The sequence below is a fragment of the Syzygium oleosum genome, unplaced genomic scaffold, assembly GCF_021117445.2.
Source record: "Syzygium oleosum isolate NSW1041296 unplaced genomic scaffold, Sole_v2.1 Sole_v2.14, whole genome shotgun sequence".
Classification (NCBI taxonomy): domain Eukaryota; kingdom Viridiplantae; phylum Streptophyta; class Magnoliopsida; order Myrtales; family Myrtaceae; genus Syzygium; species Syzygium oleosum.
The window spans coordinates 7247443-7319531 of NW_026607498.1; the positions used below are offsets into that span (position 1 = coordinate 7247443).

Below are 72089 nucleotides of genomic sequence, written 5' to 3' on the forward strand. Positions count from 1 at the left end.
GACACTGAACACATAACAATGAAAATACTTATTTTATTAAGTAAACGCTAATAACATGGCATTTTGTATCTCGGTTTGCTGTCAACTTGGATTCCCTCTCAATTCAAGGGTTTCTATATTTTCTAACCTTGGGAGAGGATAATAATATATTTATTTTCCCAACACATGCATCAGCGACGTGCTCTCTAGTCAAATCAATTGAGAATAATGTGTGCCCCCACTTCACCTATAAGATAGGGGTGCACCTAATTTTTCCTGCGGGACCGACACTAGTGTTCGGAGGTTCCCTTCTCTGGCCATCATTTATTGCATAGGAAGCAATATTATTATGTGCCGATCTCTTCAGCAAAGCATTAAGTTGCGTGGTCAACAGAGAATTTAAGCCCTAGTCCTTGGTTGAATGAGAAGGGTTGCTCAGTGCTAGTCAAGGGTGAGCAATTCGGATTTCGAAATCGTTGAACCAAATCCAAACGGATCGAAATTGAAGGTGCGGTTTGGTTTGAGCGGGCCATCCATCCAAATATCGTAATTTTTTTTTATGTTTTGTGTCTTTCATTTGATACGTTACTTCCAAGTGATTCATCATGTGTGTTGTTCAACACTTTGGTTATTTAATTGAAAAAATTGACAAACTCACCAATCTTCCAATGAGTTGTAGTCGACTTATTCATGAAAAGTTGTGCTCAATAATTTTCCAATCCCAACACTTCGTTTGTTGCAAGAGATTAGGAGGGAAGTGAAAGGGTTTATAAACAATATCATGTTTGAACGGAGGGAAAGAGATAGAGGAAAAGGACTAGAAGGGGCTAGGAAAAATTAGATGGGATGATCCGGTCAATTTTATTTACGTATAAATCCTTTTCGATCTTTCCAAATATAGAAAGATTTGGAAGGATTGTATATTAAAAAACAAATATATTCGTATTTCTCGCTTATACCCTTATTTTACAACTAATCATAAGTACTAAACGATAGAGGAAAAGGATTAGAAGGGGCTAGGAAAAATTAGATGGGATGTTCTGGTCAATTTTATTTACGTTATAAATTCTTTTCAATCTCTCTAAATATAGAAAGATTAGGAAGGATTGTATATTTAAAAACAAATATATTCGTATTTCTCGCTTATACCCTTATTTTACAACTAATCATAAGTACTAAACGGTATTTATGGCATGATGCATTCGTTTCTTTCTTTTCCCTTGTTAGTAGCCAAATAATATTACAACTCAATTCCTTCAAATCCATTCTTTTCTTTTCCGTATTCGAAGAAGTTGATTTCCTTTCTAATCGCTCCACCCAAAACGAGTGCAATAGAAAAATTCCAACGAGCTATACTAGTGAAGAGGTTTTAAAAGGTTGCCCAAAACAAATGCATTAAATATCCAACTCAAAAGTGTAGAATTCCTCAAAAAAGAAAAAGAAAAGTTGACAAGACGAAGGACCCTCCGGGCGAACATGGAGGACCCTACAATCGTCTGCTGCCACATTCCCCCACCATAATATAAAAAAAATGGCCGTATTTATTGTTCTATTCCTTTTCCTTTTTAAATCTACTTATTTTTCCATTATTTTAGTGACTTTGAGGGGCATATAGAAATAATTATGCAATTACTAGTGGACCCTAGGGGGAAAATGAATAGATCGGTGGCACCGGCCGGGCCGGTGAACCTCAGCCAAGCTTATGTATCTTACCTTGCAAGAGTTATTAGGTCAATTATTCAGGCTAGACTTAGGTAATGTTCTTGCTTTCGGTGCGACGATACACCGAAATCCATCATTTCGATGTCTCCGACATCATACCGAAGCTCTATTTTCAAGAACTTTTGAGAGCTACCTCTCCATTCTATTCAGAATATTGACCGAAAAGAAAATGAGGATGACGGGACGAGAAAGTATTTTACTTCGAAATAAGAAAAAAAGGAAAATCATTGTTACAACCACGTTAGAGAAAATCGCCACAACATTAGAAAACCCATTTACGAACATTAAGTGTCGTGCGTGTGTATATATGCATATGAGTAAATTACATACTTTTTGCAATTTCCCATCTGGTGAGGAGGGTCGTGCGACTTAGAAAATTGTCTCAAACTTTAGGGGTTGCAAAAATTAAATGGCCGCAAGCAAAAAATTAAAAAAAGATTGTCATGCTCACATGCGGATGCAAGCTTTTTTCCCTCGAGGACACCCATGATGGCGCCACACAAAAAGGGGAGGAATCCGAGGTCTTAAGGTCTTCTATATTGAAGCGGATCATGTGCTTCCACATGCCCAAAAACAAGCATGACACGGGAAAACCATAGTATAGTGACTTCACCAAAATGCGAGAGCTCAGTTGGAAAAAAAACAAATAGAAAGTGCATTAATCAGCTACAAGAGATTTTACTATTTGGGGATCATAGAATCCATCTTTCGACTGATAAGAGGTCTTTCCTTGGAAGTATTGATTTGTTAGTTGGAAGATGATTGAAATAGGAACATGATCGGAGCACTAAACGGACAAACATGACGACGAGATTGATAGTCAATACGACCGTAGGGAGGGTCAACATTTACAATCGTTAAAGATGGTGAGGTGAGGTGAGTTGAGGCGAGTTGAGGCTCGTGTGAATTAGAGATTGGGATTATGTTACAGTGTGTATGGACCCGAGAGTCCGTGCAAGAATCTTCCCGATCACGGGAGTGAATCTAGAGGTCCGAATATTTTCTTTTCTGCTAAAGTCGGAGGTGGCCCTAATGCTTGATAGCAGATGGAACATAACCAATTTCAGCTCCGGTTAGACAAGAAATTTCACGAAGTCCGGATCGCGGCTTAGAAGGCCGAGCACGTGATTAAACACATGCTTCGCGCAGCCGAAGCAGAAGATCACAGTTAACGGAAGCATCATTGTATGAGCAAAAGCTCTACCGCATACATTAAAAGCTTTACTCTGCCTGAGCCTGAAGTTTTCAAGAGAATAGCTTCATATATTTAGGAGCAACATCATCCGTGAACTTGAACTATTGTGCATTGTAATTACTATAAAAGCTAAAGACGTCAGCTTGAATCGTTCAGCAGTTTCCTCAAGCCAGAGCAAAACCAGACCATCTCCGGAGGGGGCATTTGGGGGGCTTTTCTGTGCAACCATGCGTGCAGAACATGACGAGGAAAACCAGAGGGAGCAGGAGTATCTGCGCACGGTATTGACCAAGTCATTGCCCCATCGGGGAAGCTAGGGCAGTGCGCTATGTACGAGAGACGACCTCTATCGACTCAATGGAGGTTCTTTGGTTATCTTTGGAAGATAATATTGTATATTTCAGTAAGTTTTGAAAAATATTCTTGTTTCTCTTTATATGTCTCTTCTTTCTTTGATGGGTTATACACGTAAGTTATTCTTTCTGTTATATTTCAGGATGATAGCCATTGGAGCCTATTGCATCGAGTTTTGTACTCCGAAGGGCGAAATTATCTTTAAGGACGGTACTTACATGCCTCAGACAGTTAATTTTATTTTCTTCTGTTCCAACAAATTTCCATGAATCCTTATTTTTCGTATTATTTAAATATTTCCAGCAATCTTAAGGATACTTTATTGCCTTAAGACCTAGTTATCAATCTCCAGCAAGTCTTCTCTCACCGCAAGGAGGATGATTTTGGTGATTCCGCCTAGCCGATTGAGCCTTCCAATTCGGACTTCGTCCCGGGCAGTGCTAACACTGACGATTGCTCGGAGCCAATTGTCCTGTTCACCAACAAACAGAATCGAGTTCCTCGGCCTCGCTTAACCTCGTCAAAGCTCTCGTCCGCAAAGGCCTCTGCAATGTCCATATCTACGTTCCTCAATCTATACCATCTCTATTCGGGTTCACAAGCAGATGACTCATTGTCCTGTTCATATCAAATTTTAAATTTTATGTTACATTTATCTTCTTAGATCTTGCTGGATAGAGGAGGTTGTTAAACAGCCTCGTAACAAATTCATAATTCCTCAAATAAATATCTCATTTGAATTGTGTCGTCATTGAAATACATTGTTTTTTTTTTTTTTTTTTTGATAACTCAGGGAACCCCGCACGACCGACAGCCGGGGAGTAAACCCTGGGCGCGACACGTGCTAGCCACCACACACGTGCAGTATTCGGGACTCGAACACTCAACCTTTTGCGAGAGGAAGAGTGCGCGCTCCAGCAGCGCCACCCAGGCGAGTGGTAAAATACATTGTTACTCTTACTTAAGTCAATAATCTTTTCGTTTCATTACTGATGGCTGAAGATGTATAAGGAAAGCTTAATGGGCTTTTGTAACTATGCTTGAAGGTAAAGAGTTTATAAATTGCATGTCCAGGCCCCATTTGACCTTGGGGAGATGTCTAGGGTTTTTCCCAATAGCATGTGTGTTACTAATTTCTTACTTTCTACTGAATTAGAAATATGTTTCTTGACCTGTGACTAATGAAAAGCTTGAGTTTTACAAAGCTATCCTTGGAAAACCTTGAAAATTTTTAGTGTTAAGATTGGTCTATTGATTGGGGTGTCATACCTTCGTGGATAGTTGTACGCATTTGCTGCTCATCAGTTGTTACTCACGCTATTCCGAGTGAATTCCTTATACTCTGTTTTAGCAAGGTGAAGGCTGAGAGCTCTTAATTCTGTTGTCGTGAAAATTGATCTCACCTGAGGCTATCTGAAGAATCTTGAATGTGCTTTGTTGTTTTGTTTCATATTGGCTGTGAATCCTCGTGTCCCCATTGCATCTAGATTCCTTGGCCGGGATACCTATCATCTGTTTGATAAAATTCCTGAGCGTCAGTTTATATCTCATATGTTTCAGTTTTGATTGGTATGTAATGAACTTGCCTCATTGGTTCAGTAATTTTCACTTCAATATTGGCCATGAGATCCATGGCGGGGAATTGGCGTGTTCTTGTTTTTTTACATCCATTATTTGACTCAAACTTATGAACCTACGGTCAATACTCACTGGAACAAAGCTTATATTGATGATCGTGATTATGTTCTACCATAACTTGACTTTGATTAGCGGTCATTCCATTTGCAACAATTTTGTGTAATTGATGTGAACGAGTTAAGTAGGGGCATATATCAAAGTGAGGAACTACATGTATTTTGCGTGAGTGTCATACATTGTATTCATAGTGTATGCGTTCGTGCTAATACGCTAAATTGTGAATTATGATTCATTTTATGCATGTTCATTGTTCGCATGCCTCTGATGTTAGTGTATGAGATCTGAAGATGTTGAGAGTGAACGAACTATAAGTGTAGATTGAAGGCGTGAAAAAAGTGAAAATGTTGGCGTGATGTTGCAATTGATTCTACCTACGTGTGTATGTATAACTTGTGAAATGCGCTATCATGTAAATTGTTGTATGAGAATAGAGTGTTATGTTATGTATGTGTGAACGTAAGACCGAATGAGTAAACAAGTGTGGACCAAAAAGAAAGATATGAAGGTCAAAAATGGACTTTAGAGCTGTGATTTTGCAGCCATGTAAATATAAAACTGTGGCATTTTATATAGTGAATTTCCTGCTGTATTAGAAGGATGAAATGATGCTACCTGGATCTCAAATTCAGATAAGACAAAATCAACTATAGGATACGTGTTCACCCTTGGTGGAGATGTTGTAACTTGGAAATCTACTAAAACAAAAATAATGGAGAAAAGGACAATCCTGCTAAACCAAATGTCAACTTTGGTTGACGCAAATGATCTAATGAAGTAATTACTGCGGTCATTTCCAAAGCCGATGTTATGGCCAATATGAAAGAATGAGTGCTCAGGTGTTACCAGGCATATACATACAAACAAAATGCTGATCCTTCTACGCTCTAATAGGGGAAGAAGAAGAAAATATATATTTTGACAATTTTTTGAGAAAAGAGAATGAAACCGACACCTTTTGTGTCTATACATTGTGATTGCCAAGTGATAATAGCCATTGTAAAGCGACAATAGCAATTGTAAAAAATGAAATTTTTAATGGTAAAAAGAGACGTTTTATTGAGACGTGACGTGGTAAATCAATTGCTAGAAGATGGAATCAAGTCCATCGATTATGTAAAGTCAGAAGTGACTTTGGCACATCTTTTGACCATACATCGAGGGGAAAGTGACTTAAGTCTGATGGCAACCCAACCTATGTGATTGTCGATCCTATGAATTAGATTCGTATGGGTACTAACAAGTCATTTATTGATCTAGTGATGCAATATTAAAAATTTTCATCTCTCCTAAAGTAAGAATAGTGCAAGACTGCAATGAAAAAGAGGCTGAGCTAAGCTCTTAACAAATTCCATAACCATTATTTGTGGTGTATTAACCTATCACTTGATGGAATCATCTATATAAGTGTAGAGTGGGGCCGCTCCTGTGAGAATTATAAACCGAGCACTCGCATGGCCTATACAGCCGCGTTGAACAACAAAATTTGTGGGATTGGTGAAAATTATAATTCATAAAAAGAAATTCTTGGTTCATAGAAATTTCAAACTTCACCAATGATTTCGTGAAGTATATTTCATTATTTCTAGCCTGTAGGTCTGGTTCGTAGCCTAACAAGCACCCGATCCGATGCATTACTCTCCAATAACTCAGCATTAGTCTTTCATTTCTTTTCAAAACCTTTTGAAATATATGGGGAATTATTGCATAATACAATAAGTTATAATATATTGAAAGTTATTGTTTTTATAACGATTTTTTACCGTCATTAAATTCTAACGATTTTGTAACGTTTATAATGGTTTTGTAACGGTCTCGACTATTATCAATTTGCAACGTATTTGCAACGTTTTTCAATTAGAAGCAAGAATTGATGATGGAAAATGGCTCCCTTCCTTTTTACTACAAATTATTACTCTAAACATAATTGAAAAGCCATGCATGATATTTTTGTTTTTCTTTACATATCTTTCATTTTCTTACTGGATTATACATATAACATTCTTGTTCCGTCTATTATTCTATGCTAAATAAACAAGAGTGTCCGTCGTATCTTAGAAGAATAGTCGCTAAAGCCTATCGCACTCCGAGGAGCAAATTTATCCTTAAGAAAGAGTACTTGCACGCCTCAAACAGTCAACTTATTTTCTCATCTTTTTCAACAGATTTCCATCAATTTCTTATTTTCCATATCATCTAATATTTTCCCAACAGAAAATAGCCATAGTGAGAGAAAGAAAGCTATCTCACACCGAAAGGTTGTGGCTTGCCCGTCAAAGCATAGAAACGCTATGGAAACGAAGGAAGAGAGCACCAAGTTTTGACAAACGAAAAGAGGGAAAAGCAGCTTTGACCACATCCTAATCCCCGCCATCCCTAGCATAGACACAGCACCATCAACAAAAGAAAACTCGAGATCACAATCGAAACTTCGAAATTTGGAGGTAAACACTACAAATCACAAAACCAACTGGTGCCCATCATCCCTGAACATGACCAATTGACCATCGCCCGCTGATTACGACTAACAATCCAAGTGAAAACTACTAATCACAAAAGTACTCCTATATATCAGAACTTATGACGGTTCCCTCATCTCCTGCACATCATCCTTGACAACACCGAAAACTATAGGACAAATAACCTCTTCCCATCTCTCACCCAACCAATAGGAGGGGAAAAAACAATGCAAAGTCTAAGTTTAAATACAAAAGGAGTGGAGGAAGGAATCAAGTCACGACCTTTATCTGCTTACGATAGGAAGGAAGATCCCGTAGCGATGGAATGAGAGAGAAGTAATTACCACAGGCACGGACGAAATGAAAAGTTATCAACTCGTGAATATGTGTCTAATTTCTTCAACAAGCGCAATGCGGAGACCAGATGAGGATAAGATCGCAAACTCAGCACCGAAACCATGTAAAAACCGCAAACCACAAAGTCATTGATGTGAATACGAAACCTCCATGATGCACCTGATATTTAGAAATGAAATTTACACTTGTTTCTAGCCGGAAAAAAGAATCGCCCACCATCAGGTTTAGTTCTTCAGAGACGACGAGATGTCCTATGCATGTCCGGAAAAAAGGTTTAGGATATAGATTGATCTCATCCAATTGACAGAGAATGTAACTATAAGCTTGTTTAGAGGTGAATTCAGTATGTGTCAGTGATTTTCCTCAGTGGTCGTTGTTGAAAAAACAAAACAATCTAATAAAGAGTTCTCACACACCGAGCACCAAATAGAACCCATTGTACAGAGTAATTACCACAAGGATATGATTTTCTGAGAAAAGTACAGATAAACCACTCAGTCTAACCTCTATGAAGACCAAGTTCCACTTGCCCATCTTTTGTCACCGACATCATAACAATAACATTGGCATATTACTTAAATCAAGTAGTTCTGATATCTGGATACAACTCAAGCTTCTGAGTTTTCCTACGGCCACGGAAAAGGCTCAGTGTTATGGTTTCAACGACAAAAGACACCTGTTTCTATACTAATAAGATACCGACACCATTGATTTTTCACTTGGATGTCTAAAACTAACTAAACAAGGTGAAGTAGGAATTATGCTATCAATAGGGACGAAAGACTAATTTGTTTGGCACTATAGCCTTATCATGTGTTTAAGTTAAACCAAAATCAGTCGACCCTTGGCAAAGCCAAGCAACACTAAAAACGTAAGCTCGAAAAGTTCCCTAAAAGAAGTGCTAGTCAAATGCTCTATGCCTTGGAACAAAAGAAAACATGCTCTACGCCTTTTAAGAAATAAGCAATTGTTAATTCTAAGATTGAATATAGGCTGTTGTTGTTAATTTCAAACGTTCTGTAGATATCAAGAACGAGTTAAACCAGGTTCATCGCCCAGTAAATAAATCCTCACTTCCAGGACTAGTTCAGATAATGGAACTTAAAAACTACTAGTCACAGAGCAGGGGGCACAATTCATGCATGAAGCATTATCATAATCAATTTTCCAAACAGAAGTTAAGAAAATGGAAGGTACTGAGCAAAGAAGAAATGCACATAATCCCTCCACAAAATTATTGCAAAATTTAGTATTGCGACTTACAAATATCATCCAGAGGGCAGATGTATATTTGACAGTATGTACCATCTTACAAGTATGGAACCAGCAAAACGCGAAAAAAAAAAAAACACATTGTTGTTACACAGGCATGCCTAATATGGTTTAGACTATGAAATAATCACAATGCTTAAGATTCTACCTCAAATATCCCGAACCGACCACTATGCCAGCTGCTTCACCACTTCCAATTCCAAAGCCCTTAATCCGTCGCTTACAATTCAAACTCGTCTTCAAGCTTCAAAGCTTCAGCTGCCGCCTCTTCTTCCTCATCGTCAATAGCGAAATAAGGATTATGAGCCTCGGGCCTGAACTTGTACCCAGTAAACACATAGAATGCCAGCGTCGCCAACTCCGCGGCCACCACGCTCGTCCAGAGATACTTATACGAAGTAATGGTCTCCAGCGCATACACCACTACGCGCGTGAAGTAGATATAGCATATAACCACAATATAATACTGCCTAAACAGGGTCAACTTCATCAAGTTCACCGCCGCCTTCCCATCAGTTCGCGCAGCCTCACGCAAGTTCTTAATCGACCAGACAATTGGGAACAGAACCGCACAACAGCACACCACATCGACCAGCAAAAACACCTGCTTCCAGGTGAGCGACTCCTGACCGAAAGGCCCGGTCTCGTCGAGCACCACCTGGGCGATATTCGCAACAACCTGGAGCGGGATAACGATCATCAGAACCTTCTTCTCCTTGTCCTGCAGGTAAGGCTTCAAAAAGGACCACCCGGTACCGATCAACACGATCAAAGTGAAGAGGGTGATCCCCTTCAAGAAGCTGAATATATAGAACAGCACATCCCAGCCATGCGCAGTCCCCGTCCGCTTAATGATCCACTTATCCTCCGCCTCACACAGCAAATTCAAACCCTTCAACAGCACGACCGCCAGCATGAAGAAATGGATCTTAAACACGGTCAACCGTTTCTTATGCAGGACGTAGACCCAGAGGCCGGCGAGCACGAAGTAGATCAGCGAGAAGAGGAAGTAAACCCAGGGGAGGACGGTCTTGCCCGCGGAGAGGTAGTCCTTCCGGCCGCTCTTCCCGTCGAGGTTGTACATGGCGGAGCGGACGTCCATGGACACGCGGAGCTGCTGCTGCTGGAGGCAGTTGGCGAACACGAGCGTGTACTGGTTGGAGTCGTCCAGCGTGAACTCGGCGCCGGCGCTCGTCCGCGTGCCCAGCTTGTCGAAGGTGAGGACGCGCTTGACGTAGTCGGACTGGAGGGCGCAGGCGATCTCCCCCTCCTCCAGCTGCTTCCGCACGTTCAACCAGGAGTCCCCGGTGCAGAGGAAGAACCCGACGCCGGCGAGCTCGGCGGGGCCCGGGGGGCGCGGCTTCATCGGCAGCGAGACGCCGGAGACGTTGAGCTCGAGGCGGCCCCGGTGGGTGAACCCGAACTCGTCGAGCGGGATGGTGGGCTGGCCGTCGGATCGGATCTCGAAGAACCGGATCTCCGCGACGGCGGCCGAGGCGAGGAGGACGAGGACGACGAAGAGGATCGGCGGGAGGAGGAGGCGGAGGAGGAGGGGGGTGCCGGGGATCGCCATGGCCGGCGGCGGCGGCGGCGGCGGATCTCGAGATCGGAGAGGTCTGCGATCTGATTCGGGGACGAACCACCAAAACGCAGTGAGAGAGAGAGAGGGAGGGGATGGAATGGCGTGAGGAGGAGGAGACGACTTTGGGTTTTATTCCGTGTACCACCAAAAAGGAAACAATTAATTAAAAATCGAAATTAGTTCACCAAAAATCTCAAAGCTTATCAAATCAGTACAATCGAGCCCTTTCGTTGATAACGGATTTTGGAAATTTCGGGACTCGATTGGGCATTTTGAAAATTTTAGGGGCTTCATTGTACTTTTTTTTTTAAAGTTTCGGGGCTCGATTGCATTTTCGCAGCTAGTTTTTACGGCGCACTTGTTCATTAAAAAAATTAAGAGAATTTTAAAAAGGAAAAGGCAGAGTTTCTCAGTGACGACTTTTCAGTTCGCGGGAGGGGGGGGGGGCGACGACTTGGAAGTTTCGGCATCCACCTGGCGAATTTACTGTCTTGGGCACGCGGATTTGTCGGAATCACGGTCCTGCGCGGCACCGCGGCGCGGCGGAGGGAAGGGCGATTTCGGGATTTCCCGCGAGGCCGATTCGTCGACGACCGACCCTGGAAGGGGACTCGGAAGGGAAGCCTCGGGCGCCCCTCTTTCGTCATTTCACGACGAAATAAAAGAGAAGGAGGAGGGGAGTGACGTCACCGGGGGGACCGAGCTGTCGTAGGCGCATTAAGAATCCCGAGTTAAACTTGGATTGATATCCGACTTAATGGTTAAGATTAAGGCCGTATTAGGTCGCTAATCTTGTCCTTAATTACTGTCCCGATCATGGACAACAAGACGAGGGTCAATGGTAGGTTTTAAATTAATCGAGAATTTAGTCCCGTTTTGCGTAACGTTGGATTATTTACTTATTTCTTTCTTTTTTTGTTTTTTTTTTCGGGTTGTTGACTATTGCGTATCGAGACGACGGCGACAACGGTACATTCGTGGGGGTTAGAAGAAGACGGTGTGAATTAGCGGTTCATAACGTAAATTAGCGTCCCTCGACGAAGGTTAAACCTAGGGGTCATGCGGCAAATCACTTGCGCCTTCCATTCAGGACAGCAGAGAGTGTCGAACTTGTCGCTCGGCGTGAGGAACCTTTACTCGATTCACGTAAAACGGAGTGATCCCGTATGTTCTTTGAAATTATCCGAACCAAGAAAAAGATAAATTCGGATACGCTCGTATCATAAGGAGATAATGCGGAGTAGCATATTGTTATAGAGTGGCATCTACTTCATCTGTTGCGAGTCTTGCAATTATACATATCTTTATTAAAGATTGGCGGGGTCGGATTTATTTATTTATTATTATTATTATTATTTTCTCATGGAGGTAAACTCCATTTTCCCTCGAGAGCCAATGATGGATACGAACCTTTTCTAATAGGGTCGAGGACGATACGAGGAAATCGTCCGGGCAAAGACAAAGTCACACATCGCTCGGGGTGTGCACGAGCGAGGCTGCATATATGTCCCGTTTCATGTTAGGCGAGGCCGGCTAGACCTCCAATGTTTTTTTCAGCGTGTCTTGCGCATCTATATGTAATTTACCTCTGTCCCTCAAGCCTGGGGGTTAGTTTCACCGATTTTTACCGGGGACTTTTTCCTAATTCATCGCTTGGTTTAAAAAAAAAAAAAAGGACGACAAGATCTGGTAAAGAGGGAGTAAGAACAGCAAATATAGAAGAACAAATGGGCCTTAAAGTCCATCGAGTTGAATTGCATTTTATTGGGCCCATTGCAATTACATTCTGGTAAATAGGCCGAGGCCCATGGGTTTGAGGAGGGCCAGTTGAATGGGCTTTGCTCTTCAGCTTTGGGCCTCTGATCGGATCTCTTTGTGAGGAGTTATCCGAGGACCTTTTAGCCCCACAAGAGTTTCAAATGTAGATGTCCGAGTTGCAAGGTAAAGAAATTTGTATGATAAATAAATACATTGGGGACTTGATTCGACCTATCGAGTCGGGCCAAGCGTAGTCCGAGCCCGGATATGCCTGTTTTGGGCTTTCTAGCCCGGTGGAGCCGGAGCACTGGGTAGGCTCATGTTGAGGTTTGCCATTAGGTGCGGGAAGCTATTAGATGTATCCGGTTCATCCGATCACAATACCCCCAAAGGTGCCAAATCTGACGAGCTCCATGTAGATTACCAATATGCATTACGCTCGTAGCAATTAGGTGCACTCAGATGTTGCCCACATCAAGTGCAAAGTTCATTAATTCGAGTATTGTATATATGGCGACTGCAAGACTTTTTAGCTAAGATTTTGTGAAGTTTCTTGTCTCTCCTGATTTAGATTTTGCATCGGTAATTATTCACAGAACCGAGTCAGGTTTTGGACCATGTAAAGTTTATTGTCGGTCCTCAACTGCTCAATTTTCCGCATCTCGTCGTTGTGAATATTTTCTTAACACGACAAAATCCAAGAAATCTATCTATCACTATGGCAAAAAAAAGCACAAACGTAGTATGTGCTTGATATGAGAATTTATACCCTCACATCATATGGATCAAAGCAATTAAGCCTAACAAGCGCCACAGACATATACCTTAAAAACCCTCAATTTTTTAACCTTTTTTTTTTTTTTTTGGAAAAATCATCAATTGTGTTTCATTTTCTAAAATCTTTTTTTTTTCCAAAGCTTGAAAATCATAGTTGCAGACAGTTTGCCATTGCCAATTGCTAACCACCACATGATGCAATCAGAGTAAAAAGAAGAAACAGAGGGTCTCTCTCTCTCTCTCTCTCTAACATGTCCATATGACAACACAGCTCATACTAGAACGGTCTTCATTAAATTCCGCTTCTGAATTCTGACATATTCAAAAGATAAGATTTTCTATGCTATACATAAAAACCCCATCATCCTGTTGGGCGATGCAGACCAGAAAAAAGATAAACCCAACCTTAAACGGTGGCATCTGCTCAAGAACCTCACACACAGCTTGGCCATAGCTTATCTGGTATTGCTGCTTCATTCAATGGGAGTCAACCCCTCAAGAAGTTCTTTCTCTCTCTCTCTCTCTTCTTTTTGTCACTCTTGAAACCGGTGAAATTGAATGTTGAACCCATGTATGGCGAAATCCAAATTGAAAAATTTCAAGTTTTTATGCTGCGATCGTGATGATGCCTCGGGATGGAACAATTCTGACGAAGTAATGATGACTTTGTTAGGGGGAGAGGTCAAACCTTGAGACTTCCATCGGTTCAGCTTCTTTCTCACACGTGGAGCTCAAGAACAGACGGTGGCACTGAAGAGAGAAAATGTCACTGGGTGAGAAATCTGGTGGCTCAATACAGAGAGAGAGAGAAGAAGAGACATCTGGCTGTTGTTTGACTTGTTTCTTTACTTGATTAGAAACCAATGAACACACGGCGTTGACTTTTGTTGCCTCTGAAATTTGTGGTTGCGGATATTAATGTGCGGTGAAATTTGGGAGAATCTCCTTCCTTAACATCATTGTGTTTATAGAAGAGAAACGTTTGGTTGCTGCTGCACACTGTTGGACGCTTGCTGTGGATTTCAATTATGTTTGTTCCTCCTGTTACCTCAGTGTCCACTGCCTTATTTTTCATGCGATTTCATTTGATTTGATTCAATATAGTTGTGTCCATGCATGCATGCACATTTTGGATTGGGTGATGTATATTTTCCTCCAACCAAGCCTAAGACCTATAGGCTTTAATAAGAATCTACAATGATACGAGAAAAAGAAAACCCGAGTTCCTCTCTCTCTCTCTCTATGGAGCCCGTGACATGGTATTGGCTTGGAGTGTGGCAATGGGGCACACGGTGGAGACGTCGGTGGACGTGAGAGGTCGAGCATTGAAGATGGCATCGACACGGTGACAAAGGGAACATAGCGGTGGTGCAATAGCCATGGGTAGGTGGTTGGGGAGGAGGGAGGGAGGGAGAGGAATATTTCAACAATCCTTTTCACGTGCAAGTCAAATTAGGAATTACTTGTGAAATCTTGTACTTAGATAGATAGAGACTAAACCTAGGGATGTATCATAATGAGGCCCAACTACATACATATGACATAACCTATCAAAACGGCAAAATTTCAAATGCCTATCGCATCATGATGCCTCGGTCAAGTAATTTATTGCCGAATTCATGAGAACATTCAATTCCCCGTGGACTTCGCTTTGATTTGATCCTCGCGGTGTAATCATGTTCCTCAAAACTTGTTCTTCTTCCTTTTTTTTTAATAGTCATTCGTGAATTTCCACCGTCGGAAATTTATAGTCTTTTTTTTTTGGTCAGCAGAAATTTATAGTCTATCAGTTGCAATTTTTGTTGTCCTGGTTTAATAATATCCTAGGGCCCCAAAATTTATCACCATTCCCAAGTGCACGTGACTACAAGCACGAGCAACACACACGCGAAAAAAGAAGAAGAGAATAATAAGTGTACCGAAAGTTCTAAAACTTATTACGAAAGTGAAATTTAGTTTTAAAACTTTTAAAAAGTGCAATCAAGTCTCAAAACTTGTCACGAAAGTGCAATAGAGTTCTAAAACTTTCGAAAAGTGCATTTAACTGAATGACTTGATTGGACCAATTTGTGAAGTTTTAGGGTTTGATTGCACTTTCATGATAAGTTTTAGGACTTTCAATGCACTTATCCAAGAAGGAAACTTTGAAAGTACTATTGAAATTTGATAATTCTTGCACTTTCGAGGCCATTTTAGAAAGGCTAATGTTTTGTCTATCTCTACCTCTAATTGATGGGTCTATATAATGAATATTATACATATAAAAATCAGATCGAAAATAAATACGAATAATTTCGATATTTGGGACTCACCAATTGAAAGGTTTCCTCCGGTTGGAGGAAATGCAACTCAATATATAAGAGTAAAGGGATAATACCACTACAGGTTCCTGAAATTTTTAAAATTGTTCAATCTGATCTCTCGAATTTTTTCTGTGCAATTGGGTCCTTAGACTATAGACTATTTTTTTTGTCCAAGTGGCCTGCTCCGTTAAAATTATGAACAAAGTTGCCGTTAAGTTGCCGTTGCATTTTTTTTTTAAATTACATCAATTGTAAAAATACTTAAAAACAAATTAAAATTAAAATAAATTAGAAACAAGGGAATCTGCAAAAGAAAAGAAGAGATGACAAGGGGGAGAGATGACTTGCGACTTGTGACATACAAGATCTAACTTGTGGTTGTGCGTCCTCGCCCTAAAGAGGCCTAATGTCGCGCAAATCCGCCATGGCTAGGTGATAGCTGGGGTTATGCGAACACGGCAAGTGACTGCTCGAGTCGCACGAGCCCAAGCTAGATTTCGCTTACCTTGGGGTCGTGCAACCACAGCTCATTGGAGCCCGCCCCGCCCCCCCCCCCCCCCCTTCTTTTTCTTTGTCTTAGGGTTCACTTTTTTCAAAGAAATTTATAAATGTAAAATTTTCAATTAATATTGACATGGCACTATTGTGTCAGTCCACGTCAAAGTTTCCATTTTCAATTTAATGAAATGACCAACTACGACAATAATAAATATATAATTAAGAACTCAATCTTGACACCTAAATTTTGGGCGACTCATTTAGGAATTTATTGCATTGGAAAATTAAGGATCAACCCCGGCCCCTAAAAATAAATAAATAATTCATTACATTTAGTTATTAGGAGTATTTGCATTAGTAGTAATTTGATAAACTTATGAAAATTGCATTTAATTTGGACCGGCGGTGGATGGACTGAAATAAAAGGCTCTGAACTTAATTGAATCAAGTTTGGCCAAGCCCTGGGAATCATATTGGCCAAAATTTACTTAGATAAGGGGGTTTCTGAACTTAATGAGTTGGGTTAAACCCGGATGATTGCATTAGAAATAGGAACTGATAAAAAAGATTTGAGCTTAATGTTAATAGAGTCCATTACTTCTTCAATATGGCTGAAAATAAACCCGACTAATAAGAGTTAGACCTAGATTTTCACTATAGATACATGTTAGGTCTTCACAATTAAGGAGGTTGGTCACATTGGAAACACACTAGAGAAAACACACATAGAGAAGGAGAGAGAGGGGGCCACGACCGAGTACTTCACGAATCTTTGAATTAGGTAATTATCCAAACCGAATTTGAATTCAATATATTATTGTCTATTTTGATGTTATCGCAATCTAATTTGATTATTCTGAGATTATAGACGTGACCAAATTAGGAAAATTTCCTAATTTAAAACATGCGCGAGATCGATAATTCGATCTTTGGGTATTAAGATTGGGTTATGGATTACGCAGAAATCGGTAATTCAATCTTTAGGCATTAAGATTGGCTTGTCGGTTTATTTGTTCCTAATTTGAGTTGAATGGACATATTCTATGATTTTGAGCTTATCTTATCACTTCTCCAATTTGCTTGATTTATTTCTTGATAGATTAGGATAGTTATCTAGATTAGATTGCAAGTTTATATAGTATCTAGCTAGTTAGGATAAGATTCTAAGTTCGGATAGGGTTTATTTTGAATTTTTTACTAATTTGAGTTAGACAATCCTTCACATTAGGTAATTTATTTTTATTATTTATTTATTACGAATTTTAATTAAAAAAACCATAAAAATAACAGGTGCATATCATATAGATTTAATTGTATTAATGGTGCATCACTATTTGCCATGTCATCAATGTCATGTCATCTTACCACGTCATCATTATATGTCATGTCATTATGCCACATCATCATGCCATGTCACCTTGCCACATCATCTTGTCATGTCATCATCGTATGCCATGTCATTGCCACGTCATCGCCACGTCACCATTCATACCATGTCATATTTTCTATGTCATTTAGTGATTGCATATTAAATTTATTTAGTTAAAAAAGGCCCAAAAAATTTAGAATTGGGTAATTGTCTAAAAACCTGTGGTTAGGCTAGGTTTATTATATTTAGTGTTTTTAATTAATCCGTGGTGTTTGAGTTTTTGCTTTCTAGCAATTTATCTATTTAATGCTTTAATTATTGATTGCTAATTTAATGATTGCGCATCCACATGATGACCCCTCACATGTTAGTGTCTAGGTTTAAATTATGCAAAGTTGCTTGCAAAACATTTTTTGAAAATAAAAGAGAAAATGTACCAAAAGTACGTTAGAGTAATCTAGAGTAATCAAGTTTTGGAATCCATTGAATCTTTGATTCGTAAAAGTACATTAGTACACTCACACGCTTCACTTGGGTTTCTAATCTCCACCAATAACTGATTAGTGGCAACTCCTAATTGAATTAATTTGCATGTTGAAATTGAACCCGAAAATTGCGTTTGGCATAGGTTTGAGAAATGTCGAGTTAAGTATGAGCCCAGTAATCCATTAGCCATTTTCTCCTCCCCTCAAAGGGAAGGTCACGACACCCAATTGCAAAATTCAGGGACTCGCTCTACCTTAATCTCTAAAAAAAAATATAGCGATATCATACAGTACAAGAAAATGATACTCATGTAAAAGAAGCATTTTATCTTCCAAATGCATGCATTTATGATAAGTTAAAGAGTTTCCACCTAAACATTATGCAAACTCAAAAGACCAAAAAAATAAAACTAGAATCAATCAGCATCTTGATACCGATGGGGCAATATAAATCCCAAGCCGGGGCGATGGTCGCTTCCTATTGCCAAATATAAATCCAAACACGAGGTTTGGGAGAGTCCATGAATGCATCCAATAAATGCACGTCTCTCTCTATACTGTTGACGTAGACCTCTCTCTTTATTCGACCATCAATGACATTTGTCCTCATGTTTGGCAAATCGGGGTTCTGCAACAAGCGGTCTAAGCCATTGGAACTACACCACATTCAAGAGTTGATGTACCTAAGCTAATTAAGAGCTGATATAAACCGATCGAATCAAACGTGTCCCTCGCAAATCATTGTTTCCGGGAGAACTTGCAAGGTTTCTTGATGCTAAGATTTTGTTGAACAGAAAATCCAACCCGAAAGTTTAAATAAATAGATAGGCAAAGAGCACATGGATATAAAACCCATCGAAAGGGACGGGGGTACTATTCCCGTGTTCTGTCCCTAAGATTGATGGATGGACAACGCGTGTCCTCTTGTAGACGCGATCCGATGGCCACGATGCTCCTCCCTACTCATCCTCCACTCACGCGGGAGATCGAGAATGGCAAGGGGTCTCACAAGGGGAATAAGTTGGGGCGAAATCTGACTCTGAAACCATTTCAAAGGGTCCAACCCAAATTTTAAAGTCAATAGGTGGAGGAAGACCGTATGAATATAACACCCATTGAAGTCCCATAAACAAAACAATGTAAGATACTTTAATATCGGCAACGAAGAAGAAAGAAATGTATCGTAAGAGCACATGCATAGTTATATATCAAGAGAGTGACATTAAAAGACAAATCTTATTAACAAGTTGATTGTATCCGCTAGAAATAAACGAGCTAAGAAAGTTAACCATCGTTCACATCACAAGACAATGAAACCCTTCAAGATTACTACAATTTTTTTTTTTATCTTTGATTGATGTACAATCACTGCATTGGCACTTGCTCTAAGAGAACTCTTCGGCATCGCACTCGAATCTTAGTCCATCACTCGCCTTACAAAAGGAACTCATCTGAAACCCTGAACAAATTCTTTCTCAGAAATCTCGAAAATCTTTGACAGCAGACACTTTGATATACTATGAGAACTATGGGTGTGTTTGGTTTGGCTTTGAGGGATGTTTTTGGACAAATGCAAAGACTTTTGGGCTAAAATGTGTTTTTTTCGAAATGTAAGCTGTATTTTAAAAACACATTAAGAAGTAACTTTGACTTAAGTGCCGTTTTATAAAAACTAAACTTTGTAAAGGAATTTTGCTAATTTTTTTAATAAAAAAACTCTTAAATTATTTGTGGGCGAAACTCAGCGGCTGGCGGGCCAAGTCAGCCGTTGGCCAATCTCCCTTGAGTTTAGGTGACCTTAGGCGTCGCGCGTCAGAGTGACTTGCTAGCAACCAGATCTGGCCTCGCCGGCGTTCTGTACCCTCACTGATGAGGTTGCAAAAGGTGAAGATATTTCCGGAATTATGAAAGTTAAGCGAGGGCAAAGTCGAAAGGAAAAAAAATTGTATTTGCATTCCGAAAATGCAGCATTCCAAAGCATATCTGGATCTGCCTTGTGTTAAAGGCTTTTAAAGGCCTTTGGAAATGTAATTTCATTTATCAAAATTCTTCAAAAAATTTGCCAAACACCATTTTAGAGCCCCAAAGAGCTTTGGCAATGTTTAACCAAACGCACCCGATGTACTCCTTAGTTGAATCGTTATACGGCAAAGAAAACACATAGATCTCGAGAGACATTGGCATGATCCGGGGACGGTGGTGATATGGTGGGGTATAACGCTGCTAACCCTGGCCAAGAGGGGAATGGGAGTCATGTGGTGAAGAGAGCCTGCAATAAATGGACTGGAGGTTTTGAGGGGTGGTGAATAATACTCTTCTCATTTATGAGTTTGGACAACTTCCCCTTAACCCATTTAGGATGAGCCTTTAACCTCATTTATGCTAAAAAGAAAGATGAAAACAATGAACAAAAACCTTAGAAAATGCTTCATCGGAATTTCTGGAAACCCTAGAAATTTACAAAATGCCAACAACTGTTCCGTACAAGGTTTTCTTATTTGGTGTGAAAGATGTTGTTCGATGGAAGCTCTGAACTAAGTTTCTCTCTCGATCTGTTCTCATCATGTGAGGTGCATATGTGGAGAGAGTCTAGAGAGTCCAAGGAAGACTTTGCTGAGCTCTAATGTTTTCATTTTTCACTTGAACCCGAGTGGGTTCAACCACCACCTACCTCTCTAAATCTCCCCAATATATGCTTAAATGGACACCATCAATTCATTTATCTGCTCCTCCTTTTAGCCTGTTCCAGCTCTCTCTCTCTCTCTCTCTCTAACATGAACATTACTAGTCCCACACGCTTTTACTGATAATAAAACCACCACCAGACAACATCAGAACACAGCATCAAAGTTCACAAGTTGGTTTGATGGCCATGGTGGTCTGGTGGTCCGTTTGACTCCCCCGCCCAACACTTTCAAGAACAACCGAAAGAATCCTTGAAACCGCAAGAAACCCCACTTCCCAAGTTCTTTTCCCCCTTCTCCTTATAGCATTTCTTAAACTCAGTCTTAAGGGGGGGAAAAAAGACCGAGTTCAACGGAAGCAAGAAGTGCCCTAGGAAAAAAATCCTGAACCGTAAGCCCCGAATGCTCCTTAGCTGACGTTTCGCGGCGAAGGTGACGGCAGCGGCGGTGGCGGATTTTGGGTAGGATATGGACGGAGTAGCAGCGAAGTCGAGCAGGTTGCTCACATTATGCGGGAGGCTCACGAACGAGGTGGTGAGCTTCTTCGTCTTCTCTCTCCTGGACCTGCTGGACACCGTCCTCTGCCTCGCCTTCAAGGTCTTTGACTTCGTCGCCGAGGCCGAGTGGAAGCCCTGCTACTGCTCCTCCTCCTCCGCCAGGGAGGCCATCCACGGCGCCGGAGGCGGGGAGATCCTGGTCTCCGAGCGGGGCGAGTCCAAGATCGTGTGCCTCAGCTCGGGCGGCGGCGGCAATGGCAACGTCAATAAGCTCCGGCTTGACCAAGTGTCCGACACGCTCTACACGAGGCCTTCGGTACTCCACGAGGTCTCAGAGTCCATAAAGCGGTTATACGAGAAGAGGGGGAAGCAAAGGGCGGCGAAGGCCACGACGGTGTTCGCAGTGGACTCCGCCGTGGTGGAGATGCTGCAGGGGAGGATGGTGGGGAAGCAGCCGCATCCGATCCCGAGGTGGTCAGACTGCGACTGCGAGGATTGCACGTCGTGGACGTCGCGGGGGAGGAAGAGCCTCTTTGTCAAAGTTGCCGGAGATAAAGGTACGATTTTGTTATTTTTGGACAAAATCATAAGAAAACCAAGCATTTCTACTAAAGGCTGTAGAAAAAAAATTAACAAATTTCACACAGAATGCCAACACACAGAATCTCTAGTATGTATTTTGACACGAGGAGGTGTCGAAGATCGAATTAATTTGTGGACAGTTTTTGGAACATGTTGGACTTACAATGTTTGGGCATCTCGTTTTATTTGCTCACAAGGTTTATCTTAACTTCAATTTTCGGTTGGATCAGCGTAGATAGACGATCCGATATCAGCATTGTCATGTCCATCTCAACTCTTATAATCACGGGTCATAATGCACTTCCATACTAAGAGATCCAAAATTCGCACGCCCGTTCTCATCACTAGAATGAGGTAACTTAGAAGACGATGATATTATGAATCAAGGTAAATATTCGGATTTTGTTTGATTCTAGATTTGGCATCAACAATTAACATTGTTGAAATACCAATAAGACGCTATGATGAAGACAAAAGGGTGCTCATCATAACCCTTTGGCCTGTTGCAAATTGCCATAAAGAATTTGTTTGTTCATCCGAAACCAACGTACCCATCTAGTATCATAAAGCAAGAAATAGAAAAACGTGGGAAATATCGCAAGCTTCTTAAGCATTAATTAATTGTTTTTTAAACATATTTTTAGATTCTAATGGTAGATCATAAGTAGGAAGAGATCCCCACCAAAGAAGCCTACGCGTGGTTGGGAAACTAAAGCTACTTCATCTTCAATTCCGTAATATCCCCACCAAACTCAAACTATCACATCGAATGTTTCACATCGGCACGTCATTCTTTATAGCTGATTTGGATTGACAACGATGCTTTATTGCATTGACCTCAATAATAGTTCATGTCGGGATCTAATTGTACAAACTTAAAAAGGTTGGGAGCGACGCCCGCGATCGACGGATGGTGCATGAGGTCCAAATCGCAATTTTTTTGTAACCGAGGGACAAATTGGATTTAAGTTTAGCTGGATAAACAATTTTTGAAGCCAACATTTGAGAACCGCACATAAAATTTCTAATGTAGATCCGCAACAATACTGCTAGCACAAACATAGGAAGTGAATGTGTTTTGGCCATCCACACTTACAGTAGAATCCTATTTGATGAAATGCGATGATCTTCAATTGATGCGTTGCTTTTAACAGGATTGTCAGATAAACCCCGTGAAGACGTGCTCTTCATTCATGGCTTCATCTCATCCTCTGCGTTCTGGACGGAGACGCTGTTCCCGAACTTCTCCGACACGGCAAAGTCCGCATACCGGCTCCTGGCCATGGATTTGCTCGGGTTCGGGCGGAGCCCGAAGCCGAGTGACTCGCTCTACACGCTGAGGGAGCACTTGGACATGATCGAGCAGTCGGTGCTCGAGCCCTACAAGGTCAAGTCCTTCCACATCGTGGCTCACTCCTTGGGCTGCATCCTGGCCCTCGCTCTTGCCGTCAAGCACCCCGGCTCGGTCAAGTCCCTAACCTTGCTCGCACCGGTGAGTTCTTTCTTTGCCTCACTATAGAAGACATAAGATATGAATCGAGCCGATTGATATCATTTTCTTACGCTTCTAATAGACGATAGCTTGCATACTCAATTCATATTGCATTCGGAGGTTGCTTTTTTCTTTTTCCTTTCTTCGATGACCCTAAGTAGTGTGTGGACGCATGACGCAGCCCTATTACCCGGTGCCAAAGGGCGTGCAGGCGACGCAGTACGTGATGAGGAGGGTGGCGCCGCGGCGGGTATGGCCGCTCATCACGTTCGGTGCGTCACTCGCGTGCTGGTACGAGCACATCACCCGGGCGTGGTGCCTGCTCGTCTGCAAGAACCACCGGTTGTGGGAGTTCCTCACCAAAGTCATCACCAGAAACAGGTGAGTCAGTCTCGTCTGTCCTTACCAACCTTATGATACATGACCATATACTAATTCAAACTAGAAATACCCAAATTTGTGTTGCTTACGGAAAGGGAGCTAAACAACCCTTATCTATTTATTGTTGAGTTGCTCTTGACGGAAGTCTTTTCTGCTTGAAAATAGAATATTTATGTCCTATTTAAGTTAAGCATCTCTCATTCATCGTTAATGACAAATGCTAAACAAAATTATGGTGCCCATTTACGGAGAGCCATGGTTAGAACCCAATTGGAATCGGTCATTATGACTGTTCAAGTGACTGAATCATTGACTGGTCCGATGGTCAAGATGATACATGATCAGGTCATTTCCTACAAGAGTGGTCTCTAAACAGTTCTATCGACGCATATTATTAGTGTAACCTCCGAAAACATACGTGAAACATGCAGGATCAGGACATTCATGTTCGAGGGGTTCTTCTGCCACACCCACAACGCGGCGTGGCACACGCTCCACAACATCATCTGCGGCATGGCCGGCAAGCTCGATGGCTACCTAGACACGGTGAGGGACCGCCTGAGGTGCGACGTGACCATCTTCCACGGTGAGGACGACGAGCTCATCCCTGTCGAATGTAGCTACAGTGTCCAGAGGAGGGTCCGCCGAGCCCATGTGAAGGTGATCGAGAAGAAGGACCACATCACGATCGTGGTAGGGAGGCAGAGGGTGTTCGCGCGGGAGCTCGAGGAGATTTGGAGGAAATCGAGTGGCTGAATCGATCCCCCTAGTCTCTAGTCGTCACGAAGGAGCTGAGAAGTACATGATCATTCATTACCAATAGATGTTCTACCAAAATCAAAATTGGATTGAGCTGAAGTTGCTCAAAATTGGATAGGCCTCAGTCCCCTATTGTTTGATGTGTGAAATATGATCAATTGCATATATTAGCAGAGTTGATGAGTTTGAACTAAGTGTCGCATTCGAAATCTTCATATTTTCAAATGTTGCGCCCACAAACTTTTCTTTTCGTTTCCTATATATTCACTCTTGGTTCAGTTGGATTTATGCCAGCCATGAAATAGTTGAGATGTGGCAAACGCAAGTCCCACTCGTTATCCTTCTTTTTGCTACCGATCTTGTTCTCCGGCTAAGTATTCATGATAAAGTTTCTTATGCGTTTTGCAAAATCGATTTACTTGTGACCAACTCGCATATCCACAGCACTCGAATTACATTACCATTCCACCATAAAATAAATTAGCGAATTGCAATTACCAAAAGCAAGAGAGGACTGATCACCATTGAAACCAACGAGTTCTGATATCTACACAAGCCCCGATTGTACGTCTTGACGAAACAAGAACTGACAAGGGTTTTGTTTATTTGAGTGAAAGAATTTGGGATAATAATACAAATAGTCCCCAAACTTTAACCCAATAGACAATATATCTCTCAACTTTAAATTTGTTCAATGTGGTCCTTGAACTTTAACCTAATGTGTAATATTGTTCATGAACTTTTAATTTGTTCGATGTGGTCCCTAGACTTTTGGTACCTGTTCAATTTAGTCTCTGGACTATATGAAAATGTTCAATGTTGTTGACAGTCTAGGGATCACATCGAACAAATTAAAAGTTCAGGGACAACATTGTAGATTGGGCTAAAGTTCAGGGACTGCATTGAACAAATTCAAAGTTCAGAGATCGCATTGCATGTTGGGCAAAAGTTCAATGACCATTTGAGTCATTTACATAAATAATTTTTCATGAAAATGTTTTTTAGACTTTCATGCGTTTGGTTTGCCGAAAATCATCAGTCAACGGAAAATCATTTACGACCAAAGAAAATATGCATACTTAAAGTTAAGAAAATGAATTTCCTAATTCAAAAATTACGAAAACATTTTCCTGAAAAATGATTTTGTAGAAATAATTTTCCTTTACTATGAAATTTTTTCCCAAATAAACACACCCTAAATTCCAAGTTAAAGGGGGGAATTGGTGACCACCAAAGATGAACATATAATCATGAGCTCTTGGGCCAACCCAATTCTCATCAAGCTCTTGGGCCAACCCAATTCTTATCAAGCCATTTTCAAACCAACATGACCCACTTCTTCTTTTGGCCAGAAGCACGACCCACTTAGAGTCTGACAATTCTGAATAAGTTGGATCGGACATCAATTGATGGTGCACCAGTTTCAGGCCATCGTTGAGTCAATAAGGGTTAATGTGGCCGAACTATTGGTGCTTCACATTTACTATGTTTGTACAGTGTGGAGCCCTCAAGTCAGGGTAAATTGAATTGCACCCACCATATTCTTTTGAAAAATCGATATTTTTTTTTTCACCGACAAGTATACTCAATTAAGAGTGAACGATGGTTCGGTTCCAACCGGAAACTAGATCGAACTAGCCGGTTTTGGGTGGTTCCTGATTATAACCAGCACTGTTCAACACCTTAATTGTTATTTTTTCTTTATCAAAGAGCCATGAGTATGTTGTAATAATCCATAAATTATAGGAAACTCCCACTAGTCAATGTGCAATCTCGGACTTTAACTCTATTTAAAAAGTCAAAAGGCAACATATTCCTTCCTTGCAGATCGAAGTGGGATCTCACACTTGGGCTCTATATTGTTTTTTCCCCTTTCGGTCATCCTAAAAAAGTGTCCCACATCGATCTGTAAGCGAAAAAAAACAATGCTGTCTTTTTAACTTTTAAACCATTTAGAATACAAAAGGTGGACATCTTTGCTTAGTCCTTATCCTCGAGAACTGGACCAGGACCAGTCCTTATCGGTCTGGTTTTGGAAGCAGGACCCATAAGGTTGGTTCCGGTTCCAAGCTGAGGACTAGCTCTCTCGTGAACCAATCATCCCTGTACTTAATATCGTCAATTATTTTTCACGGCTTAAGATTTTGGGAGAAATTATTGTTGAACTTAAACCCTATCAATCGGTGAGGCCAGGCGGGTTGAGCATCATAGTGCATAAAAGCGATGTCAGCTTTGATGGATGTTTGTATCGAGATTCGAACCTGTACCGCCCATTTTATAATGTATAATTTGATGTCATGCCACAGTGCAACATCCATTGCGCGGCACTCGACGTGTTTGAATTAGTCGTGGTGATGAATCAGAGATCGACCTAATATTTCAACCTAGTCTGGAAATCAGTATCTTTGACAACTCATGTGAAAAGGGTACGTACAAGACGTCATTGCGGACGTTTAAATTATCAAATCATGTCCGCGTTCGCTGTCTTGAGCTAGATCATGATCACATCAATGTCGTACGAACTCCCAATCTTAAATTGAATCGTGTCATCGCCATCAAAACCAAGTTCAAGGGACGCAAATGAAGAAATGGAAAACACTGGCACGTGCGAGAATACATAGAAGAAAGATTGTACAATTTGCATACTTTCTTTCAGGATTAGACAGAAAGAAACCCGATACGGCTATATGACGTGAAGATGTCCGTCCATGTGCCTCACATGCATTTTCGGAGCTCGAAGCCTTAGATTTCGTATGCGTTTCTTGTCAATCGAGGAGTTTAGAAAAGTCAAAGAAGGTGGGGGAAAACAAAGAAACAAGAAAGAAGGAAAAATGAAAGGACCATACATCATTACTTTCTATGGTAAGTGCAAAAGGAACTATATATGACGACTTTCTGTTGGGGAAAAAAAGGGAATATGCCAAAGATGTGGGATTTTCACATCCACAACGAGTTTCGAAACAGAATTTTCCCAGATCGTAAAAGAAAAATTCACGATGGGACAAACCGGAAAACATTGCATGCATCGTAGACCACATATTTATTTGTCCTCACCTACTATTTCACTCTGTTCGATGATATAGTAACATCATGTTACGATGATGCAGTAACATAATGTCAAGATTAATCGTACATAATGATTGAGCTAGTGAAAAGGATAGGGCGAGTGCGAACGATCTATTTTGGATTCATCCAACGAAAGATGGCCAATTCATGCAGGACAAAGCTTTGCGACATTTGACAGGCGGCGTAAGGTATCAAATGACAGGCCACGAAGGTAATAGTTCCCGACTTTTTTGGAGCATATGAAAGGAAATCACATCTTGCCAATGTATGGAATCTTCGGCTCATGGTTTTGACACGTGGATAAAGGGTTGCCTTTCCATTTGCAGACGCAACAGCATACGCCATATCATATCAAGAAATGCCAATTCAGTTATAAACCTTTTAATTTGATTAATTTAATTTTAAATTTTTTAGCTATTTTTTAATTTAGTTATTTCGATCAATTTTGGCTACTCTTGATTGCAGAAGGAACTATTGATAAGTCTTTCGGATCACTCCTAAATTTATATGTTTTTTTTCCTTTTTTTTTTCTTCCGAGCATGGAGGACCAACCATCTGAAAACACATAAAACATATACTTATGCTTTTGACCTTTGCAAGCAGCCCTGACACAGAGTAGTTTGCACGCAGTTGATGAGATTCAAACGGATAACCTCTAATTTATAAACCGAAAATCCCTCAACCGTCTTAACCAACTGCGCCAATCTTGTGGGTTCATTTTTCTGTTTTTTCGTTTTTTGTGTGTAAGTGCTGCTACAATTAAACGGTGATTGTGCAGTGTCAGCAAGTGGAAATTACATTTGAGAGAGAGAGAGAGAGAGAGATCTGATTGTTCCAGTAAGTACAAGAAAAAAAGAAGAAGCAAAGTAACCTAACGAAGACTAATGATCCATACACAAGAAAATTCATGCATCAATCATGCATAGGCTAGACTGTGCTTTCCATCACAAAAATATGAAACGAGTCTCACGTTTCTCCTTGACAAATTAGCTCCTCAATCAACACTCAATTCAACAAAACAAGGACAAAACTCAAAGCGTAGGATTCTCTTACGACATCAATCTTTCCAATCATTTTTTCAACTGGAACCCCTGTGGACGGATTGCGCTTCGCATGCACGATGCCTAACTTAACAGACTGGAAAAACATTTTTTAAAATTTTTTTTATGTTACGTATAGCTGAGTTCATAACAAGATATGTGTAAATAGTACTGTCCTATTCTAAAATTTTTCGAATGAATCAATTAGTTCCATAATCTTGTAAATGGTGCTATCCTACTTTACCTTTGAACTTATGCAAAGTAAGTAGAGGAGGCGAAAATAGGTATTCGCTCAAATTCAACGGGTTAGGTGATATATGGGTTGTTTAGAAATATAAAAATAGGTTAAAATGGGTTTACAATATCAAGCCGCAACTAGATATGGATTTTAGTGGGTCCAAAACAAACTTACTTTCAATCCATTTCAGCCCATAAAGTTTATTAGCTAAATAAAAAAAAAAAAGATACGGATAACTGTCGACGTCGAAGAAGAGAGGGAGAAAGGGTGAAGAGAGCCCCATCAACGATGCCCCTTCGCCGGCGGCGATGTCGCCCACGATGACGGGTCTCACCGGCTGCATCGCCAGCAACAACGATGGTCTCACCAGCAACAGTACTACAAACAAAAACAACCATCTTCATCTCTCTGATCGTGCGTGGATCTCTCTCTCTCTCTCTCTGTCATCTCACGCGATGGACAAAGTAATAATGCAACGCTGCTCTCAATTAAAGGATCCGTTACCGATCTTGTCTAGCAATTACACAAGTCTCGGCAAAGCAGCAGGTCTTAGGATATGTTCGCGTGAGTTGCTCCTCGAGCTCAAACTCCTCATCACTTCTCGATTCTCAATTTCTGGTTCTCTATGCGAAGTTGATTATCTATCAGTGCTCTATGTGTCCGTGAGCCATCGGCCGTCGATGGCTATGTGGTTCGAACGATGAGGACCAATGACGTCAGCAATCAGCGGAGCGGGTGATGACGATGTGAGGAGCAGTGGCGCAATGGAAACAACGGCAGATTTCTTATATTTTTCGTTTATTTATTTTTGGAAATCTATTTGGCCTTTTTCGCTGTTTTTTGGGTGGATTTGAGTTGGATCTAGGTTGGGTTGGATATGGGCCAATATAGATGGCCCAATATGAGTTAAATGGGTGGATTTGGGTAGAACCATTAATTACCCACCCATTTGCCACCTCTAATTAATTAAATAATAAGTCTCATACATGGTCATCGGGAACTTTGGAAATGCTATTCATCATGGAGTGTCGCATATCTAAGAGTCATCGGTGACGAAGGCCAATTGGAGCTATTTGAGCACCTTGATGGCATTCTTTTTCAATCCTTAATTGGGAATAAACTTCTTCCAAATGGTCGTGCGATTGTTGACTTACAAATATGTACATCACTCGTATTTATGTTTAGTTGAATTTATATATAAGTAATGTCTATACTTGTAATCTACGGTCTTGAGGCTTGGTTCGAGAAAGTCTCTCTCAAATATGGGTAGAGAAGAACACATTTCTTCTTAAACAGAGCCATGTAACCAATTTGTTAAATCAGGAAAAGTTTTCAAACTGACTGACAATATGCATCTAAGTTAGAGCACTTCTATTGTACTTATCTTCTGTTTCCTTTTGTTCACTTTACGAACATAGGTACAGAATTTTACCCCATAAAAAATGAGGGACAAGAAATTAACACTACTAAGCATCAGCACTTGCCCTTAATACAAATAGAAACAGGAAAATTCACACCTTGCCTAGCTTACCCCGAATGGCATCTCTCATGGACTCGTCGCTGACCCAGCGGTCGACCGGAGTCGTAATCACCACGTCCTGAAGCATCATCCCCTTCACGCACGACACGCTCGCGTGTTGGACCACCAGCCGCAATTCCTTGAGCACGTCCATCAACCTCGCGCACGGATGCCCCACATTCGGGCTCCACACTCGGACCACCGCCTCCCGCCCCACCACCGTCACCTCGACTGCCATCTCTCTTGGCCCCGAGACGGCCAACGCCCTTGCGGACGTTGTCGAGCTGTTCTTGCTCGACGGTGGCGTCGCCTCATTCATGTCAGCAGCGGCCCAATTACTCCTGAGGCACTTCGGAGACGACGGCTCGGTCTTGACGAGCTTGGACTCCAACGCGTCGATTTGGGACCGGAGTTCCTTGATGTAGTCAACGGCATCGGCGAGGAGGGACGCCTTGTCCATCCTCGACACATTGGGGACGATGGATCGGAGTGCGTAGAACCGCTGGTTCATCTTCTCCCTCCGCTGCCGCTCTGCCTCCACGTGGCTTAACGGGCTGGACGGTGACGGCAACAACGAGAATTCATTATCTTGGTCGTGGACTATTTCCTTCCTACTGCTATTCTTAGATATGCTATGGTATGCGGTGCAGACAGGTTTAGCAAATGGACGCTTGCCGGCACTGACAAGTGCCGGTTCTTTAGCATCGCTGGGTTGGTTCTCTCTAGGAGGATCGACTCGAAGGTTCGAGAATTGAGAAGGGAAGAGGCACTTAGCTGAATGAACTAAACTCCAGTCTTCTTTTATGATCTCTGAGGAGCCCAATTCAAGTACTCCGGAACCATTAGGGATTGATATCCACGCCATGCTCTTGATTCCATACATTCTTGCTTCTTTGACCCTCTCATCACACCCATACATCTCTAGCTCATGGTGGTCTTCACCGCTCAACCAGATGTGACCTCCTGAGCGAAATGCTCTTCCCAGAATGCCATCTTCGGATGAATACGACCTGGTGACCGAGAATATGTAGTACCATTCAGGGTCGCCGATGTCGCCACTGTGAGCGAGCTTACCATCCAGATTCTGGGCTTCTTCGAGCACTATTTTGGTGGCGGGTTTAGATGCGAATGGGTCTCTTGTAGTTCCTCGGAAATGGCCGTCGCCCCAGGTGAGGACGAGACCGCCGTGTTCGTCTCTTGAGGCCCGCCAAAAGATGGAGTAAACCCACTCCTCAGTTCGGGTTTGGAGGATCAAGTGGACGAGTTGCTGGAAAGTGGGTGACGCTTTATGATAACAAGGGACAACTAAGGAGGACGCACAAGATGTGAGTTCTCCCATGAGTAGCAAGTTATTAAGATAGATCAGGATTTCTCCCTTTTATAAGAAGTTAGGGCAAAGCTCTACATAATTGGTACATTAAGCGATGTGGATGGTCGTAACTGTGCTATTACATGAATTGGCCGTATTCAACATACAGTAACAGTTTGACCTATTACTTAGTGTACGAATTTTGTAGGCCAATATTAATATACTTTGCATTATCTTATAAAGTTCTAAATAATGCTAGAGATGCTAAAATCCGCAATATCAATATACTAAGTGAGGTAACGGACTAGAAGTTGAAATTTAATCAAGTGGGTAATATTCAAAACTTGTCAATAATATGTTATAATATAGTATACCAACTCTATGTACCGGTAGGCTCCGATTAATTCTTCAAAAATCAACAATGAAATAAATACTCTATCGTTTGTATTCCTCGGGAAAGTGAATCAATGAAAAGTGTTTTCATCGTCGGCAAAAACTTTAGACATAGTATTCCATTGATAACAAAAACATTCTCAGTTACTCATATTTTTAGCAATACAAATGGTGGAAAAATGAGAAGATAAGTCTCATTATTTCTATTACGCATCTTGTGCCTCTCTATCTATCTCTGAGCACGGAGGTTGGGACTCGACACTATGGAGGTCATGACTTTTAGATTTGGGGTCGCTTGCCTTGGACAGCGGCCTGCATGGTCGTGGTGGTGGGCTTCGATGTTTCTCAATTTTTGTAAGCGATATAAGTAATTATTTTTTTTTAAATATTTTCTATATCACTTGTTTTTCGCTTAATAAATAAAGTCTAAGATTTAGTAGGATCGATAAGGTTTGAGAAGCAATTAAACACGTTCGAAACTTTTTCGCGTCATTCATTCTGTACCCCCGCGTTTCAATCATTGTACCAAGAGCTTTAGGACAAGATTTTGTTTTCTTTTGGTGTGATGTGAACTGCGCTCTACGAAAGTCACAATGATCTAAACATGTGAAAATGAACCTATCTCACTCACCCTGACCCCGATGATGCATTGCATTCGCCTTGTTTCGCCTCATTCACTGTGGATTGATTCCGACCCCGTCCCCATCAGTCCCTCCAATAATTTCATCCATGTCTCTTGTAATTTCTTCTCCGGATCGTATTTCCTTAGGCCGATCAACTTCGAGTTTCGGGTTTTTGGTTTCTTCCACGAAAAATCGATAGAGCTAATGTGCTCATTATAGTTATCAGATTATGGGGCCAAAGTACAGCATATTCAAGAGATGGAGGCTAATCCTCTTCGTCACTGGACTAGACCAGATGGAGACGTGAAAGTCCACGTGTGGAAGGTGTGATCGAGAGTGACATTTGTCGCAGGTTTTTGGTCTTGTGGACCAACAGTTGTTCTAGCGGGACACAACCCTACGCAAGTTCTTTTCGTTTCTCACGTTTTGTTTCCTGTCTGAGTTACAAGAGTTCTTTTATGCCATCTTAAGATACCGAGATGGTTAATCGAGTTGGTTGTGACTTACTTTTGAGTGATTTGAGTCATTATGGTCATAGATTCGAATCCCCAAATCGCACCTCAATTTATAGAAATCCTAGTTCGTTTGTGATGTAGATTCAGCTTGGGTAGCAGGTGTAAGGATCACTCCTCCTTTAATCCAAATCACATCTAGTAATGCGGCGACAGGCTTGTTCAAAATGAGTAATAATTATGACTCAAATCAAATACTATGATCCAGAATATAAAAATCTTATAGTAATGCCTAAGGAGAATTGTTGACTGATCACGGCTTCTCACTCTTTTAACATTTAAAAGAAAAAATTATGGTATCTTCGGAAAAGGAGGAAAAATGGGGGATGGAAATTTAGATAGAAATGTGAAAACAGGAAGGAGAGAAATTTTGAATTTCATGATATCTTCTCTCCTCTTTCCTCTCCCCTCCTCCATCCAAAGAATCTAACTATTAGGTTCCGTTCGTTTTGCGAAAAATGTGACGTTTTTGGAAAATTACCAAAAAATTCTAACTTTTTACTTATTTTTATTTTTCTAATTATTTTTATTTTTATTTTTTTCCGTTTCTTTTGCTTCTTCCTCAGCTGATCATCGACCACGGTGGGCGAGCTGGGTGAGGGTCGAGACTTGCCCGAGGTCGCCAAAGGTCAGCGAGGCCACAACTCACTCGAGGCCAGTTGGGCAAACTGGGTGAGGATCGAGCCTCGCTTGAGGTCGCCAAAGGTTGGTGAGGCTCTAGCAACCTTAGGTGAGCTCGACCTCATTACCGTCATAGGCCGGCGAGGCTCAACCTCACCAGAATATGGCAAGCTTAGGCCTCGTCGGTCTGTGGCGACGCTCGAGCTCGCCTGTGATCGGTCGCAGGCTAAGGAAGAAGAAAAAGAAAAATAAAAATTTTTTAAAATAATAATTAAAAAAAAATTAAAAACTCAAAATAAAAGGAAAATGTGTTTGATGAAAGAAAATGCTTGGTCTAGAGGTGAAAGAAAGAGGATAGAAAATGTTTTCCCCTTTATGAAAAGCGGAAAACATTTTTTCTACCTTTGAATGTGTTTTTTCCATTTGCAGACAATGTTTTCTTTAACTAGTTTATTTTTTGTGAACCGAACGCTGGAAAATTTCAAAAAACGTTTTCCTTAAAGTTGTTTTTCCATGAAATAAACGGAGCCTTAGTTTTGGCCATGACTTCTTTTAGATTCGGTGTTTCCCAATTTTTCTAAGAGATACAAAATATTAAGTTGTAAATAAACATCGCATTTATATTCTTGTTTGCCCAATTTCTTCACTTTTCTTACGCAATTATCTCAAAAATGTATATTTTCTTTTACACACTTGGGAAAATTTTCTTCATCAACGCGACACAACATCATATTGCAATATGATCCTGTCAAGTTAAGTTGTTACGCATTTAATCCTCGATTTCTCATACGTACTATTGAGAATTCAAAGTAAAATATAACAAGACTAAACGCAAGATACTATATGAGAGCACAAGTTGATCTTATCTAAACTAGCAAAATTGAGTTAAAGTTAAATCTTCTATGCCGTCCTAAGTGGTACAAAAGAGGAAGAAGATCTATGGGAACCTATACTAGGGGTGATCGGTTCTCGGTCTAATCCGGTTCCAAGGCGGAACTGGGAACCGGACCGGAAGGACCAGTTCCCAATTTTGAGAACCGGGGACCGGACCGGTTGGTCCTAGGATCGGGAATCGAACCGGACCTCTGGTCCAATGGAACCGGTCACCTTTTTATTTTTTCCCACTAGAACGAGAGAGAGCAACAAATCTCAACATATTGACGAAAACAACGATGAGTGAAGAATCATTGTGACGCGACGATAAGAGGAAAACGTTGTACGTGGGTTTAGTTCCCCCTGGAATAGGGAACTGGACTGCCTGGACACCAGTTCCACCTTTAGGAACCGGAAACCGGACCAACACTCCTGGAAACAGATCTGGTATGAGCAGTTCTTGGTCCAGGTAGTTCATTTTGCACATCCCTAACCTGTATCATCATGATGTGGTGCTCGCCTTATTCGTTTGGTCAATGCTTGGTTAATTCACGACTTTTGATGTTAGATTTCACGCTGTAAAACTTGAAATTGTTGACTTCCATGTACAAATTTTGACTCAAATGCGAGGAAAGTTGGGAGAGGGAAGAAAAGTTTCCTTTATAAATTTGGATTCTAAAATCTAGAAGCAGAACAAAACTCCTTTGATTGGAAAACGGAGTGTCGGAATAGATACCACTTATAGAATGGACGGTGAAGGAAACTGAGTAGCGCAATAGGAGAAAATCTGAACCAATCATGTAGGGAAAGACCAAATATCGACAAGAATTTCAATATTCCTATTCAATATCTGGTCACTTGAAAACTTAAGGGAATTGTTGTCTCGTAAATGCTTATTAGAAAAAAGCACACGTATTGCATGTGCAGAGAATTAGTGAAAAGATTAAATTAGTAATAGGAATGAGATAATTCGTAAAGATTTCGGCCCGTTTGTATAGTTTGAATCGTTGTAAAAGGGTAGATTATAGATTTGTGGAGTACTCTGCACTTAATTTTCATCCAAATATGGAAAGCAAGAGATTCATTGGTTACTTGCCAAAGATCTTGATTATCTTAAATTACGATTTCGTTCATCTATAGTGTTGTCCGGTCGTAATGCGTTTTAAATGTATGCATGTGTTTTTCATTTAACTGTTTTTTTTATTTTATAAAAGTTTGAGATTAAAGTGACCAACTGGGTCTACTTAATTGATAGTGTAGATATGTGATCTCAAAAGAATCATGATAGGGAAAATTAAATCTTAATAGGTAGAATACGATTAATATGGCCAAATTTTTACTAAAGATTAGTCCTTTAATAAATGAATAAACTTGAAAATGTGGAGCCACTTAGGGAGTGTGATGTTCATGCTAGCAATAAGCTCATCATGAGGTTCTATAGCCAAGTGCAAGGTATCTCTATCTATATCCAGATATGAACCCAATCAAGATTGGTCTTATCCTCTCTTAAGATCCTAACCCTCTCTTGTTTCCTTTTAAGCATTGAAGAGATCCCTAAGGACAAATGCTGAGAAAACTTTTTTTGCTCTTCCAGGTGCAGATTACAGACTATGGAGTCCGTGAATCAACAAGCGTAGACCTTTAAAACCCATGCCTCAACAGTATCAAAGTTATAGTTGTTAAAAAGATAGTTAATAACACTGATTAGTTATTTCAACTTAGAACTTAATCAGCCACACAATGAATCATGTTAATAGTGGGTCACTTCGTACGACTATCCCCTTTCAAAAACATGGACACCCAAAGTGTGAAGGATCATCGTCAATGATCAATCATTTGTCCTGAACGGGTTTGGAGAGAGGTTTGTTTTATTACTGCACACATTATCAACCGTGCTCCGTTACCTATCATAAATAAAATTTACTCTTATGTGCGCTTGTAAAGTATTGTTCCTAATTAGAGTCTTCTTCAAGTCTTTAGTGCTTGTTTGTACATTTTCTTCCACATGAATGCACGAAATGTAGTGACTAACAATTCTACCTTGTGACATTAAGAATTTCGACCCATTTTTTGAGATTTATAAAACTTGTATTTCGTTAGTGTGCTTATAATAAAATCTCGCCCGGAACTGATCACTCTTGGGTTATTTTTAAATTAGAGATTTCGCTAGAATCGCATTTGATCGAATTTGGCCGTTATTTAGAGCCCGAACTTTGGTGTCGAATTTCTCGGGGTTTCATGACTAATTTAATTGGACGGTGTCGATATTATTGTGGTCAGCCCCGATATTGCCCGGGATAAGTGAAAAGTGAAATTTGGACTGGGTGCGGATTTAAACTAGTAAACCTCCCTCGTAGTGTGTTTTATTTAGTGTCTGTGGGCCAAATTCTAATTTTTAATTAGGGTTTTTCGTGGACCGTTGGATCGATTTCGGATTCAAACAAGGACCGTCGGATCGCACTTGAGTGCAATTTGACTTTCTCTCTCTCTCTCTTTGCCGCGCCCTCACGCTCACGTCCCCCACCCCCCCCCCCCCCCTTCCCATGCAACGTCCCCTCCCTCCCTCTCTCTTCCTTTTTCTTTCTTCTTCTTCTCTTCTTCTTCTTCTTCTCTTCCGCTGCGCCACTGCCTCTGCTCCTCTTCTTCTGCTCGCCTGACCAGCCACCACCGCCACCGCCGCCGCACGCTGCCCAGCCGCTTGTCGGCCCGTCCTCTGTCGCCCGGCCGCCGGCGACGCCGCCGTACCGCCTCCAGCCGCCGTGCGACCATCCCTTTCCCCTGTTTTTCTTCTCCCTCGACACCTCCCCTGTTTTCTGCTCACCCCGGCTCCGCCGCTCGCCCAGCCGCCGCTGCTCCGCCCGCCACCACCCGGCTCCCCCCCAGCAGCTCCGCTGCCACCAGCAGCCGCCGTACTCGCTTGGACAGCCCGGGCCACCCTAGCTCATCCTTGGCCGGACTGTCCTGGCCGTGGCCGAGCCTCCGTCGCCCAGCTAGCCGGCCAGCCAGCTCGCTGGCCAGCCAGACTAGTCGCCCGAGCACGCCTGGCCGCCAGCCCCAGCTCGCCGGCCGAACAGCCCAATCGCTCGCTCGGCCGTGGCCGAGCCTGTTGCTCGTGCGTCCCGACTACTTGCTCGCTGCCCTTGCCCATGGCCGAGCCGCCCGGTCGTTGCCCAGCTGTTGCCCAGCCGTCACCCGTCCACCTAGGCCACTCGCCCTGCCGTGGCCGAGAGTCCCGGGCGTGGCCGAGGGCCGTGCAGAGCCGTGGCCGGCCACCGTGCCCATTGCGCCCTTGCCCGCGCCGAGTCATTACTGTTCACCCGGGCCATTTTGGGCCCGTCCCGATTTTTCCCGGGCCAAATTTAGGTAAGTGACTCCCTAAACTTTACTTAGTATAATGTGTATTATTTAGACTTGTTTATAGTGTGATTAGTATCGATTTAGTGGCTAAGCTTGAAATAGAATTGTTATGTGAATGTGATTAATTGTTAGATTAAATTGTGGTGATTTTTGGGGTCAATTGGTGGCTGTTCATGGCTGGTTTGTGGTGGCATTTGTGAGTGATATTCTATGCTCGAGTGTGGTCGATTCGTGTTAGTTTGTGGGCTGAATGTGGCCGGCTTGAATGACGGAATTGTGAGCCATTGTAGTGAGTTTATGACTTGGAAATGAGACACTTGAAATGTGTTAGAATGCTAGTTGTGTAATGTGGCGAACTTGTGATGCCTTAAGGAATGAATTTGGTACTCGCATGGATTGATTGGAATGAGTGGCGATTGAGTATATTATGGTGTGGTTTGACTATGTGAATGACGTGGGAATTGATTGAATTATGTGGCGTGTGTGTTTGCTTGAACAAGCCCGGATCGATCGGAGGGCTGCCAACCTGTAGGGTGTTGACCCGGGTTGTGAAAAAGGACCTGTAAGGTGTTGACTCGGGTCGTGAGAAAGGTCCTGAGGTGTGTTGACGCGGGACAAAGCCCGGATTGATCGGAGGGTTGACTTGAGGCGTGTTTACGCAGGTCATGAGAAAGTGAGAAATGACTTGTGGGGTGTTGACCCGGGTCGTGAGAAAGGTCCTGAGGTGTGTTGACGCAGGACAAAGCCCGGATTGATCGGAGGGCTGACCTATGGGGTGTTGACCCGGGTCGTGGAAAGTGGCTGGACACGCATGCGAATTGTGTTTGATTGAATTTGGGTGAATGTACTTGTGTATGGTGCTTGAATGATAGTGATATGTACTTTGGGTGTTATGACATTAGTGTGAATTGACTAATATGCAGAGTTGGCGCATGATTTGAGGAGAGGTAAGTATGTTCATGTGGATTTTTTATTTGTCGGTTGTTATATTACATTTGAAGACTCGTCTGGGTACGCATTGGCCTATGTGGGGTTTAGGTTGTCTACTTATTGAGATTTGTCTCATCCCCTGTTGTTAAACATTTTCAGGTTTGGAGTGACTGATAGTTGTCACGCGCGACTCAGAGACTGGGAGTGACCTTGGGCATTTGATGCTTCGTTTCGTCTTGGATGCCCCTCTTTTGTATAGTGAAGTAGGCTACCCAACCCCTGTTCCCTTTTGATGTTGTGTATTTGTGAATGCTGTAGTGCCATCCCTTGTCATTAACTATCGTCAGGGTTGCTTAAATTTCGCTTCCCCTTGCGTTTATCTTTGCGTGTTTCGTATGGGTCGGCGACGTGTCCTGGGACGTCGCGTTCAATACGGCTATCGAAGGGGGTGTTGCGAGCTCGTTGGAGTTCGGGGCGTGACATACCTAGAAGGGGTGAATAAGTTGACTAATAAAAACTAAATAAATTTTCACGGAATATAACATGTTAATTTTAATAAATGGAAGATGTGCTTGATATATGCAGGAATAAACTAACAATACCAAGTATACTATGCTTCTATCAAATATAAAAGGAATAGGTATACTGGAAGTTCTAAAACTTATCATAAAAGTACAATTGAGTCCTAAAATTTTTAAAAAGTGCAATCAAGTTTTAAAATTTATCATGAAAGTCAATTGAGTCTTAAAATTTTCAAAAAGTGCAATCAAGTCCCAAAACTTATCAAGTTGATGTATTCAAGTCATTCCGTTAACTCCATCGAATTTAACAAACAGAAAATGTTAACAAGTTTTAGGACTTGATTGTACTAACTTGAAAAGTTTTAGGACTTGATGGCACATATTTAACAAGTGTTTGAACTTGATTACACTTTTTGAAAGTTTTAGAACTCAATTGCATCTTTGTGGCAAGTTTTGAGACTTCTAGTACACTTATCTCAAAATAAAAAAATTAAGTAAAGAGATAGAAGACAATGTACATAAAACTTTATAGTGGTGGGGCCCATATCAAGCTTATGCTTACTCTCCCAGACTAATAACCATCTACAAGCTGGATTCCACAAATAATGTCCTAAGTAATTACAATGTAGCACTTGCTCCTTCTACTCGAAGCTAGTTGATTGCACTACCAAAACCTAAGCACGCTACAACACTTGTACACTCCTCAAATCAGATTACAGTCAGTGACAAGTACTCTCAGTAAATGAACTTTACGTTCACTATAAATGAGAGTATGAATATATAAAAGTATGAAGCTTTCTCTGTTTTGTAGTCATGTCTTCTTCAACATGTGTCGATGTTCTTATATAGTCTTCAATCTCCAAACTAATAGTTGAATAAACGTCAAGAAGATCAATTTAGCCATTGAAATAATCAATACAATTAGCGGAGATCTGATCGTTTATACAATCAAATCTTCCTGGTAATGGTGTAGTTTCTACGGATAGAGTTGGCTATTTTAGGTGATAGTCCTTTGCTCTTATAGAGTGAATAAACATAGCAAAAACTATTTGATTATTCTCTAGTTCTATTTTCCATAATTCCAAGCCTATGGCCAGCTATCAAAACCATCGGTCTTATAAGATTAGTCCAAGGAGCATATGGGTTTTTTTTTTTAATCTAGAGTGCGTAAACACGTGAAATGTACATTCCTCTCAGGTGATATAGAGGGCCGTTCATATCAGCAATCCACGAGTCTATCCAAGTTTCCTGCTAGTAGTTGACTTATGTAGTGCTTTCCGTTTGATCTTCCTAAGTACATTAATGATCAAGGCTTCACTGAACTATTCCTCTTGTCATGGTACCTCTAATCTTCACGGACATCCCGTTCTCTCTAACTTGTTCACCCTTCATCAAGGTCCATCCAATTTCTACGAGTCTTTCCACTTTGTACTTCAAATTACATCAATGGCAATAGAGCATCTTTTATGTCAACGTTACCTAACATCTGCACTTGTGGAAGATTAATGAGAAATACACGGTTTTGTTAACTTCAAAATATTATAAGATATTTTTTCACGATGTTAGAACCTCGTGCACGTATATGTTGCTTCCATGGATATGGCATCAAGCAAAAAAAAATATAGAAGTTGGGATCCTATTTCTAACGGTCTTCGCGTGTCTTGTCATGTTACCGTTCGAGAACAAAAGATGTTCTAATCTCTTCATCCCTTCGAAGCCCTTCGTTTTTTCAAATCATTGACTCATGTTCGCTTCTTCACCAACCCTTCCATAGATTTATTCCCAGAAGATCCCGCACCTCTGTCCACTCGTGAATCTTCCTTTCTAGAATTGTCTTTTTCTTCTAATCCATAGATTCTCCACTATTGGAGATTCTATCGTCCTTAGTCCGTCGTTCTGTCAAAGTAAGTCAACCTATGATTTGACCTCGTGATTGCCATTGCTACTCTATCATTGCTTTCCATTTTGAACTTGCCACATATAGAGAAGTTAGTACTAATCCACTTTGGCAGTAAGCAGTGATAGATGAGTTGCAGACTTTAGACAAATATCATACACTGTATTTGGTTGATTTGACTCTTGGTAAGTCTATTGTCGATTGTAAATGGGTGAATAGGATTAAAACAAATGCAGATAGTACTGTGGACCGTTACAAAAGCTCGATTACTACCAAAGGGCTTTTACTCAGGAATACGGAATTGATTATGAAGAAACTTTTGCTCCTATTGCACTCCTTACTTTTGTTCGCAGTCTTCTTGCCAAGCAATAGTCTTTGTTCTATATGAATGTTAAAAATGAATTATTAAATGATGATCTCACCAAGTAAGTCTATATGGTGCCTCCTCATGGATACACTCATCCATCCAATAAAGTGTACCGATTATGTCAAGTATTATATAAATTGAAATGGTCTCCTCGTACATAGTATTCTAAGTTTTGCTCAACAATGGAATTCCTTGGTTTTAAATCCAGTCCCTATGACCATGTTTTTCTTGTTCAACACACATGTCTTGGGTCTATTATACTATTCTTATATGTGGACGACATGATTATTCATGGAGATGATCGTACTAGCATTTCAAAATTCTAGTAACATTTTAGTCAACAATTTGAAATTAAAGATCTTGGGCAACTTAGCTACTTTTCAGGTTTGGAGGTTATTTTAGATTCCTTTGGTTATTATCTCTCTTAAGCCAAATATGCCACTGGCCTTATTTGTCAAGCAAGATTCACCGACAACAAAGTCACTACAACTCCTATGGAGACAAATGCCAAATTTGATATCAAAGATGGAACTCCTCTTTCGAATCTTACACTATTGACAACTGGTTGGAAGTCTTATATATCTCATTGTTTCTCGAACTGGCATTACCAAAGCTATTCACATTTTCAGTCAATACATGATATTGCCCCGTACGGCTAATTTTGTTGCAGTCCTTTGAATTCTTCGATACATCAAGGGTACCTTATTTCATGACCTTCACTTTTCTTCTCATTCTACCTTGAAGTTGATAGCTTATTTTGATGTTAATTGGACTGGTGACTGTAACATCATGAATTCGACCCACTTTCGTGATCAATGAAATAGATGTTTATTTCTCATTTCATTTTAGTAAGTCTCGCCCAGAAACGGATCCTTCTCGGGATACTGACCAATAGAGAACAGCTAACTAGGAAAAACGGTACGTGGACCTAAGAACTCGACCGTGAATCGAGTCCGATTCCGAGGAACGACGAGAGAATATTTTGGGCCAATGAGGGCTGATCCAAAGAAGGTGACGGATTTGGTTTGGCCAACAACGTACGATCGGAACGCGGGTGATTCCGCACGACCGAGAGTACGCGTGGCGAACAATCCCGAACTCATTCCGAACGATCGCGGCCTCCGGAACTAACGATAAATTCTCGTGTTCTCCTGGAAATCGAGACCGTCACGACTCGAGTAATCCTAAGTCGATACGCATAACCCCTAAACAACCACCCGTTAGTGAGAGACGCTAAAATCGCATTTGAGCGAAATTGATCGTGGAATTGAGTCCGGACTTGAGTGTCGAATTTCATGGACGTACGCGACTATTTTTGTAAGGACAACGTCGCATTAGTATGGCCAACTATATTGGGGATCGGTATAGTCGAAAAATGGAATTTCGGGCCGGAAATGGAAAATTACCGTTTTGCCCCTAAGCCTATGAATGGGATTCGATTTTTAGAGGTGTTAATTGGTTTTATTTAGTCTATTAGTGGCTGAGATTAATGGTCATGAATGCCCCCACTACTTTTGCTCATTCCCCAAAGTGCCCCTAGATATTTTGTGTAAGAATTTTCGTGGCCCTTGGATCTAGCTTGCCCAACAAGACCAATTGTGAGCCCTTGGATTGCACTTGATTGGTATGTGGACTTTGATCTCTCTCTCTCTCCTCTCCTCCTTTCTCGCCGAACCCCCACGCCGGCTGACCTCTTTCCCCGCTGACTTCCTCTCTTCCTTCACGCCCACTGCTCCCTCACGTTGCTTTTGACTTTTGCCTTGCTGCTGCTGACTTCCTCTGCTCCCCCACGTTTCTGCCCTGCTGTTGACTGCTAACCATACTGTTCTGCTGACCTCTGCGGCTGACTTCTTCACGTGCTGCAGCTTCTGCTTTCCCCCGTGCTGCCTCACGTGCTGCTTCCTTCTGCTGACTTCTTCTTCCTTCTCTTCTTTTCTTTGCTGTTTTGTTGCTGCTGCTGCTGCTTGCTTCTTCGGCTTCTGCTTCCTCTTGCTTCTGCTGCTTCTCGCCCTCCATTCCAGCCCGACCAGCACCGCCGTTCAGCCCCCATCTCCACCCGACTCCGCCGCTCGCCGCCGCCGGTTCGGTGTCGTGCCGCCGCTGTTCAGCCCGTTTCTCTCCTTGTCCGGCCCACATTTGAAGCCTTAAACCTAGTGAGTGGAAACCCTAACCCTTAATTAGGCTTATGTGCACTTTAGACAAGTTTTAGGGGTTATTAGGGTATTTTAGGGGTTAATTAGTGTGGGCTGATTAGGGCTGATATTGTGGCTGTTTTGGTGGTTTAGTGTGATGATTAAATGGGCTGAACATTGGTTGATTTCCAGTAGGGTTGCTGCTGCGTCGCTGGACTTTGCTATTTTCTCTGTGACTGTTGTGGGCCGAATTTGTGAAAGTATTCTTCATGAAAAGTTGTTCATAACATATTTTAATTTGAGAATTTTTGGAAATCATTGGAGGCCATTCGGAAGTCCATCTTTGGACCGAAATTAGTCTGCTGGAAACACTGTTCCTCCGACCTTCGGTTCTGTTCGATTTTTTTATAAATTTTTCCAGATCTCTTTTCGACAAACTTCCTTCACAAAAATTGTTAAAAACATTCGTGTCTATGACGTATAAAAATTTCAAGGCTTTCCAAAGTGATTTGGGTACTGGATGAGATGCATTTTAATGGTCAGGCGGCCTGACCGGACGGGTTGATTTTCATCTGACTTCAAGTGACAAAAAGAGGTGTTTACAGTTGGAACTGGGTTTCGAGTTCTTCACGGAAAATATTTATCAAGATGTTTTATGCAACATATCCAAAATTTATAATTTTTGGAGTTGAATTGCTATTTATTTAAAAAGAGATTCCAGAACTGTACGCTAGCTCAGAATTTGCTCCGAATCTGTGTATTCGGTTTTCCCTTGTTCTTAGTGGCTGATCATTGTGGTCTTGATTTGGGTTATTATGTGAATTGAGCATATTGTGGCATTAATTGAGTGTGGAAATTGTGGATGCCGAGCGTGGACGTTATGGCCATGAATGTGTATATCGAGCATTGGCATAACATGTGCATTATGTGAGTGTGCACGAATGGCATGAGCATGTGATTACCTAAATCGCCCTGAGGCGTCGTTTACGCGGGGTTCAGATAATAATTGGTGGATTAGGCTCGTGTGATCACATAAACCTTGAGGCGTCGTTTACGCGGCGTAATGAACCCGTCCTGAGGCGTTTAACGCGGGACGATGCCCGGATTGCCGGAAGACGGCCAACCTGATGCGTTTACGCGAGTTCGGTCCGTATATGGAGATCGGTGTTGCGCCTGATGCGTTTACGCGGGCTAGAAACACTGGGCCTGATGCGTTTACGCGGGCCAGGAAGTGTTGGATAAGTGATGGACCTGATGCGTTTAACGCGGGTCGGTGAATAAATGGAAAGTTGGCACGTGTGCAAGTGTGCATTGAATTGTGCAAGCATAAGCATGACATTGGCAAGTGTGCGAAGAGTGCATCAACGAGTGCAAACATGTGTGTGGCATGTGACAGTGGCCAATTGACATGTGTATGTGCATTGCTGGGCATAGTATTATTATTATTATTATGTGCCTAACCTGCAGGGTCACTATATGCTTGATTTGGGCCCGAGGGCCTAAGTCGTGTGATTGATCAACTGTGTGTTTAGTTGATGCTTGTCCGGGAGGTGCATGTTAGCCTAGCTTCGGTTTAGGGGGCCTACTTGCTGAGATTTATTCTCATTGTTGTTTAAACCCCACTTTTCAGAACCCCAGCCTTGAGGATGGCAGGCGTACCGATACGTTTTGGGAGGAGCCCCGGCTAGATATAGTGCTTGACCTCCGAGCCACGTACCCCTTTTTGATGTTGGTGGCTGTTGACCCGTTTTGGCCTTTATATGTTTATTCTGTTGTAATAGATATTGTAAATCCCTGTTGTTAATGCAAGTATCTATTCATAATGGTTGTTGTTCGATGGCTATCCTTGGTCATGTGTTTTATTGTTCGGGTGAAATGTTGCTTCCGCTTGTGCACTGTTCTCTGTTTGGGTTTTGGGTCGGCGACGCGTCCTGGGACGTCGCACCTGAATCGACCACGGAGGGATGATCGCGCGCTCGTAGGGTTTGGGGCGTGACAGTGACCCTCATGATCGTTGCTTCACTTCGAGTTGTTGTTTCTTTTTGGGCTACTCACTTATCTCATGGCATAGTATAAAACAGACCACCGTTCTTCACTCTAGTATAGAAGCTGAATGTTGAACTCCTGCCAATACAACATCAGAATAATTATGGTTGCGATGGTTACTAGAAGACATTGGAGTGTGTTAAAATAGCGAAACAGTCATTCATTACGATAACCGATTTACTATCCAAATAGCACATAATGATTTTTTCTATGAGCACACCAAACATATTGAAATTGATTGTCATTTCATTTAGTATCATGTGTATAATGCCACTGTATGACTCGTCTCTATTGCATCTGTTGACTAGATAGATTATTTATATCTTTACCAAGATATATCCAACCGAGCGTTTTTAGAATTTTTTTTTAAACTACAATTGACTTCTTTCAAGTCACTTTAAGTTTGAGGGGAAATGTTATGTTATATTAGGATTACTATTTAGAATTAAGTTAATTGTAATTTACATTAACTGTACTTAAGTATATTTATATTCGCATCCTACATATAGGGGTCTTATATTCTTTATTTTGTAGTATATATTACATTTTTTTCTCTTTCATCATAATTGTTAATTCAAACTGAATACTTTCTTTCATAATTAGACAGAAAAAAGCTATTTGGGCTCGAAGATGTCCACCCGTGTGTCTCACATGCATTTTTGTATGTGTTTCTTGTCAATCGAGGACTTTAGAATAGTCAAAGAAGGGAGAAAAAATAAACAAAAAGAGGGAAAAAGACAAGGACTATATATGATTACTTTCTATAATAAGCGCAAAAGGAACTATATCAAAGGTGTAGGTTAATCATATTCGCAACCGTCCATCTAAATTTGTGTGAAGTCTCAAATTATAATTTCTCAGGTCATAAAAGAAAAAGTTACGATGGACCGAAACGGAAATGTTGCATGCATCATAGACCCGATAATTATTTGTCCTCAACTGTTATTCAATGTCCTACGGTGATATTATCACATCATGACATGATTTATTGTACATAACGATTGTTACTAAAAGGACAGGGCGAATGTGCACGATCTATTTAAGATTCATTTAATTGGAGATCACCAATTTCATGTACGATAAAATTATAGAGGTTGCTAGTGTAAATCTTGACTTTTTGGAATATAAACGTTTAAAAAAAAAAACGTTTATAATCTAGGGTTTTCAGTTGTCCCACATGCACAATCTCGTCATACTTTTCGTTTCCATTTCTAGTTGCAATCGCAAACTCCAAAATGAATCAACTCACAATTGTTCTGACAAAAAAAAAAAATCACAATTGCAAACAACACGATGGGGATAAGTTTTGGTAACCCCACATCGACTCAAACAATGGAATTATATTAAATATACACTTTTCCAAAATCAGGTACATGTACTTGCTGATAGTCACATTCAAAATAATGTAGGTGCTCTGAAAAGTAATGCCGATGGATGATCCATTTTGATATGTAAAATAAAAGGGTGTGCCAAAACCCAATAATTAAGTAAAATTTCTAAGTTGTACGTATACAACTCGACTCGGTATCAAATACAACAGCAAGAGTTTAAAGTATTTCTATATACAAAATGAAGGTGAGTAAATGCATTACTTTTCTATGTTGATATGCAATGAAAATTACATGACAATGTGGCATAGATTTTCACCCAAATGCAAGCAAATGACACGTTATTTCATGATGCGTAATCACCACATATAGTAGTTTACTGATATGCACAAGTGACTATCTAGCCCTACTCGTTTCTAGCCAAGACACGTTTCAACTAACGAAGCATCATCAACACCAACTTATGGGGGGCGAAATCATAAACTCATCTAGCCACGCCTTAGCCCATCCATCATGGGTGTTCTCTACACTAGTGATGATAAATGCACCACTCTACACCCTTATGATGATGATCATCTCATAACCGGCTACTCAAACCATATCAAGCTATATATAATCTTGTGTATGGATCATAAGACTTCATGTCTCATCAACCTTGTAGAGAAACGTCTTACACCATAGAACATTTGTCTTTTTTCAAAGTCTGATACACATACTCATATAGGGGAGTTCACTCTATGGTATATAGGGCGTGACATAGATGTTCAATGCATGGCATTATTGCCACGCAATTCATGACAACTCCATAAATGCCACGTGTATTTCAGTAACTACAATTACAAATAATAACACATTAATTTATTGGTAAACAGTGGCAATCAAATAACCACGTGAATTTCAATACATAAACCCTCATCCACTTTTCATCATGCCATCATCATTTAATGGAGGACTTCTGCAATTCATAGATCATCGGGATGAATTTTCCTTAAATAATCAATTTTCCTACAATTTAAGTAATTCTCACTGTTTACATTTCTAGGACCACACCTTAATTGAATTCACCAATATTGTCAAAATTAACAATAATTTCCTGTAAATCCTGATTTCAAGAATTACATAATTTCCCCAATGACTCTCATCTATAATTTTTACCTCATTAAGGCGTATTAATTAAATTAGAAACCAAAGGCCATCCTTTTGTTGTCCAAGACATATTAATATTTAATTGAAAGTGCAATAGAAGTCCTAAAACTTATCATAAAAGTGCAATTGAGACCTGAAACTTTTAAAAAGTTCAATCAAGTCTTTAAACTTGTCACAAAAGTGTAATCGAGTCATAAAACTTTCAAACAGTGCAATCAAGTCCTAAAATTTGCTAGGAAAGTGCAATTAAATCCTAAAACTTTCACAAAGTACAATCAACGAAAGGACTTGATCAACCAATTTAATAAGTTTTTAGGACTTGATTGTACTTTTTGAAAGTTTTAGGACTCAATTGCACTTTCATGACAAGTTTTAGGACATAATTGCACTTTTTGAAAGTTTTAGGACTCAATTGCATTTTACTAACAAGTTTTAGGATTTTCAATGCACTTATCCCTATTTAATTTATACTATTGTTGACACAAAAATTGACGGGATAAGTGCATTGGAAGTCCTAGAACTTGTCATGAAAGTGCGATTGAGTTCTTAAACTTTTAAAAAGTGCAATGAAGTCCTAAAACTTGTCATGAAAGTGCAATTAAATCCTAAACTTTTAAAAAATGCAATCAAGTCCTAAAACTTGTCAAATCGATCTAATCAAGTCCTTCCATTGATTATGCTTTTTGAAAATTTTAGAACTCAAGTGCACCTTTGCGACAAGTTCTAGGACTTGATTACACTTTTTGAAAGTTTTAGGATTTGATTGTACTTTCGTGACAAAATTTATGACTTGATTGCACTTTTTAAAAGTTTTAGGACTCAATTGCACTTTTTTGATAAATTTTAGGACTTCAGTGCACTTATCCCAAAATTGACCAACTTCTGGTTATCATCAAAAAGTGACAAACCAAGTCGATTAAGACACTCTAGTTAGAATAGTCAACAATTGAGACAGTGGACAACTCGGACAATCTACAACTTGGACAAACTTAAATATGTTGGAAATTATGAAAATGCTCATGTTGGCCTAGTTTTGCCATTTTCACATTTTTCCACCAAGCACTTCTTAATTATATAGAAAAATTTTCAAATCAAGCCAAGTAATCACAATAGCTCAACATACTATTATTCAAGCCTAATTACACTTAATATCAAAATTTGAATCAAAAGAACAAATAATCAATTGATTCTGATTTTATGTTCGACAATTTCAACTTGATTAGATAATGTTTCCTTATTCGAACTGATTGGATGATATCCTTGATGGGGGAATCATATCTTGTTTGATTTGAATGCTTATCTTTTATCTGCTTTCCTTGTCTAAAAAATTACAAAAAGATTTCCTGTTAGGTCTAGGTAAGATTTTTAGATAACATTCCATGATTGGATTAAATTTCATACTAGAATAAATTTGAACAAATTCTAGATAAGATTTTCCTTAATAGATTAGATTTTCTAGATAGCATTGCATGTTTAGATAATATCTATTTATTTTTTTCTTTAATAGAATAGATATTCTAGATGGCATTGCATGTTTAGAAAATATCTAGTTGATAGGATAAAGTTTTCTTGATCGAAATAGGATTTACTCAAAATAATTTCCTAGTGTGGATTGGATAACCTTCATTAATTTTTAATTACAAATTTTAATAAAAAAGTTACCAAAAATATCATATGCATGTCATGTAGTCCACATGTTTAGGCTCACTTAGTAAAAATCGCACGTTGTATAGATTAGTCTTGACTTTAAGATAAAAAAAAATCCAAAAATATTTAATAGTTTTGATGTGTTTAATTTCCTTTCTTTATTCCAATTTATTTGCCTTTGTCTGTTGGTTGTTGATTTTATTATTTGCGCAGCCGCATGATCACCTTGCATGTTAGTAATTTAGGTTAAAATTAATACAAGCTGCATGCATAAATATTATAAAAAATAAATGAAAAGGTACCGAAAAGGCGTTAAAATAATATAGCATAGTCAAGTCTCCAAATCCATTTAATCTTTGGTTCGTAAGAGTAAAGTAAATCTCCCAAAAATTTTACTCGGGTTTCCAATCGACCCACAAAATATAGTTTAGTAGCGATTTCTAATTAAAAATGATTTGCATGTTAAGAACTTGAACCATAAGTTGCGAATTGGTATGGACTTGGGAGAGTCCGAGCTAAATTTAGGTTTAATAATTTATTAGCCAACCCCGTGGTGGTGCACCTCGAAGGGAAAGTCGCGAGAAAGTCAAGAGTCAAGAGTTTACGCTCTAGGCAATTTACAATTTGTGTCTGATTACAACGATTGAAATATCTTCCACTTAGCAAGTAGAATCCTTTTTGGGGGAGAAGTGAAAAGACCTCGCACCATAGATTTGTTTTCTTTTGTTCACATTAACAAACGTAGATACAGAATTTTATTCTATCAAAAAAAGAGGGAAAGAATATTCACACTACTAAGCATCAGTATTTGCCTTTAATACAAATATAAACAGAAAATTCACACCTTGCCTAGCTAACCCCGAATGGCATCTCTGATGGACTCGTCGCTGACCCAACAGTCGACCGGAGTCCTAATCACCACGTCCTGAAGCATCACCCCCTTCATGCACGACATGCTCGCGTGTTGGACCACCAACCCCATATTCCTTGAGCACGTCCATGAACCTCGCGCACGGATGCTCCAGATTCGGGCTCCACGCCCGGACCACCGCCTCCTGCCCCACCACCTTCACCTCCACCGCCATCTCTCTCCGCCCTGGGACAGCCAATGTTGTCGCGGCCATCTTCAAGCTGTTCTTGCTCGCCAGCGACGTTGTCTTACTCGCGTTGCTGAAGGAGGCGACAGCCCTATTACTTTTGAGGCACTTCGGAGACGGCGGCTCGTACTTGACGAGCTTGGACTCCAATGCAGCAATCCGGGACTGGAGTTCCTTGATGTAGTCAACGGCATCGGTGAGGAGAGACCCCTTGTCCATTCTCGATACTATGGGGACGACGGAGCGGAGCGCGTAGAACCGCTCGTTCATCTTCTCCCTCCGTTGCCGCTCTGCCTGCACGTGGCTCAACGGGCCAGACAGCCGTGGAGATAATGATGAAACTTTATCGTCTTTGTCGACTGTTTTCTTCCTACCGCTCTTCTTAGATATGTTATGGTGTACGACGCGGACAGGTTCAGCACATGGGCGCTTGCTGGCACCGACAAGTGCCGGTTCTTCTTTGGCATCGTTGGATGGGTTCTCTTCACGAGAATTGAATGGGGGGTTCGAAAAATGAGATGGGAAGAGGGACTTGGCTAGATGTACCAAGCTCCAATCTTCTTGGATGATCTCTGAGGAGCCCAATTCAAGAACCCCAGAACCATTAGGAATTGATATGCACACTATGCTCTGGATTCCGTACATTCTTGCTTCTTTGAACCTATCATCACGCTCACACATCTCCAGCTCATGGTGGTCTTCACCACTCAACCAGATGTGACCTCCTGAGCGAAATGCTCTTCCTAGAATGCCGTCTTCGGAGGAATACGACCTCGTGACGGAGAAGATGTAGTACCATTCAGGGTCGCCGATGTCGCTGCCGTTAGCGAACTCACCATCCGGGCATGGGGCTTCTTTGTGCACCCTATTGGTGGTGGGCTTGGATGCAAATGGGTCCCTTGTAGTTCCTCGGAAATGGCCGTCGCCCCAGGTGAGGACAAGACGGCCGTGGTCATCTCTTGAGGGCCGCCAAAAGATGGAGTAAACCCAGTCCTCAGATCGGGCTTGGAGGATCAAGTGGACGAGTTGCTGGAGAGTGGGTGAGGTTTTATGATAAAGAGGGACAATTAAGGAGGAGGAAGCACAAGATGTGAGTTCTTCCATGAGTAGCAAGTTGTTGAGCTAGAGCCAGGATTTCTCCCTTTTATAGGAAGTTAGGGCAAGGTTAAGTTTTCTAAAATTGGTCTACATAATTGGTATATTAAGGGATGTATATTTTTTCTTTTTAATAAGTGGATCATATTTAACACATCGTAAAAGTTTGACCTATTATTTTGTATTCCAATTTAGTAGGCCAATCTTAATATACTTTGCATTATCCTATAAAGTTTCAAATATTGTTAGGTCTACTAAAGTTGATCCAAAATATCTCTATATAATGACGTGACCGATTGTAGGTTGACATTTAATCAAGTGGATCAGAGTCAAGACTTGACAACAGTATGCTACAAGATAAGTACGTACATAAACTCTGTAAACCGACAAGCTCCGATTATTTAAGGAAAAATTAATGATAAAGTATATTTCTAATTATCCACTGCTTATTTCTCATGGGAAAGTGCATCATGTTATTATCATCAACATAAATGTTTAGACATAGTTTTTCATTGATAATGAAAACATCCTCGGTTACTCATTTTCTAAGCAATACGGATGGTGGAAAAATGACGGAAAATGAGAAAAGCGATTTTCAATTACTATTATTCCGAAAGATAAATGGAGCCATATACTTAAAAGTTACCTAAAATTTTAGCTGTTTACCTGTGTGTGTGTGAGTTTTAATAGAATAAAAATGGGTGCAGGTAAGATAAGGACAAATGTCGATGGACAAGGACATGCCGATAGTAGAAAATTCAAAAGACAAAAAAAACGTGCCGATAGTTTGGACAAAGACATGCCCAAAAAGGCCGGGTCGTGCCGTTGTCATCTCGAGGTGACTCGGAATCAATCATCTAGAGTCTAGAGAGACAATGACCTGCCAATAGTAGAATTCTTTGTGAGGTCCGCAATCCTCCTCGTTAGGATTCTGTGCGCTTTCTCAACTTAGAGGCCTTGTTTGGTTACATTGACAACCATTCCAAGTAATTACATTCCATGGTTTAGTATTCCCTTTTCAATTATTTGGATGATTAAACATTAAATTAGGCAAATTTCGTGAGGACACATCTTGGTCATTAAAGTTGGATGGTTAACATGTGTTCTACTATCATTATCATTCAATGTGTACTTTGTTTTTTTATTGTTATTTCCATCTCTGGTCTTCTTCTTTTCCACGACACTAAGGTTGAGGAAATGAGAGAACGAACGTGAATGCCATCAATAAAGAACTTCCAAACCAGTCATCACAATGTTGCTGACCATCGCTGCCAAGGACCCTTGCTGTACCGCCTCCATTTGTCAACGACACCAGCCTCCTTGGCCACTCGACTCATCTTGTGGCTCTCTATCTATCTTCGCCAAGGTTGCGACTTGCAGCTATGGAGATCACAACCTCTGGATTTGGGGTTGCTCGCCTAGCGCGAACCTAAGTCTGTGGTTACTTGAGGCTAGTGGCCTCCATGACCATGGCGGTGGGTTTGACACATTTTCCTTGTTCATTGCAAACCCACGAAGAGAAAGGACTGACAAACATGGAGATTGCTGTTGAAATAGTTTGTAGTATGAAGAGGTAAACTCTTGCTCATGAAAAGAGGTGATTGTTGGATATGAAAGAAGTTCTATTCCCAAGAGATGTATTGATTGGCCGTCTATAAATAGCACTAAATCATGCATTGTTCATCACAACTATTCAAGGAACACAACTATTTAAAACAATAAATTCTTCTTCATAACTCTCTCTTCTTCTCTTTTCATACACACAGGTTCGATAGCACACTCAAGGTGAAATTCTAAGAGAGACCAAATAATTGTTGAACTCATTTCTTTGCAACTTTGATGTTTATCCTGGAGACATAGTTGTTCGAAACCCGGCATCAACAATAGTGTGGACAAATAATACCTTAAGGACATTGATTGTCATCACACATAAAAGAATCAAAGATCTATAACTACTGCTCTATCTTCATCAGCAATCAATTTCTCCAACAATCTTAAGGTATTATTATATTCATGGAGATGGAGTAGTGGCTACATCAAGTACTCGCAATCTTGACAAATAAGTAGTATTGAAACTTTTGTTTCTATTTATATGCTTGAGTCATCTTCCTCGTGGCATAATAGATTATCTCATGTTGGCTATAGAACTTTGAAATTTATGAATAAAAGTGGTATAATATCATGTGATAATCTTGATAAAAAAAAAGATGATGAAAAGAGGTGCCAAGGAAGGATTCTCAATCCTCTGTCAGATCGTCGATATGAAAAATTGTCGATCTTACATGAATCCTGGAAGCATTTGGAGTGCCTTGGAGATCAAATACAATACTGACAAACAAGGTTTGGATAGATTTACTTTAAAATATTTTGAATTTATCATGATTCATGGAAAATTTGTCTCTAAGCAAGAGGAGAAACATCAAATATATGTTGCCAAACTTTAAGACCATTTGATTAAAGTTTCTGAACCTCTTCAAGTTATTGCAATTATTTTTAAAAATTTCCTTGAACTTGATATGATTATCAAAAGAAACTTCCTCCACACGATTGAGAACGTAATTGTAGATAATGTGATAAATCGCATTCTAATTGAGAAAGGTTCTTGGGATCGTAAGGCAAATTATGTGAAAGAATTGTAAATAAAGTGCATTTTGTTAAGAATGGCAATAGAGTAGAGACAAAGAAGCACCAAAACAATGACATGATAAAATTTGATTCAGTGGTATTATCATATGGACTTAAGCATAACTGTTAAGTGCATTTACTCAAAATTTACCAAAGAGTATGGATGTATAATCTATTTACATGTAGATGATTTGCTTATATGTAGATTATATGCTGATTGATGGTATGCATGGCATAGATAAAACTAAAATGTAACTCTCTTCTTAGTTTAAAATGAAAGATTTGGGAGAAGTGGATACAATTTTAGGAATTAAAGTGATCAAACATAGTGGATGTTATGTTTTAAGTCAAGGTCACTATGTGGAGAACATTAAAAAATATCAACATTTTGATATTAAAGAATCAAATGTATTTATGATGTATCACTTAAATTGATGAAAAATACTGGACAACCTTTAACATAATTAGAATATGCTCTATTCATTGCACTAGACCGGATATAGCCTTTATTATGTGTAAATTGTCCATTTTTACTAGTAATCCTAGTACTGTCAATCGGAAGTCCATAAGTAGAACTCTTGGTTAATTAAACAAAATAATACATTATGGTCTATTTTACGAAAGATAACCATCGGTACTAGAAGGATATTCAGATGTTAGTTGGATAACTAGTACGGCTGATAACAAGTTGATATCTGGATGGGTTTCAAGTTTGCAAATGGTGCAATCTCTTAGACATTAAAAAGCAAACATGTATAGCTCATTCAACGATGAAATTGTAATTTATAACATTGTTGGCATTTGGTAAAGATCGTGAATGGCTCCTTAATTTACTATTGGATAAAGAGTTGTGACCGCAACTAATGGTAGCCATATTTTTACGTTGTGATAGTGAGGCAACAATGTCTAAGGTATATAGTAATAAATACATTGGCTTGCGACATGAGTATGTTCGACAATTAATTACTGATGAAATTATTTTAGTAATTCATGTCCTTTTTTTGGTCAAATGTAATTTATGTTTGGACAAATAATAATTTGGCTGATCCATTCATTAAGGGACTCTACTACCCAAAGAATGGATTTTAAACCAATCGATAATAGTCAAGCATAGTGGAAATCCAACTTTACAATTTCTAACGAATATGTCAAAGTTTAATTTGTAACAACAAGCTATTGTATCTTGATGGTGATCGAGTACTGGGACACAATGTTAGTACTCATGGAAATTTAGGAGGATGAGTGTTAAAAAAACACTCTTAATGAAGTTCAAGGTTTTAGTAAGGCAATGCTAGGATAATAAACTAGGAACTTCACTTATACAAACATAAGAAGTTGTACCGCTTCTAACAAAAGTCGGATGAACTTTTGTAAATGTACATGAATGCAAGAGGGAACACAAGGCCATAAAAGAGGGAACACAAGGCCATAAAAGTGCTAAGGCATATGAAATTTCTATTCGAATGTGTATAAATTCATATATGTGATAATTCAATTAACAAATGGAATCACGGTTCAAAGTTTTGTCTACTACTGATTTCGTTATTGGAATTGTTTGCACTAATTGAAGGTTTAAATCTTAACAGATACCTTTTTGTATGTATTAATTTATATAAATTCGTATAGATAACAAACTAAGTAGGGGATTGTTGAAATAGTTTGTTAAAATGATGACATAAAAAGTGGTGATGGTTTATCATGAAAAGTGATGATGGGTTCAAGGATCACAATTGTTCAAGGAGCACAATTGTTAAAAACAATAACTTCTTCTTCATAACTCTCTCTTCTTTTGTTTTCATACACACAAGTTTCATAACACATTCAAGGTAAAATATCAAGAGAAAAATTGAGTAATTGTTAAACTTGTTTCCTTACGACTTCGGTATATATCTTGAAGGTATATTTGTCGTAAACTTGGCAACAACAATAATATGTGCAAATGATACCTTAAGGATAGTAATTGTCGTCATCATGTATGAAAGTATCAAAGATTTATAACTACTTCTCTATCTTGATCAGTAATCAAATTTCCCCCAGAATTGTGACCTTCCTTCTAATTGCGGTTGGCCAGCTCGTCTGATCCTAGGTTTGCGGTCACTCCAGGCCGACCTCTTCCATGGCTGCGGTGGTGGGGCTCAGCTTCATTAATACAGTTGAGTTTTGACGTCAGTGTCGACGACGATGAACATTAAATCCGTTTCTTGTTTCTTGTTTTTTATTTTGTTTTATTTGCTAAAGTTTTCTCATATTTTTTTTACTTAATCAAAATTTCAAATTTCAAATTTCAAATTTTACCTGTAAAGATGCTTGTGGAATCCTAATAATAGGTTTTGTCAGGTAAACCATGCAATTTCATATTTTTTGAGGAATCAGATTTCACAAGAAATCCAAATTTTGATTTCTTTCCAAACATGAAAGAAATTTAGGAACTGAAGTGCATTCCTTTAGAAATCCAATTCCCCAATTAACCAAACGAGGTCGAAGTGCTAAATATGGTAAGGTTTTGAGTGTAATGGGAACTAGAACTTTGATCCTTAGTCGATTGAGCCATATCTCTTCTCTTGGATAATTGATCTCTATGATTGAATCATGAAAATTTGCCGCTATAAATTTACTTAAGATACACTGGCTATGAAAAGAATGTGTTCATTAGCGCATATGCATCTTTCAACAATGTTGATACCTATTTTTAATTTGCCCAAAATTTAGGAGTTAATTTTCTTTAATTCCTAAAACAAAAAAATATTTTTATTTAACTGCATTGCATATAGACATTAGGTGCATTTTACAATATTAGAATATATATTTCTTCTTTTAATTTTTTTAAAAAATTAATTAAAATTTTTTTAATTTTTTTTAAAGATAATAATTTGGAACGGGCCGGGTCAGGGTCGAGGCCGGGTCAACCCAGCCCTCTTCTTTCTTCCCCCAGCAAGCCTAGCCTGCTCCCTTTTCCCCTCCTTGTTTCCGCGCGAGCTGGGCTTGGCCCAACCCGTTCCTTCTTCCTCCCCACTAGCCTAGCCTCTCTCCCTCTCTCTCCTCCTTCCTCCCTGGTTGTTGCAAGTGGCCACCGCCTGGGACAACGCGGAGAAGTCGCTCCACCGCTCAAATTTGACCATGAAAGAGAGCAGGCCAGTGCAGAGCTTTAAATGAACGATTTTCGGGGCAAAGGCTAGTGGCCGGTGGCCACTATATAAGTCGGCGAAGAGGAGAGAGAATGGGCGGCCAAAAATAGAACAGAGAGAGAGAGAGAAAGGGATTTTGAGCAATTTCTGAGAGAAATCGAAGGAAAAGAGTGAGCTGAACGTTTGCAGGGCCTGAAGAGGAAGCCAGCCAGCCTCGCTGTTGCCCACAGACTGACTGGCGACCCCCTAGAATCAGCCCCAACCGGTAAGTCTTCTCGGGCCCCCTGTTTTCCCCTGTTTCTATTTGCAGGTTGGCTGGGACTCGCGCCAGCTGTCTTGCGCGAATCCCGGCCCATACCATTCCTGTTCCTAGTACATACTCGCTGTCATAAGCGAGTCGTGGCCGCCGGAGCAGGCCGGGGCCCCGAAACAGATTGAAGTTCCCTCGTTTTGGCCGTGAGCACTAGCTGTTCGAGAAAATGCCTAAGTGAAGCTCTGCAGTTTTGGTCCTCGGCCGGTGGTTTCCAGGTCGGCCAGGAAATCCAGGAGCCATTCCTGGCCGTGTGGTGACTGGGTGAGACCAAGGAAGGCCGAAAATTGGCCTGGGTCCGCCGGCCAAGCTCCGACCAATGTTTAGGCTTGAAGAGCCCCGATCGAAGCTCAACCGGCAGCCACCTTGGCCTGCCAGATGGGCGCCGCCTCAGCCCCCAGGTGCCGAGGTACGCGATGTCACGCCCCGCACCCTACGAGCGCGCGATTATCCCGCGATGGTCGATCATTGAACGCGACGTCCCAGGACGCGTCGCCGACCCAACCCAAACATCAGAGATTAGGCACGCGCGGAAGCAAATAGAAACACCCCGGACAATTAATAATGACAAGGGGTAACAATAGCACAAAACAATAATCGAATTCCTACACTTGGCAAATACATACAATGCTCATCAAAAGGGACAATGGTTCGCGAACTTAACTCCTCTACAAAAGGGGAAACTCAAAATACGGGACACTCGACCCGTCCTCGATCTCCGAGATACCCTTGCAGCGTCTCCCATCACTCACGGTCGCGGATCCGAAATGGTTATATAATAACCGTGAGAACGAGTCTCAATAAGCAACCCCTATACCCCACGTAGGCCAATGCGTACCCGGACAAGTCGTACATGCAAACTACCCCATAACATATAGAGTTCACATCATTATACTTACCTTGCCCTCGAATCACGAGCCAACCCGCATATTAGTCCAAACATGACAATGCAAGAACAGTTCATCATCATATCACGATCACCCGCACACGCAATCTCACTCGCATTTAACCATTGACCAAGCAACCACACGTTCAATCGGTCAATTAAATCACACGCTCAACCAGCCAATTGGTCACACGCTCAACCAGCCAATTCAATCACACTCAAATCACATGCGTGTCCGAACATCTTTCTCACAACTCGCGCCCATCGCGCTCAAATTCATTCTCACAGCACACAAGCCTCACAATTCGATTAATTCCAATGGCCGCCGTCAACACGTCCCAAGCCATACCATTCAATCAATTCCAGTGGCCGTCGTCAACACGTCCCAAGCCACACTTTCCTTTCACGGACCGCCGTCAACACGTCCCAAGTCCGTAGCGCTCCGATCAATCCGGGCTCAAATTCCAATGACCGACGTAAACACGTCCCGGTCCAACACACCTTTAACGGGCCACCGTCAACACGTCTCAAGCCCGAATCCATTTGGCACATCGGCCATTCATGCCTTCACACGGACCGCCGTCAACACGTCCCAAGTCCGCAGCCCTCCGATCAATCCGGGCTTAAAATCGATAGGCAAGCACACGCCAATCAATTAAATCAATTTCACGCCAATTGCATCAAACAACCCATACTCACAACTCAGTCCAATTCACAATTCGCCACCTCGGTCCACAAACCCGACGTTCAAGTCGGCCACACACCATTACCCGAGTCAAGCATATCATTTAATCTAATTTAAATAGCGTAATTGTAACATAATATAATTAAATTAAAACACGCCTAGCCGTTCTAAACCCGAGACAAGTCAATAAAGTACCCAAAATACTAGGTAGGGTTTAGGAAGTCACTTACTAGATTTTGGCCCGGGAAAAGTCGGCTCGGGCCTAAAATGGCCCGAGTGAACAGTGTCTCACTCGGCGCGGGCGAGGGGCGCGACGGGCGCGGGGCTCGGCCACGGCGCTCGGCCATGGGCACAGCCCTCGGCCACGGGCACAAGGCTCGGTCACGAGCTCGGTCACGGGCTCGGCCATGGGGCGCTGAGCAACGGGCAGCAAGCCGGCAAGCGGGCGCGGCGGCGGCGCGGGCACGGGCACGGGCAATGGCTGGTCGGCTGGTCGGGCCGGGCTTGCTTCGGCGGTGGCGGTGGCGGCGCGGCGGCGAGTAGGGCGGCTCCGACGACCGGCTCGGAGGGAGAGAGAGAGAGTCGGCCGGAGTGGGGTGGCGAGGGAGAGAGAGAGGCTGGGGCGGTGAGGGCTCGGGCCGCGATGCTCGGGCGGCATGGCGGTGGTCGGTGGCGAGAAGGGACGCCGGGTGGTGGTGGACGAGGTAGCGACGGAGCGAGCGGCGGCGAGGCTGCTCCCCGCGACGATGGGAACGAAGGAAGAAGAAGAGGAAGGTGGCCGAGGCGGGTGGCGCGGTGAGGGCGTTCGACGGCGGCGGCGCGTAGACGCTCGGGCGTCGGGCGTCTTGGGGAGGCTGGCTGGACAATGGCCGGGACTCGTCGAGCACGGCGGCGAGCCGAGCTCGCGCGCTCGGGAGGGGAGGAAGGCAGCGTCGGGGCGGCTAGGCGGAGGTGGCGGTCGGATGGTGTGCAGTGGTGACGAGCGACGGAAGTCGGTCCGGCGAGCGGTGATTGGCGAGCTGGGTCGGCAGCCGGGCGGAGCAGGCCACACGTGCGAGGCTCGTCGGGGAGGAAGAAAGAAGGCGAAGAAGAAGAGCGAAGCGAAGAGAAGGAAGAAGAAAGAGAAGAAGAAGGAAGAGGAGAGAGAGAGAGAGAGAGAGGGTGTGTGTCGGGGGTGGGTCATGGGCGTGGGGCTGAGGGACGTTTGCCGGGGAAGACGTGCGCGGCGGGGGGAAAAGAGAGGGAGAAAGAAGGAGAGAGAGAGAGAGGCGTGCGCGGCGGAGGAGAGAGAGAGAGAAAGAGAGAGAAAAGTTAATATTTATCCTCGGCGCGAACCAACGGACACGGTTCAAACTAAATATCGATTTAACGGTCACGATTCAAATATTAAATGCGATCCGATGACCCAAATTCAAAACCGAAAGCGATTTACCGGTCCAAAATAAGCCTCGCTATAAAAATGGACAAAGGCCGAATTAATTAAATCAAACTATAGCGAGGGGGTCTACTAGTCCAAATTCGCACCCGGTCAAAAACTCCCATTTTTCCATTATTCCTGACAATCTCAATGCTGGCTACGATAATATTGACACCGTCCAATTTATTTCGTCTTGAAACTCCCGAAAATCAACTGCCAAGTTCGAGGTCTAAATAACGGCCAAATTCGATCGAATGCGATTCTAGCGAAATCTCAAGATTTAAAAATAATAACCGGGAGTGAGCAGGTTCGGCGAGATTTTTACTATAAGCGCACCGACGAAATACCCGTTTTATAAATCCCAAAAATGGGCCAAAATTCGGAATGTCACAACTCTTCCCCCTTACAAAAATTTCGTCCTCGAAATTTACAATTCAACCCAACTATTCAAACAAATGAGGGTACTGGTGTCGCATCAACTCTTCACTTTCCCACATCGCATCTTTGGTTCCATGGTGTTCCCAAATCACCCTGATCGTTTCAATTGATCTTGAACCAACTTGGGACCCGTGATGCTCCTCTCACCCACTCATCCCAACAAACCGGTGTTCCGCAAACCGCCATACCATGCCCCAAACGGTGCCATTCTAAAACTCTGCGATAGCTATTGTTATAGGCAAACTCAACCAAGGGCAATTATTCTTTCCAACTTCCCTAAAATCCAATGCACATGGTCGACATATCTTCCAAAGTCCGAATCGTCCTCTCGGACTAGCCATTCGTCTGCGACTAATAGGCCGTGCTAACCGTAACCTTGTTCCTAATGCCGTATGAAGACTTTTCCAATAAGCGGCAGTAAACTTAGCATCACTGCAAGTGATCGTCACTAGTTCTCCATGGAGACGGACTATAGGTCGCACATACAAATCGGCATACCTTTCCAAGGCCAAATCCTTTCACACCGGTAGAAAATGTGCTGCGACTTTGTTAACCGATCCACTATCACCCAAATCAAATCATGGCCCCTCTGGCTCCTCGGTAATCCCATGATGAAGTCCATCGTGATGTGTTCCCATTTTCACTCGGGAATTTCCAATGGCTGCAATATTCCACCCGGCTTGCAATGTTGCGCCGTCACTTGTTGGCATGTTAAACACTTAGCCACATGCTTGGCCACATCCACTTTCATGCCGTTCCACCAATAATGCTGCCGTAAATTTCGATACAATTTTTGTACTCCCGGGTGAATACGTACGCACTACGGTGTGCTTGAGACAAAATCTCTTCCTTCGCTCATTCACTTGGTACACATAACCGTCCACGGAACTTTAGAATCCCATCCTCGGATACCGAAAATCCGATTTCCTTTTGTGGCATCCATACTCAAAATCTTCGAATATCCGGGTCCGTCGATTGTAAAGCCTTAATCTTAGTCTGTATTTATGATTCAATCCTCAATGCTGCAAGTAGACTCGAGACATGACTCACTTCAAACTTAAATTCCAAATCTCGAACTCCCTCCAGAATCCACTTCTTGACCATCATATGCGCAATGCTTGATTTCGGCTCGTGCATCCGCTACCTTATTAGCTTTTCCAGGGTGATACATAATCTCGCGATCGTAGTCCTTAAGGAGTTCCATCCAACGGCGCTGTCTCATGTTTAATTCCTTTTGGGAGAACAAGTACCTTAAACTTTGATGGTCCATATAAATCTGAAATTTCTCCCCACACAGGTAGTGTCTCCAAATCTTAAGAGCGAAAATAATCGCGGCTAACTCCAAGTCATGCATCGGATAATTCTGCTCATGTGGCCTTAATTGCCGCGATGCGTATGCCACTACTTTTCCGTATTGCATTAGCATGCATTCTAATCCTCTTAGCGACACATCACTGTAGATCTCATAATCTCCCGGTCCTGACGGGATTGTCAATACTGGCGCGGCTATCAACCTCTGCTTTAACCCCTGAAGACTCCTTTTGCACTTATCGTCCATTCACATTCCATTTCCTTCTTTAGCAAACGCGTCCACGGTGTAGCTAACGCTAAAAACCTTTTTACGAAACGTCTGTAATAACCTACCAGACCCAAGAAACTCCGAACCTCGATTACCATTGTCGGTCTTGGCCAATTCATGACAGCTTCGATCTTTGTCGGGTCCACTGCAATTCCTTCCCCAGGTATCCTATGTCCTAAGAACGCCACCCGATGAAGCCAGAATTCGCACTTATTAAACTTAGCGTAGAGTGCGTGTTCCCTTGAGGTCCGTAGAACCTTTTTCCAAATGTAACTCACACTCGGCGGAACTCTTTGAGTATACCAAGATATCGTCTATGAATACGATTACAAACTGATCCAGAAATTCCTTAAATACTCGATTCATTAAATTCATAAACACAGCAAGGCGTTAGTCAATCCCAAATGGCATCACTGTAAACTCGTAGTGTCCATACCTCGCCCTAAATGCCGACTTCGGCACGTCCTCCTTCTTGATCCTCAATTGGTGATAGCTAGTCCTCAAATCAATCTTAGAAAATATTGATGTCCCTTATAACGGTCGAACAGGTCATTTACCCTTGGCAATGGCGTTTATCCTTAATAGTCACCTGATTCAACTGTTTGTAGTCACTACATAACCTTAACGATCTGTCCTTCTTCATCACGAATAAAAGCGGCGCTCCCCATGGAGACTTACACAGACGAATAAAACCTTCATCCAATAACTCCCGCATTTGGACTTTCGATTACTTCAATTCCGACGGTGACATCTTGTAGAGTACTCCCAAAGTCGGTTTTGTCCCGGGGCCAACTCAACCACAACCTCGACTCTCCTATTAGGTGGCAATCCGGCAATTTCCTAAGGAAAGACATCGAGAAGATTACACACCTCGGCTATGTCCCTTTAGCCTTGATTCCTCAACCAACTAATCAGCCACAATTTAATTATCTTTATACACCTCAAAGACAAGCTCAATCCATCCAATTTCAATCCCACGAGTCTCCCAAAACAAATCACATCGGTTCTTTACAAAAATCTGAAATTTCCAAGCAATACTCATCCTTCCAAACCCGTCCAAGAATATCATCAGTAATCCATAAAATCCTTAAACCGATCGCGCCTATTCACCATAAAATTGATTATAAGTCTTACATGACCACTCAAGCGATAACTTCAAAATCATCTCCTATTATACACAATACCATCTCATAATGCATCTAGACTTTCATGGCACATCCTTCACTTCCTTCTCAGCCACAACATACACTTTTCCTTACGTCTTTAGCCGATTCGATAAATCTGCGAGGCGGTTCTCGCTTAATGTCCTACTGCGATCGATGCGATTGCATTAGTGACCTACCCGTCGATTTAACAATTTCTCACTTGGTGACCTTACTGTCCACATCCACAACATGCTCCACTTCTACCTTGGCAATGGCCATTTCTATGCCTCTTTCTATAAGACGAGACATGCGGCGTTGGAGTAGTAATTCGGCTTTCCAAAGTTCTTTCTTACTAGAGGGACAAATCTCCAATTCTCTGTCATAGACTTCTTCCCAAGTTCCAATTGTCCCTAACCTAGGCACATACCACGATCCGGAAACTGGCGGCCTTTTCACTCATATCCGTGTCAACCATCGAGCTCTCTCATACAACTCATTGTAATCCCTTAAGACTCAAAAGTACTAAGCGATTGCGGAATTCGGTTCCAATCCATCCCGAAACCTCCTTGTCATATCCACATGGTCCTTGACCATCCTTGGTGCGTACATAGGCAACCTTACAAACTCGATCTCGTCTCGATCGATCGACATCCGATTTTAGCGAGCCGGAAAAACTAGGTCATTTTCGTCTCGCGCACTCTCTCAATGTACTTCTCATTGAAGGCCTCAACAACGACACCCCGAGTTTAGGATTATGCCCTTCGAACTATCCTACTTTGGGGGTTCTCTTACCAATCACTTGCATTTCCTTAGAATTGATATACGACTGTGGTCACTTTCTCCTCACCAAGTGCACCCGAATACCTCAAAAGCAATGTAGCCTCGGGGTCACATTTACCATCGAACTTCGAGGTTTCAATTTCAAATATTTTCCAACCAGGTGACGCATCTATCGATTGCATTAACTTGCCCTTGACCTTGATTCCCAACATTTCTATTATGCCCATGATTCCCGTTATTTCCATTGGCGGCGACAACAGCGGCCTTAGCATTAGTAGCAACAGTAGCATTTCGCTCCTCAGGTTTGCCTTCTCATTAAAATTCTAACTTCCTCGAGTGCCCTCAAAATCTCATCCCATCCGGGATCCTCGCAACTCCAACTTGCGGACCTACACGACCTCGGCCTCGACCTCTACCTCGACTACTCAACCTCACGGGGTTCAAGGGTTCACAACACCCACTTACTCGCTATAATTCCCCTCGGGAATTAAAAACCTAGGCCAACTATACCAGTCCCAAGCCTTAGGCAGTGAATCACAACAATTCACTTAGCAGGCAGTCAATCACCCATCACACCAAATCACAACCACAATTCACAAAGCAGACCACAAGTCACCAACATCACTCGATCACAACAGGTATTGCGCACTTACCTCAAGTCCAGACGCATCTCCACTTCACACCTTATTGCATAAAAATCACTTAGCAAATCACAATCACACAGTCTGAGGTACGCATGGCACACAAATCTCCCTCACTGGCTACCCCAAAGTCATCGCTCCTTATCACTCCAGGCTTCGACCATCTTGGTTCGAGGCGACCTTGCTCGATACCAAATCAACGGGGATGTCACGCCCGCACCCTACGAGCGCGCGATTATCCCGCGATGGTCGATCATTGAACGCGACGTCCCGGGACGCGTCGCCGACCCAACCCAAACATCGAGATTAGGCACGCGCGGAAGCAAATAGAAACACCCCGGACAATTAATAATGACAAGGGGTAACAATAGCACAAAACAATAAGCGTAATTCCTACACTTGGCAAATACATACAATGCTCATCAAAAGGGACAATGGTTCGCGAACTTAACTCCTCTACAAAGGGAAACTCAAAATACGGGACACTCGACCCGTCCTCGATCTCCGAGATACCCTTGCGCGTCTCCCATCACTCACGGTCGCGGATCGAAATGGTTATATAATAACCGTGAGAACGAGTCTCAATAAGCAACCCCTATACCCCACGTAGGCCAATGCGCACCCGGACAAGTCGTACATGCAAACTACCCCATAACATATAGAGTTCACATCATTATACTTACCTTGCCCTCGAATCACGAGCCAACCCTGCATATTAGTCCAAACATGACAATGCAAGAACAGTTCATCATCATATCACGATCACCCGGCACACGCAATCTCACTCGCATTTAACCAGCCCAGCCAAGCAACCACACGTTCAACTGGTCAATTAAATCACACGCTCAACCAGCCAATTCAGTCACACGCTCAACCAGCCAATTCAATCACACTCAAATCACATGCGTGTCCGAACATCTTTCTCACAACTCGCGCCACTGCGCCTCAAATTCATTCTCACAGGCACACAAGCCTCACAATTCGATTAATTCCAATGGCCGCCGTCAACACGTCCCAAGCCATACCATTCAATCAATTCCAAGGGCCGTCGCCAACACGTCCCAAGCCACACTTTCCTTTCACGGACCGCCGTCAACACGTCCCAAGTCCGTAGCGCTCCGATCAATCCGGGCTCAAATTCCAATGACCGACGTAAACACGTCCCGGTCCAACACACCTTTAACGGGCCACCGTCAACACGTCTCAAGCCCGAATCCATTTGGCACATCGGCCATTCATGCCTTCACACGGACCGCCGTCAACACGTCCCAAGTCCGTAGCCCTCCGATCAATCCGGGCTTAAAATCGATAGGCAAGCACACGCCAATCAATTAAATCAATTTCACGCCAATTGCATCAAACAACCCATACTCACAACTCGGTCCAATTCACAATTCGCCACCTCGGTCCACAAACCCGACGTTCAAGTCGGCACACACCATTACCCGAGTCAAGCATATCATTTAATCTAATTTAAATAGCGTAATTGTAACATAATATAATTAAATTAAAACACGCCCTAGCCGTTCTAAACCCGAGACAAGTCAATAAAGTACCCAAAATACTAGGTAGGGTTTAGGAAGTCACTTACTAGATTTTGGCCGGGAAAAGTCGGCTCGGGCCTAAAATGGCCCGAGTGAAGTGTCTCACTCGGCGCGGGCGAGGGCGCGACGGGCGCGGGGCTCGCCACGGCGCTCGGCCATGGGCACGGCCCTCGGCCACGGGCACAAGGCTCGGTCACGGGCTCGGCCATGGGCGCGGGCGCGGGCAACGGCGCAGCGGCGGGCGCGGCGAGGGCACGGGCACGGCAATGGCTGGTCGGCTGGTCGGGCCGGGCTTGCTTCCAGTGGCGGTGGCGGCGACGCGGCGGCGAGGGGCGGCTCTCCGACGACCAGCTCGGAGGGAGAAGAAGAGAGTCGGCCGGAGTGGGGTGGCGAGAGAGAGAGCGGGCGGTGAGGGCTCGGGCAGCGATGCTCGGGCGGCATGGCGGTGGTCGGTGGCGAAGGGGACGCCGGGTGGTGGTGGACGAGGTAGCGACGGAGGCGAGCATCGGCGATGCTCCCGACGACGATGGGAACGAAGGAAGAAGAAGAGGAATGTGGCCGAGGCGGGTGGCGCGGCCGGGGCGTTCGCGGCGGCGGCGACGTAGACGTCGAGCGTCGGGCGATCTTGGGAGCCTGGCTGGACATGGCCGGGACTCGTCGAGCACGGCGGCGAGCCGAGCTCGCGCGCTCGGGAGGGGAGGAAGGCGGCGTCGGGCGGCTAGGCGGAGGTGGCGGTCGGATGGTGTGCGGTGGTGACGAGCGACGGAGGTCGGTCCGCGGCGGCGATTGGCGAGCGGGTGGCGCCGGGCGGAGGGGCCACGCGGGCTCGTCGGGGAGGAAGAAAGAAGGCGAAGAAGAAGAGCAGGCGAAGAGAAGGAAGAAGAAAGAGAAGAAGAAGGAAGAGAGAGAGAGAGAGAGGGTGTGTGTCGGGGTGGGTCTGCATGGGCGTGGGCTGAGGGGACGTTTGCCCGGGGAAGACGTGCGCGGCCAGAGGGGGAAAAGAGAGGGAGAAAGAAGGAGAGAGAGAGAGAGCGTGCGCGGCGGAGGAGAGAGGAGAGAGAAAGAGAGAGAAAAAGTTAATATTTATCCTCGAGCGCGAACCAACGGACACGGTTCAAACTAAATATCGATTTAACGGTCACGATTCAAATATTAAATGCGATCCGATGACCCAAATTCAAAACCGAAAGCGATTTACCGGTCCAAAATAAGCCTCGCATATAAAAATGGACAAAGGCCGTATTAATTAAATCAAACTATAGCGAGGGGGTCTACTAGTCCAAATTCGCACCCGGTCAAAAACTCCCATTTTTCCATTATTCCCGACAATCTCAATGCGCTACGATAATATTGACACCGTCCAATTTATTTCGTCTTGAAACTCCCGAAAATCAACTCGCCAAGTTCGAGGTCTAAATAACGGCCAAATTCGATCGAATGCGATTCTAGCGAAATCTCAAGATTTAAAAATAATAACCGGGAGTGATCAGTTCCCGGGCGAGATTTTTACTATAAGCGCACTGACGAAATACCCGTTTTATAAATCCCAAAAATGGGCTAAAATTCGGAATGTCACACGCGAGGTCTGTGGCCAGGCAAGATGGCTAGCCAATCTCCGAATCTTGCCCGGTCGGACCAATCTGCAGGCCATTTAGGGCCAGTTCGACTAGGTCGAATCGACCCTATTTGTCCATTCCCATCGGACTGGGCCCTAATCGGGCTCAATCCGATTCAGGACCCGAGTTGAACCTGACCCGCTTTAGATCCGGAGACTCGACCCGGGTGGTCGAGTTGGTGGATCTGGATCGACCCAATCCGGATCCACCGACCCTGCCCGATTTAATATTATGTTAATAATATTATTATTATTTAAAAAATAATATTTGATTTTAAAAAATAAAAATCGTTTTTTTATTTCTTTTAAAATTAGAAAATAGTTTAGAAATTAGCATTTTTGAATATTTTTCTAAATTATGTGAAATATTCGATTAATAATTATGTCTAAATCGGATAAGCTTATAGGGCTATACAGTAGAATTTTGGATGTTATATTTACTACTGTTGTATTATCTTTATGCATGTTATTTCTAATTACTATATAATTGCATAAATTGTCATGTGTTGAATGTTGTCGCCCTAATTAGGATTAGAACCTCATGCTGCATATTTATCTTGACTACTCATCGTTAATTTAATGATTGTGCACTCGCTTAATCATCTCACATGTTAGGAGATTGGTCCTAAAATCAATCTAAACTACATGACAAATATTTTTCGAAATGAACAAGATAGAGGTATCGAAAGGGTACTAGTCACTCAACTAGTATAACCAAGTCTCCGAACTCATTTAATCTCTAGTTCGTAGGAGTAGGGTGATTCTCCCGTCACCATACTTGGGTTTCTAATCGACCCACCCCGAATTGATTAGTGGTGACTCATAAATAAAAATCACTTGCAAGTTAAAAATCTAAACCACAAGTCGCGATATGGTATGATTTTGGGAAGCCCGAATTAACTCCCAGACCTGGACTTAACGCATCCAGGCTGGACACCTTCCTTCTTCCGAATGCGGGTCGCGACAAACAAGTATGCATGTTTCAATTTCTTCATCATGGAAACATGTCACATGACCACCAAACTTGAGTACACCAAACTTGTGTACTCAAGTTTTTGGGATAAGTACACTAGGAGTGTCATAACTTTTGTACGAAGCTCATTTGAGTGCCATAACTTTTTTTTTTCACTCACTTGAGTACCACATTAAAAAAATGATCACTTAAGTGCCATCGGCGATTTGCCATGTCGAAAATCCGACGTAGATGCCGATTGTCCTACGTGGCAACGCTGGCACTAACCTAGATAATTAATAAACAAAATTTAAAAAAAAATTTCACGTCGAAATGGAAAATTAATAAAAAAATACACGTACGACAATTTGCTAGGAATGGCACTAAAATGATCGATTTTGCTCTGATGTGGCACTCAAGTAAGCGTCGTACGAAAGTTATGGTACTCCTGCAGTCCCTATCCCAAACATTTTTATTTATAAGTGAAAAGGTTGAAGAGGGCCAATCAATATAGTTATCTTTACCATAAAGGTCCCACATAAACAAATGCCTTGCATTAATTAATTATTTATAAGATACATTAATAGAAGTGGGTACCATACATATAAAATTAGGTACTTCTCATGAATGAGGCCCATTGCATATAAAATCCAAAATATTTTAAATTTAATTTTCAACAAAGATCAAAATTAAAATATTATCAAAACAATTATTTTGTACTAATACATAAGTAGTATTAATTATAAATTACATCATTCGCCTCTCCTTTCTCCCAACAACTATTAATTATTTTACTCGCATCAACTCAAATATAAATAAGTAGGTTAGGTTTAACATTTAAATGAGCAATTATGGGAAAAGGATAAACGCATGAAGGCCTTTTTCCATCCTTTTTTTTTTACTTTCGACTCTACCTATTATCTTAAATTGATCATAATATCTATTGCAGTTCCCAGATTCGAGATTATTTCTTACCTTTTTTTTGTCTTTTCTTTCTTTGGAAATTCTAATGCATGTATAATTGACAAAAAATATGTATTTACCAATGGTTTGATTGGATTGTCTTACAATGCAATTACAATTGTTATAATTTTCTTGACCATAATTAATTATTCCAGTTCAACCCTACTTTTCAGTTTTGTCAAAGTAGTTCTAAACTTTTGGGCAATATTTCCTTGTAGTCTTTCTCACCAATTGCCACAAAAAATCGCTGACGTGACATTTATTCATCACCGGCCGTCCTAAGCGGCATGCTGACATGGGCAATTTGTTGATTTCCACATTGCAATTTGCGACGGCAGCAATTCGCATGAAAGACTACATTTAAATATCGTGGAAATGTGTAGGACTATATCGACAAAATTGGAAAGTTAAAACTGAATTGACATCCGTACAATAGGTTTATGACTAAATTGATAATTTTCCTAAATATTTAAATAATCACTTCTTTAATTGACACATGTATAATCATTTTTGGGACAAGTATACTGGACTGCCATAATTTCGTACAACGCTGACTTGAGTGCCACAAATTTGAAAAATCGATCACTTAAGTGCCATTGGCGATTTGCCTCGTCAAAAAATCCAACGTGAACGCCGGTTATCCTATGTGGCATTGCCGGTGCTAACGAGGACAATTAATAAAAAATTCGAAATAAAAAAATCCACGCTGGAATGGGAAATTAATAAAAAAAAAATCCACGTAGGATGATTTATCGAAATGGCACTCAAATAATCAATTTTACTCCGATGTGGCATTTAAGTGAGTGAAAAAAAAGTTATAGCACCCAAGTGAGCGCCGTACGAAAGTTATGTCACTTATGCTATTCTTATTCCCAAGTTTTTAAAACACCATCCGTTTATTATAATAACAAACTTCTAATTTTTTTTATGGCTCTTTCTATCCGCCGATGCTCGATAAATATAAGGTCTATTTTGAAAATCAACAAGATTTGAACAGTCTTTTCCAAACTGTATGGGAGATCGAGCTTGACTGCAGGAAGGTACGTGGTTAAACGGAGTTAAGCCGGCCAAACTTATATTGAACCGAAACAATCAGCCAAAAAACTGTATGCATTTCATTTCAGCAGGTGCTTTCTTTTTTTTATAGTTTATATATGTTTTATTTCCTTGTGTGGTTTATGTTTGTTTTCTGTGTGCTTCTTTGATTGATGTTGTTTTTGTGGTGGTTGAGAGAGAGAGAGAGAGATTCGTCATGTCATACAAATTTGAAACTAATGCATGTTCCCTTTTTTTGTCACCATACGTGCACACAATTATATGCATGCTTATGGGGAAATTTATGCAAAAAATCATAAACCTATTGCATTTTTGCCAATTCAGTCATAAACCTTTCAATTTTGCTAAGTAAATTCTAAACTTTTTCACAT

General features: G+C 41.7%; 3 protein-coding genes, 1 long non-coding RNA gene and 1 pseudogene across 5 annotated transcripts; 2 read left to right on the top strand and 3 right to left on the bottom strand.

Moving 5' to 3' along the window:
- The first annotated feature begins 3149 nt into the window (after positions 1-3149).
- On the top strand, positions 3150-5104 carry LOC130139971 (uncharacterized). 2 transcript variants are annotated; one of them, XR_008817983.1, is made up of 3 exons: positions 3159-3460; positions 3583-3994; positions 4182-5104. It is a non-coding gene; the product is annotated as an uncharacterized LOC130139971 (long non-coding RNA). The 2 variants fall into 2 exon arrangements; XR_008817984.1 differs by lacking the exon at positions 4182-5104 and having other exon boundaries at positions 3150-3460; positions 3583-3908.
- Positions 5105-9027: 3923 nt separating this feature from the next.
- Positions 9028-10693, bottom strand: LOC115691272 (protein CANDIDATE G-PROTEIN COUPLED RECEPTOR 7). The gene has a single exon (XM_030617870.2). It carries the CDS (start codon positions 10604-10606, stop codon positions 9254-9256), a length of 1353 nt encoding a protein of 450 aa, XP_030473730.2. The 5' UTR covers positions 10607-10693; the 3' UTR covers positions 9028-9253.
- A 9621-nt stretch (positions 10694-20314) lies between these two features.
- Positions 20315-24390, top strand: LOC115691271 (probable lysophospholipase BODYGUARD 1). The gene is made up of 4 exons (XM_030617869.2): positions 20315-21543; positions 22723-23060; positions 23242-23441; positions 23873-24390. The coding sequence occupies exons 1-4, from the start codon at positions 20958-20960 to the stop codon at positions 24195-24197; spliced, it is 1449 nt and encodes a 482-aa protein (XP_030473729.2). The 5' UTR covers positions 20315-20957; the 3' UTR covers positions 24198-24390.
- A 5506-nt stretch (positions 24391-29896) lies between these two features.
- LOC115691283 (transcription factor MYC2-like) lies at positions 29897-31487 on the bottom strand. Its single transcript, XM_030617883.2, has one exon. The coding sequence runs from the start codon at positions 31400-31402 to the stop codon at positions 30056-30058; it is 1347 nt and encodes a 448-aa protein (XP_030473743.1). The 5' UTR covers positions 31403-31487; the 3' UTR covers positions 29897-30055.
- Positions 31488-50603: 19116 nt separating this feature from the next.
- On the bottom strand, positions 50604-51970 carry LOC115691295 (transcription factor MYC2-like; annotated as a pseudogene).
- Positions 51971-72089: the final 20119 nt, after the last annotated feature.

Bases quoted from the DNA above. Each gene is read 5' to 3' on its own strand.
- LOC115691272 (XM_030617870.2), bottom strand. From the start codon at position 10,606: ATGGCGATCCCCGGCACCCCCCTCCTCCTCCGCCTCCTCCTCCCGCCG.
- LOC115691271 (XM_030617869.2), top strand. From the start codon at position 20,958: ATGGACGGAGTAGCAGCGAAGTCGAGCAGGTTGCTCACATTATGCGGG. The intron at 21,544-22,722 runs GTACGATTTTGT...TGCTTTTAACAG, and splicing joins CAAAGTTGCCGGAGATAAAG to GATTGTCAGATAAACCCCGT. The intron at 23,442-23,872 runs GTGAGTCAGTCT...TGAAACATGCAG, and splicing joins AAAGTCATCACCAGAAACAG to GATCAGGACATTCATGTTCG.
- LOC115691283 (XM_030617883.2), bottom strand. From the start codon at position 31,402: ATGGGAGAACTCACATCTTGTGCGTCCTCCTTAGTTGTCCCTTGTTAT.